The 72,089-nt window shown below is 46.8% G+C and overlaps 2 protein-coding genes and 1 non-coding gene across 6 annotated transcripts; all 3 read left to right on the forward strand.

Annotated features, from left to right (window-relative positions):
* Positions 1–13,449: 13,449 nt before the first annotated feature.
* LOC127340858 (uncharacterized) lies at positions 13,450–16,251 on the forward strand. Of its 2 annotated transcripts, none has more exons than XM_051366609.1 (3): positions 13,450–13,582; positions 13,989–14,052; positions 15,108–16,251. In XM_051366609.1, the coding sequence occupies exon 3, from the start codon at positions 15,170–15,172 to the stop codon at positions 15,950–15,952; it is 783 nt and encodes a 260-aa protein (XP_051222569.1). In that variant the 5' UTR covers positions 13,450–13,582; positions 13,989–14,052; positions 15,108–15,169; the 3' UTR covers positions 15,953–16,251. The 2 variants fall into 2 exon arrangements, with proteins under 2 accessions (XP_051222569.1, XP_051222570.1); XM_051366610.2 differs by having other exon boundaries at positions 15,142–16,251.
* Positions 16,252–16,310: 59 nt separating this feature from the next.
* Positions 16,311–21,311, forward strand: LOC127340857 (uncharacterized). 3 transcript variants are annotated; one of them, XM_051366605.2, is made up of 5 exons: positions 16,311–16,412; positions 18,751–18,992; positions 19,449–19,588; positions 19,660–19,776; positions 20,496–21,311. In XM_051366605.2, exons 2-5 carry the CDS (start codon positions 18,773–18,775, stop codon positions 21,177–21,179), a joined length of 1,161 nt encoding a protein of 386 aa, XP_051222565.1. In that variant the 5' UTR covers positions 16,311–16,412; positions 18,751–18,772; the 3' UTR covers positions 21,180–21,311. The 3 variants fall into 3 exon arrangements, with proteins under 3 accessions (XP_051222565.1, XP_051222568.1, XP_051222566.1); XM_051366608.2 differs by lacking the exon at positions 18,751–18,992 and having other exon boundaries at positions 16,317–16,412; XM_051366606.2 differs by lacking the exon at positions 16,311–16,412 and having other exon boundaries at positions 16,435–18,992.
* A 21,236-nt stretch (positions 21,312–42,547) lies between these two features.
* On the forward strand, positions 42,548–42,686 carry LOC127346283 (small nucleolar RNA Z247). The gene has a single exon (XR_007879450.1). It is a non-coding gene; the product is annotated as a small nucleolar RNA Z247 (small nucleolar RNA).
* Positions 42,687–72,089: the final 29,403 nt, after the last annotated feature.

Genomic DNA, 72,089 nt, shown 5'->3' on the forward strand with positions numbered 1-72,089 from the left:
ACCTATTAGGTGTGTTGGGACACAAGAGACTTCTTGCTTTGTGGTTGCAGGGTTGCATGAGAGGGATATCTTTGACCTCTTCCTCCCTGAGTTCGATAAACCTTGGGTGATCCACTTAAGGGAAACTTGCTGCTGTTCTACAAACCTCTGCTCTTGGAGGCCCAACACTGTCTACAAGAATAGAAGCACCCGTAGACATCAACACATCACACAGACGATCAGCAAGAATACTTAGAACGCATCCGACGAAGAGATTATTGTTTTCCTTGAACTTGTTCTGATCTTGGTCAGATATAGTTCCTTCAGGTAAACCATCAGTAACTTCGAACACTTTCAGATGAGTAAGCCAGAGCATGGCCTTATACTGCCACCTCTTAAAGTGCACACCGGAAAACTTATCCGGCCTCAGTGCATCAGCAAAACCAGCCATTGTTAACTCAGGAAATTGCCTACAATTAGGTTTTTGGATTGTTTGATAATTAGGCACAATTTCCATGATTAATTCCAGAATATAAAACATGATGGCAGCAACTAGTAACATGTGAAACTCAAACATACTAGATGCATTAATCAACATGAGTAGCAGCAGCGCAAACGGTACAGCATCCATCGCTAAGCAGAGGAGATATGTCGCACGTACCGATCTGGTGGAGGTGGCGGTGGAGGTGTAGCAGATGATGTCGCGGCAGTAACGTTGTTGACAACGTTGTTGACGACGGGTCGAAGTAGACGGCGTTGAAGACGACGGTAGGCAGCACCGCCCGACTTGGACGGAAGGGGACCCGTGATGAAGAGCTCAAGCAGTCGCGCAGAGCGCTTCCCAAAAACCTAATTCGCCCTCTCCCGTACAGGATCGCAAGGACAAGTGGTTCCGGAGACCTGCTCTCCCGTTCGCCGATGCACGTCGGCGAGCGGGATGGAGTAGGCTACGATGGCAGCGCAAGCAGAGAGAGGTGGAAACCCTAACTCGTGTATTCAGTATATTTCTGCGGTAGCCAGGCAAGAGATTATATAGGCTCGGGAAACCCTAGGCAACGTGGGCCACGCCCACGTAGCCCACGATCCGGGAGCGACCCGAACCGACTAACTGCGACGCGTCCGAGCGAGGAGGAGGAGGAGCGCGCACGTGTAGCACTCCTATTCTCACTCACTTACTAGTGGTGGAACAACCCACCTTATAAGGTGGTCTAACTTCCTCCCAACTTTCCATGTGGGACTAAACTTCCCACCTCTTGCCACTCCCTAGTAAGCTGCCACCAATTTAGGCTCAAACTCACGAGGCTTCCACTATGTGGGCTTTGAGATTTATAGGAAAATCTGAAATCTAGTATGGGCCACTAAGTGTAGGCACAATAAATCAACAATTTAATGGTTTGCGATGACGAACTTTTAAATTTCTATCTAGATCTTTTTTTTGTGTGTTTCTTTCATGAAATTTCGTTTGAATTTGTAGTATGATTTTGAGTATCTTTTTTTTTATTCGTACTTCATATCTCGTATGTAGCTCCCCTGCTCCAGAATATTTGGATTCGGGTTATGGAGGATCTACTAGAGATGTTCTATAAGGAAGACTAGAGATGTTCTATAAGGAAGGTTGGTATTTTCTAACGTTTTCGACTTGATCCGCGATCAGTTGGATCTTCTGACATTATCCCGTATGAGTTGAGCCACGATCACTGTGACATTATATCAGGTGGGTACTGGTCCAAGGTGAACAAAGAAGGAAGGTTGGCATTTTCTTTTTGAAACAATAATAAGGAAGGTTGGCAATATCCTTTTGCTCGAGAAAGTAATCATGAAGTTTTTTGAAAACTCCAAACTGGAAAAAGAACAACGGACGCAGGAGCCCACCTAATTGCTTCGGGGCCCAACAGTCAGTGTCGGCATCGGAAATGAATTTGTCCTACGCTACTGCTTATAAAACATCGGGCAGCGTAAAAAAAAAAACATCGGGCAGGCTGTGTCCAGACTAAGAGCATGTCTAACAGGCCCCGTATAACCCGCCCACCCCGTAAAATTCCGGCGGGATACGGGGCAGGTGCGATTTGGGCCGTCTAGCAAGCCCCGTATTCGGGCTGGCCCGTTTCGGCGGAATACGGGGCCCAGGAAATCGGCCCCGTCGCCCCCTACTTATACTGGGCGCAGGTCCCCTCACTCGCAGCCCTAGCTCCGCCGTGCGCCGCCGCCTCCTCCATCCTTCTCCGGCGAGAAATTCCTCGCTCCCCCGCGCCGCATTCCACCCCATCTCCGGCATGGACTCCCGCCGCCGGAGTACTGCCTCGCCGGCGAGCGGGTCGAAGCGATCCCGCTCGCCGGACACCGTTGAGGAGGCGTGGCGGCTCAAGTGCAAGAGATCCGCCGCCGGGAGCCGCTGTGCGGCGTGCCGGTACGCCGGCGCGCTGTACGTGCCGGATTCGCTCTGGGAGTACGCCGCCGGTGGGCGGTGGTACCAACAAGACCCGCCGCTCAAGCCGATGAGCGGCGGAGCCTTCGAGAAGTGGCTCGCCGAGTGGCAGCGCGACCGCGCGTCCAAGGCGGCATGGGCGGCGACCATCGACAGCACCAGCGGTGGAGGAAGCGGAGGCGCCGAGGAGGAAGAGGAGGCGGCAGAGGAGGAGGCGGCCTTCCGGCGTGCGGTGGCCGAATCCGAGGCGGATGCCGCCGAGAAAGCTCGGGCGGAGGCAGAGGAGGAGGCGGCGGCCATCGCCGCCGTCCGGGAGTTCGAGGCGCGGGAGGCGCAGGAGGAGGTGGCCTCCATCGCCTTCATCCCCTACGTCATCCTTGACGAGTAGATGTAGGATAGATGTAGTATGATCCGTAGTATGATCAGAATGTATGTATGATCCGTAGTATGATCAATGAAGATGAACTTCCCGGGATTTTTATTTTTGAAAATACGGGGTCTGCTAGACGGAATGGCTCTTCCGTTAGCAGTTTTTCGATACGGGGCGAAATACGAGCGTTATACGGGGCAGCGAAATACGAGGCATGTTAGACATGCTCTAAGTCGCATCACCGTTCCCGAGCCGGCCACCAGCCAAAGTCGCACTCCCCCTTCCTCGTGGACGTGGCGACCGGCACGCTCGCCGCCGCTACCTCCGCCGGCCTCGCTTAACAAGTAAGGAAGGTTGGTAGTGGCTCAAGGTGAACAAGTAAGGAAGGTTGGCATTATTTTTCTGAAAAAATAAAAAGAAAGGTTGGCATGGTCCTCTTTGCTCGAGAAAGTTATCATGAAGTTTTGAAAAAACTCCAAATTGGAATGAGAACAACGGATGTATGAGCTGGAGCCTTATTCTATTTTTGAATTGAATAGCCACCTCCTCAAATGCACCCAGGGTCAAGTAGGTGTTTGGCCTATTTCCCATCCTCTCTTGGGTGAACTCGGTGAGAATCTTAGTCCGAATCTTAGTGAGAATCTTGGTGTTCTCATCGGTCCATTCATCAGCCATTCTTCACACTTGTCTACAAAGATGTATGTCACTTTTGTATAGGTACACTATAATAATCACGGACATAAGCATGGTAAGACATCAAAGTTGCAAACAACAAAGTACATAGATAGAACAACTCGCGCCGCACCGGGGCTCCACCCTGCCGCCGCTCCGAGTACCCCTCCCATCCGTCCTCCCTTCCCTCCGCCCCCGCCGAAGGCGCTGCCGGGCAAAGCTCGCGCGGTGTGGCGGGGGCGGGGCTCCTGCTGGTCGCGGCAGGGCTCGGCGACGGCGGCGCTCGATCTCGGGCCTTGCGGTGGTGGTGCGTGGCAACGGCGGCCGGAGGTGCGGCGACTGGCGGTGGGCAGATGGCGGTGGGGTGGTTGGGCTCGATCTGGACCCGCATGGGTCTGGAGGGCTGATACGTCTCCGACGTATCGATAATTTCTTATGTTCCATGCCACATTATTGATGATATCTACATGTTTTATGCACACTTTATGTCATATTCGTGCATTTTCTGGAACGAACCTATTAACAAGATGCCGAAGTGCCGATTCTTTGTTTTCGCTGTTTTTGGTTTCAGAAATTCTAGTAAGGAAATATTCTCGGAATTGGAAGAAATCAACGCCCAGGGTCCTATTTTGCCACGAAGCTTCCAGAAGACCGAAGAGGAGACGAAGTGGGGCCACGAGGTGGCCACACCCTAGGGCAGCGCGGCCCAAGCCCTGGCCGCGCCGACCTGTAGTGTGGGCCCCTCGTGTGGCCCCCTGACCTGCCCTTCCGCCTACAAATAGCCTTCGTCGCGAAACCCCCAGTACCGAGAGCCACGATACGGAAAACTTTTCAGAGACGCCGCCGCCGCCAATCCCATCTCGGGGGATTCAGGAGATCGCCTCCGGCACCCTGCCGGAGAGGGGAATCATCTCCCGGAGGACTCTACGCCGCCATGGTCGCCTCCGGAGTGATGTGTGAGTAGTCTACCCCTGGACTATGGGTCCATAGCAGTAGCTAGATGGTTGTCTTCTCCCCATTGTGCTTAATTGTCGGGTCTTGTGAGCTGCCGAACATGATCAAGATCATCTATCTGTAATTCTATATGTTGTGTTTGTTGGGATCCGATGAATAGAGAATACTTGTTATGTTGATTATCAATTTATGTCTATGTGTTGTTTATGATCTTGCATGCTCTCTGTTACTAGTAGATGCTCTGGCCAAGTAGATGCTTGTAACTCCAAGAGGGAGTATTTATGCTCGATAGTGGGTTCATGTCTCCGTGAATCTGGGGAAGTGACATAAATCTCTAAGATTATGGATGTGCTGTTGCCACTAGGGATAAAACATTGATGCTATATTCGAGGATGTAGTTACTGATTACATTACGCGCAATACTTAATGCAATTGTCTGTTGTTAGCAACTTAATACTGGAGGGAGTTCGGATGATAACCTGAAGGTGGACTTTTTAGGCATAGATGCATGCTGGATAGCGGTCTATGTACTTTGTCGTAATGCCCAATTAAATCTCACTATACTCATCATAATATGTATGTGCATGGTCATGCCCTCTTTATTTGTCAATTGCCCAACTGTAATTTGTTCACCCAACATGCTGTTTATCTTATGGGAGAGACACCTCTAGTGAACTGTGGACCCCGGTCCAATTCTCTATACTGAAATACAATCTCTTGCAATCTTTGTTATCTGTTTTTCTCGCAAACAATCATCATCCACACTATACATCTAATCCTTTGTTACAGCAAGCCGGTGAGATTGACAACCTCATTTGTTTCGTTGGGGCAAAGTACTTGGTTTGTGTTGTGCAGGTTCCACGTTGGTGCCGGAATCCCTGGTGTTGCGCCGCACTACATCTCGCCGCCATCAACCTTCAACGTGCTTCTTGGCTCCTACTGGTTCGATAAACCTTGGTTTCATACTGAGGGAAAACTTGCCGCTGTACGCATCACACCTTCCTCTTGGGGTTCCCAACGGACGCGTGATGTACGCGTATCAAGCACTTTTTCTGGCGCCGTTACCGGGGAGATCAAGACACGCTGCAAGGGGAGTCTCCACATCGCAATCTCTTTACTTTGTTTTTGTCTTGCTTAGTTTTATTTACTACTTTGTTTGCTGCACTAAATCAAAATACAAAAAAATTAGTTGCTAGTTTTACTTTATTTGCTATCTTGTTTGCTATATCAAAAACACAAAAAAATTAGTTACTTGCAGTTACTTCACTTATTTCATTATGTTTCCTTTTAATTTTACCGTAAAAAACATGCCGGTAGGACGCAGGTCTATAATTGGAAGAAATAATATAGAAGAATTTTTCAACCATGTTAGTACCGTTGACGATTTGAAGATAGACACTTGGTAGATCTTGCTCCTACTTATGAAATTGCTGCTGCTTTAGTTCGCATGTTGGAAACTAAATTTGTTAATCTCAATCCTATAATCCAACACATGTTTCTCACACTTGGTGATATGGAAGAGGGGGAAAAGAAAGATTTTGTCTTAGAAACCCTTCTTAGAGAATTTGGTGGTCTAGCAAGGGAGGCTAGAAAGGTCTTTGCTAAATATGACATGCTTGGTTCTTGCACCAATTTTGTTAGTCTCCTTGAAAAGATGGACATGGATAGAATAAGGTACACTAATAATATTAATGATGGTGGGGAGATCAAAGCACCAATACCATGTAAGCTCCTAGCGATGAATGATGCACTAGAAAATAACTATGCTTGGCTTGTTCCTGAAAATTTGTTTGATGAGAGTAGCAAGCCCAAGACTAATGAAAAGGGAGACGCCAAAACTTATGTATCCAATATACTATGCTTGGCTGAGAAAACTCCACACCCCGCTGAAGATGCACCACCCTTTGATAATACTTGATACACACTTTCTGCGCCTAGCTGAAAGGCGTTAAAGAAAAGCGCTTATGGGAGACAACCCATGTTTTTTTTACTACAGTACTTGGTTTTTATTTTGTGTCTTGGAAGTTGTTTACTACTGTAGCAACCTCTCCTTATCTTAGTTTAGTGTTTTGTTGTGCCAAGTAAAGTCGTTGATAGTAAAGTTCATACTAGATTTGGATTACTGCGCAGAAACAGATTTCTTTGCTGTCACGAATCTGGGCAAAATTCTCTGTAGGTAACTCAGAAAATTATGCCAATTTACGTGAGTGATCATCAGATATGTACGCAACTTTCATTCAATTTGAGCATTTTCATTTGAGCAAGTCTGGTGCCTCGATAAAATTCGTCAATACGAACTGTTCAGTTTTGACAGATTCTGCCTTTTATTTCGCATTGCCAGTTTTGTTATGTTCGATGGATATTTCGATTCCATTGACTTTCAGTAGCTTTGTGCAATGTCCAGAAGTGTTAAGAATGATTATGTCACCTCTGAACATGTATATTTTGATTGTGCACTAACCCTCTAATGAGTTGTTCTAAGTTTGGTGTGGAGGAAGTTTTCAAGGATCAAGAGAGGGAGATGATACAACATGATCAAGGAGAGTGAAAGCTCTAAGCTTGGGGATGCCCCGGTGGTTCACCCCTGCATATATCAAGAAGACTCAAGCGTCTAAGCTTGGGGATGCCCAAGGCATCCCCTTCTTCATCGACAACATTATCAGGTTCCTCCCCTGAAACTATATTTTTATTCCATCACAGCTTATGTGCTTTTCTTGGAGCGTCGGTTTGTTTTTGTTTTTTGTTTTGTTTGAATAAAATGGATCCTAGCATTCACTTTGTGGGAGAGAGACACGCTCCGCTGTAGCATATGGACAAGTATGTCCTTAGGCTTTACTCATAGTATTCATGGCAAAGTTTCTTCTTCGTTAATTTGTTATATGGTTGGAATTGGAAAATGATACATGTAGTAATTTGCTAAAATGTCTTGGATAATGTGATACTTGGCAATTGTTGTGCTCATGTTTAAGCTCTTGCATCATATACTTTGCACCTATTAATGAAGAAATACATAAAGCATGCTAAAATTTGGTTTGCATATTTGGTCTCTCTAAGGTCTAGATAATTTCTAGTATTGAGTTTGAACAACAAGGAAGACGGTGTAGAGTCTTATAATATTTTCAATATGTCTTTTATGTGAGTTTTTCTGCACTGCTTCATCCTTGTGTTTGTTTCAAATAGCCTTGCTAGCCTAAACCTTGTATCGAGAGGGAATACTTCTCATGCATCCAAAATACTTGAGCCAACTACTATGCCATTTGTGTCCACCATACCTACCTACTACATGGTATTTCTCCGCCATTCCAAAGTAAATTGCTTGAGTGCTACCTTTAAATTTCCATTCTTCACCTTTACAATATATAGCTCATGGGACAAATAGCTTAAAAACTATTGTGGTATTGAATATGTACTTATGCACTTTATCTCTTATTAAGTTGCTCGTTGTGCGATAACCATGTTCACTGGGGACGCCATCAACTACTCTTTGTTGAATTTCATGTGAGTTGCTATGCATGTTCGTCTTGTCTGAAGTAAGAGCGATCTACCACCTTATGGTTAGAGCATGCATATTGTTAGAGAAGAACATTGGGCCGCTAACTAAAGCCATGATCCATGGTGGAAGTTTCAGTTTTGGACATATATCCTCAATCTCATATGAGAAAATTAATTGTTGCTATATGCTTATGCATAAAAGAGGAGTCCATTATCTCTTGTCTATGTTGTCCCGGTATGGATGTCTAAGTTGAGAATAATCAATAGCGAGAAATCCGATGCGAGCTTTCTCCTTAGACCTTTGTACAGGCGGCATAGAGGTACCCCTTTGTGACACTTGGTTAAAACATGTGCATTGCGATGATCCCGGTAGTCCAAGCTAATTAGGACAAGGTGCGGGCACTATTAGTATACTATGCATGAGGCTTGCAACTTATAAGATATAATTTACATGATACATATGCTTTATTACTACCGTTGACAAAATTGTTTCTTGTTTTCAAAATCAAAGCTCTAGCACAAATATAACAATCGATGCTTTCCTCTTTGAAGGACCATTCTTTTACTTTTATTGTTGAGTCAGTTCACCTATTTCTCTCCATCTCAATAAGCAAACACTTGTGTGAACTGTGCATTGATTCCTACATACTTGCATATTGCACTTGTTATATTACTCTATGTTGACAATATCCATGAGATATACATGTTACAAGTTGAAAGCAACCGCTGAAACTTAATCTTCCTTTGTGTTGCTTCAATGCTTTTACTATGAATTATTGCTTTATGAGTCAACTCTTATGCAAGACTTATTGATGCTTGTCTTGAAGTACTATTCATGAAAAGTCTTTGCTATATGATTCACTTGTTTACTCATGTCATATACATTGTTTTGATCGCTGCATTCACTACATATGCTTTACAAATAGTATGATCAAGGTTATGATGGCATGTCACTCCAGAAATTATCTTTGTTTATCGTTTACCTGCTCGGGATGAGCAGGAACTAAGCTTGGGGATGCTGATACGTCTCCGACGTATCGATAATTTCTTATGTTCCATGCCACATTATTGATGATATCTACATGTTTTATGCACACTTTATGTCATATTCGTGCATTTTCTGGAACTAACCTATTAACAAGATGCCGAAGTGCGATTCTTTGTTTTCTGCTGTTTTTGGTTTCAGAAATCCTAGTAAGGAAATATTCTCGGAATTGGACGAAATCAACGCCCAGGGTCCTATTTTGCCAGAAAGCTTCCAGAAGACCGAAGAGGAGACGAAGTGGGGCCACGAGGTGGCCACACCCTAGGGCGGCGCGGCCCAAGCCCTGGCCGCGCCGACCTGTAGTGTGGGCCCCTCGTGTGGCCCCCTGACCTGCCCTTCCGCCTACAAATAGCCTTCGTCGCGAAACCCCCGATCTGAGAGCCACGATACGGAAAACTTTCCCGGAGACGCCGCAGCCGCCAATCCCATCTCTTGGGATTGAGGAGTTCGCCTCCGGCACCCTGCCGGAGAGGGGAATCATCTCCCGGAGGACTCTACGCCGCCATGGTCGCCTCCGGAGTGATGTGTGTGTAGTCTACCCCTGGACTATGGGTCCATAGCAGTAGCTAGATGGTTGTCTTCTCCCCATTGTGCTTAATTGTCGGGTCTTGTGAGCTGCCGAACATGATCAAGATCATCTATCTGTAATTCTATATGTTGTGTTTGTTGGGATCCGATGAATAGAGAATACTTGTTATGTTGATTATCAATTTATGTCTATGTGTTGTTTATGATCTTGCATGCTCTCCGTTACTAGTAGATGCTCTGGCCAAGTAGATGCTTGTAACTCCAAGAGGGAGTATTTATGCTCGATAGTGGGTTCATGTCTCCGTGAATCTGGGGAAGTGACAGAAATCTCTAAGATTATGGATGTCTTTGTTGCCACTAGGGATAAAACATTGGTGCTATGTTCGAGGATGTAGTTCTTGATTACATTACGCGCAATACTTAATGCAATTGTCTCGTTGTTAGCAACTTAATACGGAGGGGTTCGGATGATAACCTGAAGGTGGACTTTTTAGGCATAGATGCATGCTGGATAGCGGTCTATGTACTTTGTCGTAATGCCCAATTAAATCTCACTATACTCATCATAATATGTATGTGCATGGTCATGCCCTCTTTATTTGTCAATTGCCCAACTGTAATTTGTTCACCCAACATGCTTTTTATCTTATGGGAGAGACACCTCTAGTGAACTGTGGACCCCGGTCCAATTCTCTATACTGAAATACAATCTCTTGCACATCTTTGTTCTCTTGTTTTTACGCAAACAATCATCATCCACACTATACATCTAATCCTTTGTTACAAGAAGCCGGTGAGATTGACAACCTCATTTGTTTCGTTGGGGCAAAGTACTTGGTTTGTGTTGTGCAGGTTCCACGTTGGCGCCGGAATCCCTGGTGTTGCGCCGCACTACATCTCGCCGCCATCAACCTTCAACGTGCTTCTTGGCTCCTACTGGTTCGATAAACCTTGGTTTCATACTGAGGGAAAACTTGCCGCTGTACGCATCACACCTTCCTCTTGAGGTTCCCAACGGACGCGTGCTGTACGCGTATCAAGGGCCCCGAGCTCCTGCACCATGGTTCCATCGCGGGTTGCATCGATGGTCTGCGGCTCTGCCCGCATCACTTGGGCGTCGGGGCGGCGGCCCCGATCTTGGCGGCGGCCTCCTCCTTCCGCCGGAGATGGCCAGCAAGATATGGTGGATCTTGGGATCTCATGTCTTGCAGAATAAAAGGCGGCGGTCCTAGGGCCTCTCTTGCGTGAAGAGGAGGACCTACCGGAGGCCTGGACTCGTGATCTGGCCGGAGGGTTGAGTTCCGGAAGGCTCCGCCGGCGAATGTAATAGTGCTTTGCCTAGAGTTTGCTGGATCGGAGGTATTCGGTCGTGCGCACCCATGCTTTTATTCCGACCGATTGGTTCTGGAGGGAGCGGCGCGAAGCTCTTTTTCTGTGTTGACATCAAGTGACTATGGATCCATGATGAACGTCGGAAGAAGAGAATTTCATGAAGGCCGGAGGAGAGGACTAGCTAAGGGAGGTTCAAGTCTCCACGCTGTTGAGAGACTGGCTTGGTGTTCCGGGCTTCACAACAGCGGTACGAAAAGTGGGGGCGACAACACAGGTGAAGCGTAGAGTCCTACCTTTCAGGGTGAAAACCCAAGGTCTGGCCTTAACTGATTGTGCCTGGCAATGGCCTTGGTGGAGGCATTGTTTTGAGAGCGGGGACTATCTTCAGGGTGAAAACCTAAGATCTTTGATCGGGCGACGATGGTGTTTGAGCACTGTTCCCTTTTTGGAGGCGTCGTTTTTTGGAGAGTCTGTAATTCAGGTGTTGTCTTGGCGGTGGATGTACTGCTGTTGTTAGGCCTGTAGCGGGCTTTTGTTTCTTAGTTTTCTTTTCCTTTTTTTGGCTGTGTGCATCCGTAGTGCCTTTAGGGTGGTGCGTTGTTGCAGAGGCTGGGTGTAATTGGTATCTTCTTGATATCAATATATTCCCTTTATCGAAAAAAAAACATAGACAGAACAACTACGTATCTCATACTACCAGACTGTCATATGGTTCTTTCGGGAGGAGATGGGGCTAGAGAAGGGAAACAGTCGGAAGGAGCAAGGATATGATACGCACTGGAAATAGAAGTGCATGGTTCGACCTCTCACTTGGCGATGGCATACCGGCGCAATATGAGTGAAATCTACCATCTCCAGATCCACGGATGAGCAAAAAGCTTGCACCGAGTTTTGTACACCGTTTTTGGCCCAATTTGAGTTAGCTTATCAGACCTGGTATGATCGGTCAACTTTTTACATAGATTTTTGGAAGCTGGAGGCTGGAGAGTAACCAAACGCATCCTAATAATAAAGTAATGCACGCGGAGATTTGTCACAAAGTATGAATTGTTTTTGAAACTAAACCAAGTAGAGAAACCCTGTTTTAGTTTTGATTGAGCGGCCGAGGGTAGTGGTGGAGGATCAGTAGCCGGTCTTGGAAAGTTGTAAGCAAATTTAATTGCATTCAAAGACAAGCTATTCATGACGTGCACAAATTCTGTGTTTTCGAAATTTGACTAGAGTACATGCTCAAGGTGCAAAAATAAGAGCATCTCAGGCAGATTCCGGAAAACAGGCCGGGCATGGAAAACTCCGGATGTTTCCGGCGAATGACATTTTTGTGGCCCGAACAAAAACTGGAAAATGGCCCGGCCCAGATAGAAGTATCCAAGGTACCTGATAGCTTCCCACTGTGCCGCTATATATCACGTACCGAGGGCGATTAGGGTTCGTATCCCCGAGCACCCCGCCGCAATTTCTCGTTGCCACATTTCCTTTTCCACAACTCCAAGGACAAATCAACGGTGCCATGGCGTTCGGAAGTGGATCTGGTCGCCGCCCGCGAAGCCCACCCACCGACACCGAGGCGGAGAGCCAACGTCTACAACGCCCTCGCGGAGTCCTCCGCCTGAGGATGACCTCCCCGGTGCGGAACGACTCCCTCGGTGCAGAGGAAGCGGGCGAGGAGGCCACCGGTCACCTCTTACCATTCGGAGCCAATGGCGTGGGGGCGGGGAGCTCGCGGGTGCCGCCTCCCGCTCCGCCGCCCATGCACCCGATCTCCCGCGGTGATTATCCATGGCTCTCGCGTCAGGTGCGGGCTCGAGAAGCGCTCCCCCAAAGCAACCCACGAGCGTGGCAACGCTCGCGGGCGGACCTGGTGTACGATGTCATGTTCCCGGCGCTCAACCGCAGCTATGACGCGCTGCAAGTCTTCGTCGAGGCTCGGGATACGGCGAGGGCAAACCCTGGCGACACCGAGTTGCAGCGCCGGGCGGAGGAGGCGAAGAAGGAGCACGCTTTCCACCATAAGTGCCTGGAGAACCTCAACATCATGCACGGATTCGCGTATCCGCCGAATCACGACAGTGGCAACTATGGCGCCTAGTTCACCTGGTCACCCCCGACATCTTCGTGTTGTCCGTCTGCCGGCCAATCATTAGGGTTAGGAGTAGGTCCGTCGACAATAAAGTTGAACTTTCCATATGTAATGGCTCTGTGATGGACTGATGCCAGCTTCTAAATTTCTAGCTCGATCGTTTGTCTTCTGCGTTTCTCACACGAATTTTTGTTTGAATTCACAGTATGAGTTTGAGTATCTGTTTTTTTTTTATTCGCACTTCATATCTCGTATGTACTCCCCTGCTCCAAAATATTTGAATTCGGGTTATGGGGGATCAACTAGAGATGCTCTAAGGAAGGTTGGGATTTTCTAACATTATCTGAAGGAAGGTGAACAAATAAGGGAGGTTGGCATTTTCTTTTTTGAAACAATAATAAGGAAGGTTGGCATGGTCCATTTTTGCTCGAGAAAGAAATCATGAAGTTTTTGGAAAACTCCAACTGGACGAAGGAGCCGACCTAATTGCTTTGGGGCCCAACAGTCAGTGTCGCCACCGGAAACGAATTTGTCCTGCACTCCTGCTTATAAAACGTCCAGCCGGCCACCAGCACCAGCCCAACCCAAGCCAAAGTCGCACTTCTCCTTTCCCACACGCCGCCCCTTCCTCGTCGACGCGGCGACCGGCACGCTCGCCGCCGGCATCGCCATCACCACCTCTGCCGGCCTCGCGTCCTCGGTACGGTGAGTTGCGATGCTCCGCCTTGTTCGTCTCCGCCGGAATTTCCCCCGATCGTTTATATTCTTCCTGGAATTGTAGACCACCGTGGTGGTGGCGGTATGGGTAGGGCTCTAGATCGCGCCGTGCGGACGCGTAGGATCCAGATCCAGTCGGCTAGTGCCGAGGCGAATGGGTTTTCCGCGCTCAATTTTTGAACGCCGTGGTCGAGAATTCTAGGGTTTCGTCGGCCGCGAGCTAGATCTGCCGCGATTCCTGAGTTCATTCCGGGTTCTGGTGCGGAACTCTGAGATCTCTCGTGCCGCGGGAGCTCTAGGATTCGGATTTGGGGCCCGACCATAGCCGTGGACGTGTTTGCTGTTAGAGCTTGTTGGAAGTTGCTGGGATTTACCTTTTGTTTTGTTACTGCAGGCGAAAATCTGGTGCTGAGGAGATACGAGCAACCTCTCTTGGTAGCCGGGAACTTCAGGACAAGGTAAGAAAGTGTATAATTGTCTATGTTCCCCGCATCGGTTTGTTAGAACTGCAATTATTCTTAGCTGTCTGTCGGTAGTCAACGCTTTTGGTTGGTGTAGTCTGTTTGAACTGCTGAGAAAAGCTTGGTTTGTTGTATGTGTGCTCCCTCTGCTCTCAGCTTAAGAGCATCTCTAGTTGCGTCCCCCAAACTACGTCTGACAAAAGCGCGGGATTGTCATTTGGGGGACTCAACCGTGTGGTTTCGTGTTTTGGGTGTGTCTGTTCCCAGCAGTGTCCCCCAAATTCTTTTTGTGAAAAGCTTGAAATCAAATGACAATTGAAAGTTCTAGCTGTCTGTTGGTAGTCAACGCTGGTGTACATTTTTTTGTAACTCCTGAGAAGAACTTTGTTTGTTGTCTGTGTGCCCCCCTTACTGCTCTCCGAGCTTTTTAGAGCTTATGCATTTCATATTTAAACTAATACCCCATTCGAAGAAACTTATTATTCTTTGGATGATTGATATTTAAAAAGCTTTGCCATACAAGGTTGTCAGAATGAGATTCAGGACAATAACCAGTAGTCTCCTTCCTTCACTGCTTAAGAATTGGAATTAACATTCAAATTTAAACTTCAGTGACAGTTGGAATTGCATTTAAACTTAAGGCAGGTTTTCTCACATTTTTTGCTGTATTTCGTGACTAGAGCTTCATATTGTTTTTGGTTAAAATAGATCTGTAGGCTCTGCAAGGTTAGCAGCTCTGAACCTATGAGCTACTGTTTGATATCAAGGGGATGACATGGTTCACAGTTGCTACTAGTTGGGTGTTATCTTTGCTTAATAAATGATTCACACTCTTGTCAATCCACTTGTACTGGCTGGCTGGTTTTAAGGATTAGCTGCACTGTGCTTTTGTATGACTGATGTTAGTTGTAAATTGGTTGCCAGTTTCTTTGTTGAGTTGTCTGGAGGTATTGTTCTACATGCTGGCCGAATTTAGACATTTCATTTTCTGCTAGCATGCTAGATAATCCTAGATGTTCCATGAACTAACAGTGATTTCTCTCTTCTATGAGATGCACTTCCTTGCATCATTTCATGGCCCTGCAGGTTTTAGCTCTTTATCAGTTTCGCCGGGATGGATTCCAAGAAGTTCCTGCAGATCCTTGAGGAGAAGAAGAAGAGAGTCCTTGAGAAGAAAGAAGCCCCACTGAAATGGCAGCAGAAACTGGAGGCAGCAATTAAAGCCACTGAAGAAAAGGAGAAGAAGCTCAAGTCAAGAAAACACAGAAGGAGGAGCTATTCTTCCTCAGAATCTGATAGTGAGTCTGAGAGTGACAGTGATCGGAAGCACAGGAAGAGAAAGGAGCGCAGAAGGCACAGGAAGCATGGCCACTCTGATTCTGACGGCGCTAGGAGGCGCAAGTGCAGGTCAAAGAGGAGGAGCTCAGGCTCTAGTGAGGAGAGTGACAGCGATGAACCGGATAGTGGATCTGAGGAAGAATGTCGCAGGAAGAAGCACTCACACAAGAGAAAGCATCGCCGGCACTCTTCAAGGTCAGACTCTGATTCAGACTACAACAGTGATGTCGAAGACCGGAGGTCAACCAAGAAGGACCACCATTCCAGGAGTCGCAGACGCCGCCACAGGTCATCAGAGGATGACCCCGAGGAGAAGAGCAGGTCCAGACACAGGAAGCGTCATAGGTCAAGTGATGAGGACACGCCTTCAGATTCCGATAACCACAAGCACCACAGGAGCCGCTCCATAGGAGAGTCCTCAGATGATGGAGCAGCTACTAGTGAACGAGATAAGATGAATGATAAATGGTCTCACAAAAGCAAACGCCATCACGGTCACCACCATCACCACAATCGTGATGACCATCACCGTAGCAACTCTGTTGGAGGAATGACATGAAGGAAGTGGAGAGAGTTAACTCCCTAGGAGTCATGAGAGATAAAACAGCCCCAGAAATCAATTAGCTGGTGGGTTACCGCCGTGAGGGATGAAGGTGATTTGTCTTCCATAATGTTACCATCTCGGCGGTGATTTGTTTTCCATAATGTTACTCTCTCGGCTTAGTTGTGAGTTCCGAAGCCTCTTATCTTGTTGTACTGATACATTTGGTGACATTAGATGATGTTTGTTTCCCATCATTTGCTTTCTTGGGATATGTTTGCTTGGCTAGTTTGATGGTTAAACATACTGGTTTGATATGATGCAGCGTCTTGTTTGTTGAGCTACGTTGACGGGCCCTTTTTTCTATTTGAATGTCAGAAGCAATCTGCTGTGGGCTGTGCGATGGAATACAGACGACAACCAACCATGATTTGATTTCCATCTCTGTCCTCACATAAGTGCACTTCTAGTATTTGCCGTAAGTAAAATCTTCTTCAATTCAAATTGGTACCACTTGATTTGTTTTAAAATGTAGTTTCATAATATAACAATATTATGCTATATATTTGTTTAAATTTAAAAAATTAAAGGCAAAAGCTAGAAGTGAACTTATTTGAGGACGACGGAGGGAGTACATTGTTTAGCATAAGATTCTCTTTAAAATAAAGCAATTAGTTGGATCATGTCCCGTAAAATGCCACTAACTCAACGTCCTAAAATATGTTAGGGCACGTACAATGGGGTTTAATATGTTAGGACACGTACAATGGGGTGATGTCAGCCTTCCCTTAGAGGTGCCACATTAGATTTTTTGCTTAGTTAAAGGAGAGAGAATGAAGGGAGAGAAGGTTGTCTTCCCTTAGCTAAGAGATCATCCTTAAAAAATAAGGGAAGATATTTTCTCCATTGTACGACATGTCTTCCCTTAGCAACATAGTTTCCTACCAATATTAATTGATTACCATTGATTGCTAGAGAAGGCCATTGTATGACTTATATCTATTGTCATCTCTAGATGATGTGATGGCATAACAGAAGGCATGCCTTCTCTACCGTTGTACATGTCCTTAGGACACGGAAATGGGGTGATGTCAGTCTTCTCTTAGAGATGCCACATCAGACTTTTGCTTAGTTGGAGGAGAGAGAATGAAGAGAGAGAATGTTGTCTTCCCTTAGCTAAGGGATCATCTCTTACGAAATAAGGAAGACTATTTTCTCCATTATATCACATATGTCGTCCCTTAGCAACAAATTTTCTACCAAAATTTAATTATTAATATTAATTGCTAGAGATGGCAGTAAGAGATACTGTAATGCGTTCTATGACTTATATCTAATGCCATCTCTAGCTGATGTGGCGGAGTAAGAAAAGACATGTCTTCTCTACCATTGTACATGCACCCTCCATGGACATAGATTGGTTCCATGTATCACTGGTTTGTTTTCGAATCCATTCTTTTTTAGGTATACTATCTTGCCTCGAGAAAGGAGCTCGCAACAAAACGAGAGCTTTTTGATAGCCCGTTCACTCGACTACCACGCTTAGTTAGTCTGTTTGCAGGGATGGGAATGGCGTAGTCTGTTTGCCCTTCTTCGTAAGTAGCTGGACTTGGATCTTCGTAAGCAACTGGAACTATAAAAAGTCAATGTCAATTGGCCTTCTAAAGGCTATAGCCCTGTTTCTTTTGAAAAAACGAATTTCTAGTTTCGAAGAAGACAGGCCTCAAGAAAGCCACTCCGCCTAAAGAGTCCTATTCCTATCCGGTCTACATTCACTATTCTTCATAGGCACTGCGCTGGGTCGGTAGGTTGTTGTTTTTACTTTTTGATTCTTGCTTTAATCCAGTCGCTCGATAGGACTTCCCGTAACCCGAAAAGGTTGGTTCTTCCCCTACAACCCCTACCCCTCCAAGGCAGTACTCTTCATCGGCAAATCCGAATGTCTCGATCCGAGTTGAGACCCACCTACAGAAATTGATCCATCAACGGCTCCTACATTACTATGTAAACAAATCTGAGTCATTTAATTAGTGGATGGAGAGAGTAAAGTAATTACAAACTCAGAATATTTGGAGAAGTCCACATAAACTTTGGCCTTCCCTTCTTTGGCCTTCTCTTATTGTCAGGAGAAGCAAACAAATATTAGACGTATGTCATTTGTGCATGTACGTTACTTGACGCAGTTTCTTTCTAAATGTATGCCTGGAACAAGAGAATAGAAGGTTAAAGTTAAGAACCAAAAAGAAGATTAAAGTTAATGTGTGGTTTGATTGTTAGGAGGACAACTGCAGCCCCATCCACCAGAATTTAAACATTAAGTTTGATATTTTGCTATCTTATAAAAGCGAAATATTTTTCATCGGAAGACAACGTTCCTCTTGATAGGAAGCCATTTGAGGTGCTCCCTATAAAAGGTGTGCGTACGTTCATAGAGGTGAGTATATGTGCTTATTTGTGAGCGTCTTCGTTGCAAAAGAAAAAAGTCAGAGTTGATACAGTTTCTTCCTAAATTCAACATATTCCATGCAGTTGAGATGGAAAAAAAAAGAGATGTACATCTACGCACATATTCCCATATATTATGTCTTGTATGCCTGGAATGCGTTGGATCCAGAGAGGCCACGACAATAGTGTTCGAATTGACAGATGCATTTGTAAACAGCAGTAAGCTAATCATCGCCAAGCCACGTCTCTTTTGTATACGCTGATTAGCGGCAATGATAATGCGTTCTCTCTCCTGAATTTTCCTAGCGCACCATCATCCCCATTTGTTTCCGTTTCTTTCCCTTGCACGGTTTCATTCGTGCCTCCTCCAGCCTCGGCCTCCTCTCCCCAACCATGGACATGCCTACGCGGAGGACCCGCGGCCGTTGCACTGTCTGCAAACCCGGGAGCTCCGCCGCCTGCAACGCGTGTTGCGTCGTGTGTCCCGCACAGGCTCCTGGCGATGGTGAGCTGTCTGCCACTGCCGGTGCCGCGTTTCTCCCGCACCATGGGAGCTCCAGAGAGATGGCGCTCGCTTTGTCAGTCATCGATGAGGATGGCGGCTCGAACCAATGTGAGGACACGACTGTGGCTAAAATGAAAATTCAGTATTTATAATTTGCATTGACTATTAAAAATGATGAAGTATAACCTTTGTTTCCTGCTCTTGCTCTGATATGTCCGTATTGGCTATTGCTGTCAATTTCTTATACATAAATCTTACACCATATGTCCAATATTGCTGTCATGCTCATTTGCCTCGTTCACCAAGGAGCAAGATATCAACCTTTGTTTCCTGTTATCTTGAATATAATCAACATGGTTCTATGGAAGTCACTAACAGATTTGTCTTAGATATGATATGTTGTTTGTCTTGAAACTCAGCATGATCTCACCTTAAAATTATTGAATCTTTTTTTTTTTTGTCTAAACTGATCGGCAGAACAAATGTTCTAGCTACTTATAGGTAGGTTAGAAGCTTCTAGTTTTGTGTGGTCTAGCTAAAAATTTATATAATGCATATCCGCAGTAAATTCTGAGATGGATAACAAGATTATTAAAGTCATGACATACAATGTATGGTTTCGGGAGGATCTGGAACTGAGCAGAAGGATGGAAGCTCTTGGAGATCTTATTCACCACCACAACCCAGATCTTATATGTTTCCAGGTCCAGAATTTGTCAAATTGAACTTTGTGTTATTTCTTTTCCCCTTCTCAACTTCTCCTGCGTAACTCCAGGAGATTACACCAAACATATATCAGCTTCTCCAAAAATCTGGCTGGTGGCGAGACTACAAATGCTCGCTATCAGATAAGATAGACATGTACATGGAGAGGCGATATTTCTGCATGCAGGTATTAACTGATTCTTCCCTGAAACTCCATGCATTGCATAAGTGCAAGCATCTCCCAAGTTTAATGTACTGATCTTTTGCTAAGGTGTACATGCAACTGTTAATTTCTAATCTCCATTAATATAAATTAGTGAGCCTTTTATTTTCATGGTGGTACCTGGATGATACAGATACTTTGCAATAATATATGCACATGTACACCGATCGGAGCAGAGGCCAGGGGGCTTCCTCTTTTTCAAATAAATAAATAAAATTCATGGTCACCAAGATGCACAATGAACAATCTGTTTATATATGACGCCATAGAAAACAATATGTACGATCAAGAAATTATTTCCAAAAGGAAATAAATCGGCATATTTCGCAAATGGCCAAACCCAAATGTTTTTGCATATATCTGCGTGGAGTTATCTAGGTTTTACATATGTTTGACATCACTTCACTTGTTATCTAACATACAGAGTATGCAAACAGTTGGATTTTCATGTCATATTTTTGCTGGATATAGTTTGCATATCTACTTTTACTTAATGCGGTTGAGTGTATCGTACCTATGCAGAGGCCAGGTGTAAAATTGTTTGAATTGTATATTTGTGATGCTACTATGAGTACTAAAACCCCTTATCGGAAGAAAATTTGCATATCAACTTTTTTCCATAGTCTCTTTTTTCTCCCGTATTCATGATGTTCAGTAATGTGATTCGATTGCAATAAGTGCAGATGAGCAAATTGGATGTGAATTCTTTTGACTCCATCCCATTTGGTAACTCAGTAATGGAAAGGGAGCTGTGCAAGGCAGACACCAACGTTGGAGGCGTGACCAAGCTGGTGCTGGCTACAAGCCACCTAGAGAGCCCATGTGGTCGAGATCAGATGTACAGCAAGGAGCGAGCAGCTCAGGCGACTGAGTCCGTGAGGATTTTGGACAGCTTCCGCAATGTAATATTCTGCGGAGACATGAACTGGGTCGCTGGGGACGGGCAGTTCCCTCTGCCAAGCGGCTGGGTTGATGCCTGGGATGAGTTGAAGCCAGGTGAAGATGGCTGGACCTACGATACGGAAGCTAACGGCATGATATCAGGCGACCCCAGGATGCAGGGGAGAGTAGATCGGTTCGTGTGTAAGCTGCCAGATTTCAAGATCCAGGCCATCGAGATGATTGGGAAGGAGGCCATACCTGGACTATCGTACTCGATAGAGAAGAAACTCCGCAAGGGGATCCGCAAGCTGGAATTACCGGTATTACCTAGTGACCACTTCGGGCTTGTTTTGAGCATTACCCACGCTGCACCATCGTGTAGAAGTGAATTCGTAGCCCAGGGGAAAGTTTCTAACCCTGATAGTATGAAGAAGACAACTGTGCTACATTATTTAACTACATTATTTTGTGGTCGTGCACTATGAAGAAGAACGTTTCAGGGCACACATGCATTGGAGTGATAGGTGATGGTACTGATTTATTCTAGAATTCTGTGTGGCCTTCCACCCCCTTGAAGAATGTATTACACTATTTTATTCCACTACCATCAGCTTTCAGCTTATGTTTTTTTGCTTCACCAGTTCCATATAAATCCGACAGAAGTGAGTTCTTTTTTTTCCAACTGCTCATCCATTTCTCTAAATGTCTATAAACAATTTTTCAGTGAGCATTTGAGAGTCTATGGTAATGTTCCGGCATTTTCAAATATCTAACAGGGATCAGATATTGCTCATAGCCGAACAGTTCGCCATATTGAATGAAAAATCCATGAGCTTCTCCGAAACAAGACAACTAACTCTTATGAAAATTAATCTTTAGACAACAAGGTTGTTCAAATTTTCAAATGTCGAAAGTATTAAAATAAGAGTTTTTAGCCTTTTCGAGGACTTGCTCAACCAAGTGGATTGTATCATCTGCATATCGCAAGATAGAAATCCGGTCATCAAATAGATGAGGCATCTCTCCCACAATTTATCTTGAGTACAATGTTAAGTAAAATTGGGGATAGAGGGTATTTTTTAGATCTTACCAAAGTAATCATAGTGTCCATGTGCAAGATATTTGAGAAATTTTTACAGATGCACGCTTAAATTTCCTGCACATATTTATTCAATTGAAAACATTTGTCCCAACATGCTGAAAAATCCCAAATGTATATACATTATAATATGCCCAACAACCAAGCAACAAGCAGTAACATATCTCTTTTGACTCCAAAGTAAGAATTTAATTTTTGAGATTTTTCTGTTAATCAAGTTTGGATGGTAGTAAGATCACTCGGTCTGGTAACCCGAGGAATATTCTGAATGTTGAAGAAAGTGAACTTTCTAGGCCCATTCCGAATTTTGAGAGAAGTAAACCGTTTTCTTACAAGAGAAGTGAGCTTTTTAGGCCTCTAAAACGATCAACTTGCTAGTTCAAATTTTCTAGCCTCACTCAAACCTCTTGGAAACAAGTCATTGATTTTCCAAAAAAAATTAAGGTAAAGAGAGTTTCATTGATTATTTGAATAGGGGATGACACTCTAAAACATACTACAGAAGCATCACCGTGAAGCTTAAATATTTGAGCGTCTAAGGCATCTAGCTAGCTGAGATGTTGACATGGTGCACAATATGCACCATCAACTGCCTCCCAATACCACGAATTATCTGTACGATAATTCCTCAACTCTTGTAAAAACTCTTATGTTACAATACATGATACCAATCCAATTTATATACTAGCAAACAGGCACATAAATAATAGAGGAAGTCTCACCATCGGAGGGCTTTCAAGAATCAACTCCGAGTCAGGCCCAGAACGTTTAGCTAACTCTCAGCACAACAAAAGAAGAGAACATAGGGGCTTCCATCTAGGGATTTGCTAGCTGAAAACTAACTTTGTGTTCAGTTAAATTCTACATTATTTGATTTATATCGTGATTCGTGCTAGTTATGAGTTGTAACATAACTTGCAATTGAGATTTAAGGTTATTATCTGACTGTTTAGTTCTTAGTTGACTGAGAAATAATCACACCATTCCAGCAAACAAAACCCATCTTGTCTTATGACGCAAAAAAAAAACCCATCTTGTCTTAGCTGTACAATATATTTGCGCTATAAGCTCTTACCATAAAACAAGATCATAAAACAAGATCGCTGATTAGCCCAAACAGTACGCGTGCTAGGCGTCGTTCGGCCGATCCCTGCGCCAAGGATCGGTCGTACCGCGCCCGTACAATCAGCATTGTAGGGTCAGGAAATCATGCATGTTTGATGTGTCACATCCTAAGGCTGGTGCCAATGCACCGTCCGACTCCCGCCCCGCCACGTCAGCTTTTCTCTCACTCTCACCCCACTCTCACCCCACCTTGCCAATGCATGGGCTATAGTCCCCACTCTCACTTCTCTCTCCTCCACATCACCATTTCTTTTCCACATTAAGTTATTTCACTCGATTTTTTTACCGATTACATAATAATTAATAAAAATACAAATTATGTTTCTTGTTTTTCTAAATAGCCTATATGACAAGTGTGTACTTGTGTTTGTATTTTGAACTGAAAGAGTAATCATTAGTGATCGAAAATCATACTGGTTAGATTACAAACTTTCCAAAGTTTGTTTGAATCAATTTGGTAGCCTAAAAGAAGGAAAGAAAATAAAATAAAGCAATTTAAAGAATAAAATAAGGAAAGAAAATAAAATAAAAACTGCCCGGCCAGGTCGTCTCCTACCTCTCGCCTCGCCCGCGTCGCTGTGCCAACGCTCTCGCCCCGCTCCCGCCTCCCTCCCGCCTCGCTCTCGCCGCCAACGCGGGCGGCAGCCGGGCGGGAGCGGGCGATAGCGCCGGGCGCCCCCGCCGGCGCCCCTCCCTCTCGTCTCGCCCGCCTCCCGCCCCTCTCTCGCCCCGTCGCCGCCGTTAGCGCCCGCGCTCCCGCCCGCAATGGCACCAGCCTAATACTGCACTGCTCTCGCGGAAACACGGGAGGTCAGGTCGCTTTTCACTTCCTTGCGTGTGTGAACGCCTGTTGCTGCGATTGAATTGCGTGGAGCCCACCATGCGTGTGCTAGCTTTTTGCACAGAGAACGTGTTGCTGACCATGCATGGTTGTAGCTGCTAGGCCTGTTCCACAATTCACATCTACTAGCCATACGCACAAATGAATAGTCGTTGCTTCACATGGGTGTAGCCTAGGCTACTCACTCAATAAAAAGTAATATAATTTTGCCACAAAAAGGCACAACATTTTATTAAGAAAGTAATACTACAAAAAGGTGGTTAGACAACTTTTTTGGCTACATATTGATTTGCAATAAATATCACCAACAATCTAAAAAAAATCACAAACAATTACAACAAAATAAATTATATGTTTACAATAATAAAAGATTGGATAAACAACATTTTTGGCTCACACAAGTATGGGTATGGATGCTATCATGTCCATACGTTGCTGTTGGAGATCCGTGCTGCAAAAGCCTAGATTGTTACCACTATTGTTATAGTCACTTCATCCTGTACCTTTGACAGTCCCCGCATACTGTACGCCATAGCTGCATAGCCTCTCTGCCTAGGCGCTCTCTTTCTATCTCTCTCGAACTAGACCAGACCACCCGGTCACGCCTCTGTCCTCTCTCTCTCTCTCTCTCTCTCTCTCTCTCTCTCTCTCTCTCTCTCTCTCTCTCTCTCTCTCTCTCTCTCTCTCTCTCTCTTGTCCAGCTGAACTTGGCTATCCTTTCCCGACGCGGCTGCAGCCGTGGCCGTGGCTTCCCCAGAAGGTGCCGCCAGGTCGGAGCCAGGTCGATCAATTCCGCTGCTGGGCACAGCTCCTCTATGTCGTCCCTGTCTCCGGCTCTCCGTTCCCAGGGCCTAAACACCAGCGCCAGCTCCGGCAGGTCGAGATGCGGTCAACGCCCGCTCCTCCCTACCTGTTGCAGTGGAGGCGGAGTGCATGAGCAGCTCCTGCTCTGCATCAGCAAAAGCAGCCTCGTCAGACGCCCTTCGGCGCAGCCTAAAGTGGCCTTCAGGATGCGTACGACCTGGTAAGGGAAGGCGTCCGTGGCCAGCACGCCTATGGCCGCCGGCGCCGCGCCTAGACGTACCATCACGGCGGAGTGCGCGCACTTGACAGATGCCGATGCACTTGACGGACTCCACCATTGGCTGCGTCGGCGATGGCGTGCAGCAGGGTGGTGACGCCACCATGCGCGCACACGGCCCACACGCTGTCCGAGTTCTCCGTCAGCTCACGCAGGCGGAGCGCGAGGTGGCTCGAAAGGAGCGCAAAGGGTGGTCCGTCACGGTGCACACACTGTGGCACTGTCATCCCCCGAGATGGACTGCATGAGCCAGGTCCAACCCCAACCTAGGTGCATGGCTCATCCTCCGGCCCGCGTGCGACGGCGCGTCCTCCTCGTCCCCGGCGTGGATCTCTCCGTCCCCATCGCGGACGCCACCGTCGCCGCGTCCAAGGGCGGCAAGTTCGCGCTCGACCTGACTGGCGCGCAGCCCCTGAGCGAGCCGGGGCGGCACCCCGGGCTGCAGCCCTCGCGGCAGCGGCGACTTCAGCCAGTGGCCACATGGCAACAGTACCGCAGGTTCGTGATGTCAGCAGCGGTACAAGGTGAAGGCCGATGCAGCAAGCCCACGGTGGAGGTCGGAGTGGTGCACACCGGGTGCGCCGAGGACGCGGTGGCGTTTATGGCGCGGGCGGCGGCCGAGGAGCGAGGACCTAGGCATGGACGCGTCACACGCACACAGGGTCACAGGCACGCGGGCATATCTCCGGTGACCTCAGGCAGGGACATGTCGAGAGCCACGACATGCACGCAGTCCTCATCATCGGACATGAGATCGCAGGGACAGTGAGATGGCAGATGGTGCGGTGAAGAGCGGAGAGAGACAAGAGAGAGAGTGTGCCTACATGCAGCTACAGAGAGACGCGTCCTATCAACAGCTTTACAGAGAGACCCGGCGTCGAGTAGTAAGGTTGACAGGGACAATGAATATTTTCTGATAGCTCGGGTACCCATCCCTGCGTGTACAAATGCATTTCCGTAGAACAAAAAACTTATATGTTTACAACAATATGATTAGAACAAAAATAAGCTATGGGTGCACGTAGCAAAAGAGTCAACATGCAAGTTGGTGCATGCATGCATAGAAATGAAAGGTATCTAGCTACATCTGACACGCCACATCCATGCAAAATGGGCCCCAGGCCCTGGAACACACAGTCAGAGTAGCATATCCAACTTGCTGCATGTGGACGCGCGCGCGGGAAGAAATGCACCGTGGAAAATCTAGGCGGGAAAAGAAAGTAACGCGAGGGAAGGTAGCGTGGTGCGGGCGCAACAACCGATTCGAAGCCAGCGATCGGTCGCCCGATTAGGAGCATTTTCCTTAGTACTTACACAACATAAGAAAGCTGATACAAAAATAGTTGGAACATCCATACACGAATACTTGCACAGCTACCTGTGACATGAAAATACCAAAGATGGGGAGTGGTGTTTTGGAACATGGGAGCACATGCTCCCTATATTTTAAAATGCATCTTATATATATTTTAAATTTCAAAAAAATTGAAACAAAAATTTCGCACGTACATATTCATGTGCTATGCGCTCACAAAGTCGTTTCATAAAAAATGAACTTATCATGTGACGTGTGTAAAAAAGACAAAATTCAGTGTTTAAAACAATGCTTTTCACAGGATAAGTTTTCTCTTTTTTACATAGGTCACAAAAAATATTATTTTTTCGTGAAACTTGATGCACACACATATATTATGGAGATGTACATGCAGAAATTTTTTTCAAAATTTTTCCACACTTTGAAATATGTTTTGTTGGCAGAGGGAGCATGTGCACCCAGGAGCCGAATTGAATTTCCGCCAAAGATGCTTCAACAAACTGAGCACAAAGAGCAAGTAACGCTAGTCACTAGTAGAAAATCTCTCATCAGTACCGGTTCCAGAGGGGCATTAGTACCGGTTGAGCAACCGGTATTAATTATCCGGCACTAAAGGCCCCCCCCTTTCGTACCGGTTGCTTACGAACCGGTATAAAAGGCCCTCCACGTGGGCCACCAGGAGAGCTCAGGGCCAAGGAGCTTTGGTACCGGTTGGTAATACGAACCGGTACCAAAGGTTCCCACCCGCGGCAGGGAATTTGCCCAAATCTCTGCCGCGGCAGAGAATTGGTTTTTTTAGGTTTTTTGGAGGGGTTTAGGGATATCGGTTTGTTTCATATCGCGTCGATGCACCAGAAACGCGTTTGGGTTTAGGTAGTACATGAAGATCAAGATGATGCATAGCAAGTTGGTGCATATAATATAACACACATGTTATTGCATAAGATCGCAAATTAAGTAGCACTATGCATGAAGATCGATCTTCATGCATAGTGGTACTCTCCGAGGCGTACTCTATATATGTCTATTACATGTAGCATAGTGGTACTCTTCGAGTCAACTATATATGTAACATGTACATCTTCATTCATAGTGGTACTCTGCGAGTGGTGGTATGACGTCCCGAAGGAAAAATCCCGCCAATTCCTCGCCTATTGCTATGAAGCGGTCATCGATTGAGAGCTTGTTCCGCTTTCTTGCCAACTATAAAAGAATAAGATACAAATGAATACATGAAACAACTATTACTGAAACTCAGCACAACTTATGATAACAAAACAAATTTGTGAAGATTGTTTTTGTACCTCTTTTTTTCTTTCATTATTCGTTCTCTCACTGACAATTCTGTGGATGTACTCGCAAACGAAGAATCCACAGAGATCGGTCCCCGGAGGTTGTTGCGGGCATTTCTTTACAAGAATATAATTCAATCAAACAATAGTCAAGTATGATAATTAAAAGGTGTGTGGACCTAGGTAGTACTACTTACTTTCGCACGCCATCGCAGCTTCGGTGTCCATTCACGGGACGTATCTTCCTTGATGAAAGTTTGCCATACGCTGCTCGACAAAAGAAAATGCATAAAAGAGTCATCAATTAGTTCAAAGCAGGAAATTAACGAAACAAACCGATAGGAATTAAAATTACCTTCTGAGCATTAAAAAACAAGACACGTATAGTTCTGATTTTTTGCTTAGTGAGTCAAAGACTTCAACTTCTCCAATTTCCAAATTGATGACGAGAAGAATAAAGTGAAACCTACGCACGTTTCAATATGTAGTGTCATATATATAAGTCATTAGTTAAAATTTTGACATACGGTGAGCAAAATATAATGTGTTATAAGACAGTAAGACTCACTCGAAGTTGTAAGGCCAAATTATTAGCTTTTTGTCACGTTGTCGCTTCAAAAACCTTAGCTAAGTCTGCGGTGTATCCTTGTTATAGAGGGGATTCTCTATGGTTTTAACATGCATTGTGTGCGGGTCAATGAACCCAATGTCTGTGATATCGTCCCTTTTGCATTCGAGCATCTTCGATCTGCATAATATAGCGCACAAAAGATTATAATCTGCAGACAATGAACGACTTCTCAAATTAAATAAATAAATCACTTACGAGACAATAGCAATCGATGATTGATTTGTCGAGGGCCGGAGATTGTATAAGCTGAAAGAGTTCGGCGAAGTCAACGTTCACACGGTACTCCTGAAGTAGTGCTCTTCCCTAACTCGCACCATGATAGTCTCGATCCCTTCCTTTGAGGCCTTAAGGTACCACGAATGCAAGTTACGCATACATGTTGGTACCTTCCTGAGATTCTCGACCAAATCTTTCCCTTGAACAAACTGATATGCTCGTTCAGCGAAGGCGTAATCAGTTGCGTCTTGTCGAGAACTTTGAACGGTCTTCCCGTCAAACACCTTGAGAGGGGCGACCGATTGAACGGGTTGTTGTCCGAGCTGGTAGACACTGTGTATCCCTTTTATCTCCCTGATACCCGATTGAACGGGTTTTGTCGCCTCGATCATCTTGTCATACGACCTTTCAATAGAACGCGCATAGTCAGATGGCGGCGATGGTACAGGGTCATATAGATTGTCAACGGTACGCACAACTTTCACCGGATCTAGTATCTTCTCGAAAGGTATCTCTGGCACTTTCGGTGCAAACCATTTCTTCAACTCGGCCTGAACGGCCTCGCGTTTTCCTCTGGAGTTTTTTCCCAAGGTAACTTCTCGATGGCGGCGGTTGTTTCTCCTTTCTAGCTTTCATCCTAGGCGGCGTACCGTTCCGCTTAACGGACGCTGTCTTACGTCGCGAAGGATCTCGAGATGGTGGACTCACGCCGGGGTCCCTCTCGGGTAGGTGTGGACTTGGCTGCTCACCGGATCGCCACCGGGAGGAGTCGATGGCATTTGCTTGCTCATGTGTAGGAGTCGGTTGCCTTTGCAAAAGGACGACGTGCTTCTTCGGCCATAGGGCGAAACCGTGCTTGACATCGGCCGGTGTCCTCTCATCTTCACCTCTAGGAATATCAAGCTCCTTTGTTTCAAAACCCGGAACAACTTCATCCACCCCGACACGAACACAGCCCGGGTGGAATGGGCATATGATGGTGCATTGCTCCATCTTCACTTGGGTACACATAGCCGACCGCCACCTTAACGGACGCGGTCCTGAATAACATATGTAGCTCGCAATCTGTCTTCTCCGTGACATAATCCACGGGGTAGCTTCCTCCACATCCGTCAAGATGCGAGGAACCGACACTGCTTCTTCGCTGAGATGGGGCAGCATCGGCTTGTGGATCCTGTAGAAACAGCGGCTGATCAGGTGCCCTCTGATTTCTCTCAAGAGCCTCCACCCTAGTTAACAATTCCGTTACAATGTCGGCGTCCTTCTTCTTCTTTCGCGAACGGCTTCTATAAGTGTCAGCGCTGTCCGGCCACGCTTCCTTCATGGTGAGACCTGGGCGAGCTCGTACCCGTCCAACATGTTCAGGGTTCCCCAGAGCGAGTGTCAGCTCGTCATTCTCTCGATCGGGAATGTACTCTCCCTTTCTGACCTTTTCAATTGCATCTACAAGCTTCGGTACAATTGCCTCAATTTTTTCCTTCCATTTTCCCTTCGCAACGATCAGCCCTGTCTTTGGGTCCAACCCTGCCCCATGAGCGAACAACCAGAACTTGGACCGTTCGGGCCAGTCCCATGTCTGTGGAGTGATTCCATGATCAATCAGTTTATTCTCAAACGATGTCCACTTCGGAATGGCACTCTTGTAGCCACCTGACTCCAAATGATGCGGAAGTTTCTTCTTTGCAGCATTTTCGGTATTTTTCTTCGATCGGGACACAAAAGTAGACGATTTCTTATACTCCTTAAATGCGGCCCAGTGATCTTTTATCTTCACTAGATTATCATCGAATACTGGATCTTCATTCTTATATTTGTCCCATAAATTTTTCTTGAAGCTCTGGAATTGTATGGCCATCTTCTTCAATGTCCATTCCTTGACTTTATTCTTCTGGCCTTCCATCATGTCTTTCGGTAGGCTGAACTTTGTCAGTAGCGTGTCCCAAAGAAAATTTTTCATCGTGTCGTTGACATAACTAGCACCACTCTCCGGGTTCTTCGGCTTATGCCACTCTTGAATGCTGATCGGTACATGGTCCCTAACAATAACTCCGGATCGACTTGTAAATTTGCGGCAAAACTCCTTGGGATGCACTGGTTCACCATTATCCTTGAATGCCGTGAGGGCTAACCTGCCCTCGCCCTTTAGCACCCGCGTCGGGCCTCGTTTTGTTCTAACAGACTTGCTCGATGATCCAGAAGGCTAAAAGAAAAAATTATTCGTTAATAAGTGCAATACAAATAAATGAATGCATCTAGGGATGAACACAGACTAATTGATACATAGATATACACCTCGCCGGAGTTTGTGATGGACACTTCATTGTCTTTTTTAACTTGTTCAGACTCAAGTCCCTCGCCAAAATCATTCAGAAAGTCTTGGTACTCGTTGTCATCTCCATCGTCGGGTTCCGGACCACGGGCACTCTCATAGATCAATTTCTGCACCGCTTCTTCCCCCTCCTCATCTCGGACGAAGGTGCCGTCCTCCATACCTCAATGTCACTGCAAAATGAAGAAAGCAATTATATTTCATTCATCATGTGCAAGGGTTTCATACATAGCAAAATTAAGTGGGGTGTTCGAATATAGCAAGAAATAGTGGAACACCCTCACATAGCATTTAGTTCTTGTTGCAATTTTAATTTGGCCGAACCAGAGATGATGTCAATGATGCATGGCATGATGATATTTGAAATCCTCATGTTTTTCTGATGCAATAAGATATAAAGTTTGTGCAAATTGGAGTTGTAGAAAGAGAGTTATGAATATAGCAAGTTTTATCATTTTAAGCCCAAATTAAAATGTTGTCCGATTTTTAGTTGTTCAAAAGTTTAAACTAACTTTATATATGAATAGATCATGTTTTTCTGATAGTCAAGGATACCAAGTTTGTAAAATTTGGAGCTGTAAAAGTGTATTTTTAAATACTTGGAAAAGTATCCAGATTTCAAATTTTCAGAAACAACAAAAATAAACAAAAAGGGTTTTGGTTTAAGCCCAAGGGAATTCGAACCCAAGGCTGCGCGCGTGAGGGGGCAGGGTTGTAGCCAGTGGCCTACTTGATCAGTTTTGGAAACCACCAGGCCACAGGCAATGTAATGTTAGGGTGCGGTTAACTGAAATTTTCGACAGTTGAAACGGTGCACGGTGGCGACGGTGGTCCTCGCCGGAAGACAGATCAGCGACACGCTGACGAACTGCTAAAACTGTAACATAAAAACTGGCCCTCATCGCAGTGTCGAAGGGATACGGCACCGGCGAGAGAGAGGAGAGATCGTCGCCCTCCATCTTCCCGAAGCCGTTGAGCACGACCGGCGTCGTCGGAGCCGCCACCGTCATCCCTCTGCCAGCGCCCTGCCCGACGACTCTGTTCCCCATCTGCATGGTTGTGGCGACCACATTGGCCTGAGGAGGGAACAGATGCCGCGTCTGCGGCTGCGCATGAGCCCGTGCCGGCACGACGCCGGCGCGCACGAGGAGTCCAACGCCGACCCGCACCTGCAGTTCCGACGCACTGAGCGGCTCCCGTCGTTCATCCACAGCAACCTCCCGGACCCGCCAGTCTCCACCACGGCCCGCCTCCGTGCCGCCCGCACCTCCAGCGGCGTCGACCGCATCAGCCACCTCCCCGACTCCCTCCTCCGCGAGATCATCTACCGCCTCCCCGCCAAGGACGCCGCCCGCACCGCCTTGCTCGCCGCGCGTTGGCGCGGCGTCTGGCGCTCCACGCCGATAGCCCTCGTCGACACCCACCTGCTCCCCAGCGGCGCCAGCGCCAGCTCGCTGGGCGTCGACATTGGCGGCGGCAGGGGCGGCCATGGCGTCGGCATTCCGTCGAGCACCTCGTGTGCAGCGTCGACGGGTGGTGTGCGGCGGCGTTGCGCGGATGGCGACGGCCTCCAGCAGGGGAACGGCGGCATGGCGCGCAGCGGCGGCGCCACGAACTCGCGCGGTGGCGGCGCATCGGCGCGGCGGGCAACGGCGCCGAGAGAAGGGGAGGGAGGCGACGGGGGCGGCGCACTACATACCTGCGCCGGAGACGGGGACGGGGGGCGACGGGGGCACGCGCGGAGAGGAGCGGCGCGTGGACGAAGGCGATGGTGACGGCGATGGACTGCTGCGGCGTGGCGAGGTTCACGGCGACGGCGTGGCGAGGTTCACGGCGACGGCGTGGCGAGGTTGCGCGCGTCTGCGTGTGTGAGAAACAGAGGGATTTGGGGGAAATTTTGCCCACGCGGCTAAGTGAAAGAGAGGGAAAGCCTTTCGTACCGGTTGGTGGTACCAACCGGTACCAAAGGTTTTTTTTTGTTTTTTTTTTCTTTTACTGTTTTCTTTTCTTTTGCTGTTTCTTTTCTTTTTTCTTTTCTTCTATGTTTCTTTTCTTTTCTTTTCTATTTCTATTTCTTTATCTTTTCTGTTTGTTTTTGTTTTTTGTTTCTTTTCTTCTATGTTTCTTTTCTTTTCTATTCTATTTCTATTTCTTTATCTTTTCTGTTTGTTTTTGTTTTTGTTTCTTTTCTTTTCTATTCTTTCTCTATTTCTTTTCATTTTCTATTTCTTTTCTTTTCTATTTCTATTTCTATTTCTTTTCATTTTCTATTTCTTTTCTTTTCATTTTCATTTCCCTTTCTTTTGTGTTTCTTTTCTTTTATATTTCTTTTCTATTTATTTTGTTTTCTGTTTCTTCTTTCTTTTCTTTTCTGTTTTTTCTTTTCTTTTGTGTTTCTTTTCTTTTCTTTTTATTTTCTATTTCTTTTCTTTTCTATTTGTTTTTTATTTCTTTTTCTTTTTTCGTTTGTTTTCTTTTCTATTTGTTTTCTATATCCTTTTTTATATTTCTTTTCTATATATTTTCTAATTCTTTTCTATATATTATCTATTTCTATTCTTTACTCCTGCCACGACGCCGTCCGCGCGGGAAACTTTCCCTCCACGTACGACGGAAAAAGGCGGGAAAGAAAGGGCGGGAATAAAATTTTATTACGAGTGAACTTGAATTAAAAGTACATAGCTTAACTGAAAATTAAAGATACATGGCCAAATTCTACTGTTGGAGTCATTCAGTCATACTCGTGCCTAGCCCTGTAGTAGTCGCCACTGTAGTCGTCGTAGTCGCCGTCATCATCGTCGCTGGCATCGGGGTCACGGTACTCGAATGTCGGCGGGTGAGCACGCGTGGGCTGGGACTGAGGGTAGCGCAGTCGGGGGCCACGGTAGGCCATGACGCCCTGGAGAGTCCGGCCGCGCCACCACAGCCGACGGCCGGCCTCGTTGAAGTTCGAAGGAGGCGGGCCGCCCTCCTCTTGCCTGGCGAGCACCCTCTCACGCCGATTGATGAAGAAGCTTTCCCAAGTCGGGCTGTAGTCGGGATGCCACTGGGGATTCCTCCGCTGCTCTGGCGTGAGCTCGAAGTAGTAGTGGTTCGTGATGGCCATCTCGCGCGCCACACCTAGAGGGACAGGAGGGACCGGTACGCCTCCGACAGCTCGGCAAGCCGGCCGGTAGGGACGCGGTAGCCCGGCGGGCAGGGGTAGTTCGACGCGCAAAGCGCCTCCGCCTCCCGGAGGGTTAGAGATACGATGGAAGCCATGTGACCTGGTGATGAGGTTTGCAGATATGAGTCTAGATGTGATATGTAAATGGTGGCCAAGCCAACATATATATAGTGAAAAAATGGCGGGAGGACGGAGGCGGGAACCGGTGGAAAGCGCGGGAAGAAAAGAGGCGGGAAGACAGAGGCGGGAACCGGTGGAAAGCGCGGGAAGAAAATAGGCGGGAAGACAGAGGCAAACCTTTAGTACCGGTTGGTGTCTACAACCGGTACTAAAGCTGTCGGCAGGATAAGGACGCCCTGCTCGATGAGATAAAGTATGTAGCGCACGACGCCCTGTCGGTGGGATAAGGACGCGTGGGTAACCTTTAGTACCGGTTGGTGGGTGCAACCGGTACTAAAGTTGTCGGCAGGATAAGGACGCCCTGCTCGATGAGATAAAGTATGTAGCGCACGACGCCCTATCGGTGGGATAAGGACGCGTGGGTAACCTTTAGTACCGGTTGGTGGGTGCAACCGGTACTAAAGCTGTCGGCAGGATAAGGACGCCCTGCTCGATGAGATAAAGTATGTAGCGCACGACGCCCTGTCGGTGGGATAAGGACGCGTGGGTAACCTTTAGTACCGGTTGGTGGGTGCAACCGGTACTAAAGCTGTCGGCGGGATAAGGACGCTCTGCTCGGTGAGATAAAGTATGTAGCGCACGACGCCCTGTCGGAGGAAGAAGAAGACAAAGTAGAAGCGGCGCCGTGCCTATAAAAGGAGCATCGATACACCATGGGAAGCAGCTCAACAAGCCAACATGGATGGAGAGTTTCATCACCATGGATGGAGGAAAGGGTTGGGAAATCTCCCGTGGCGGAACTTCTCGAATATGCCCTTGGTGCACTGATACGTCTCCGACGTATCGATAATTTCTTATGTTCCATGCCACATTATTGATGTTATCTACATGTTTTATGCACACTTTATGTCATATTCGTGCATTTTCTGGAACTAACCTATTAACAAGATGCCGAAGTACCGATTCTTTGTTTCTGCTGTTTTTGGTTTCAGAAATCCTAGTAACGAAATATTCTTGGAATTGGACGAAATCAACGCCCAGGGTCCTATTTTGCCACGAAGCTTCCAGAAGACCGAAGAGGAGACGAAGTGGGGCCACGAGGTGGCCACACCCTAGGGCGGTGCGGCCCCCCCCTTGGCCGCGCGGCCCTGTGGTGTGGGCCCCTCGTGCCGCCTCCTGACCTGCCCTTCCGCCTACTTAAAGCCTCCGTCGCGAAACCCCCCAGTACCGAGAGCCACGATACGGAAAACCATACTGAGACGCCGCCGCCGCCAATCCCATCTCGGGGGATTCAGGAGATCGCCTCCGGCACCCTGCCGGAGAGGGGATTCATCTCCCGGAGGACTCTACGCCGCCATGGTCGCCTCCGGAGTGATGTGTGAGTAGTCTACCCCTGGACTATGGGTCCATAGCAGTAGCTAGATGGTTGTCTTCTCCCATTTGTGCTTAATTGTCGGATCTTGTGAGCTGCCTAACATGATCAAGATCATCTATCTGTAATTCTATATGTTGCGTTTGTTGGGATCCGATGAATAGAGAATACTTGTTATGTTGATTATCAAAGTTATGTCTATGTGTTGTTTATGATCTTGCATGCTCTCCGTTACTAGTAGATGCTCTGGCCAAGTAGATGCTTGTAACTCCAAGAGGGAGTATTTATGCTCGATAGTGGGTTCATGTCTCCGTGAATGCGGGGAGTGACAGAAACCTCTAAGATTATGGATGTGCTTGTTGCCACTAGGGATAAAACATTGGTGCTATGTTCAAGGATGTAGTCACTTGATTACATTACGCGCAATACTTAATGCAATTGTCTGTTGTTAGCAACTTAATACTGGAGGGGTTCGGATGATAACTTTGAAGGTGGACTTTTTAGGCATAGATGCATGCTGGATAGCGGTCTATGTACTTTGTCGTAATGCCCAATTAAATCTCACTATACTCATCATAATATGTATGTGCATGGTCATGCCCTCTTTATTTGTCAATTGCCCAACTGTAATTTGTTCACCCAACATGCTATTTATCTTATGGGAGAGACACCTCTAGTGAACTGTGGACCCCGGTCCAATTCTCTATACTGAAATACAATCTACTGCAATACTTGTTCTACTGTTTTCTGCAAACAATCATCTTCCACACAATACGGTTAATCCTTTGTTACAGCAAGCCGGTGAGATTGACAACCTCACTGTTTCGTTGGGGCAAAGTACTTTGGTTGTGTTGTGCAGGTTCCACGTTGGCGCCGAATCTACGGTGTTGCGCCGCACTACATCCCGCCGCCATCAACCTTCAACGTGCTTCTTGACTCCTACTGGTTCGATTAAACCTTGGTTTCTTACTGAGGGAAACTTGCCGCTGTGCGCATCACACCTTCCTCTTGGGGTTCCCAACGGACGTGTCAACCACACGCATCATGCACATGCCCTATATATGGCATATTCGGAAGTTCCGCCTCGGAAAAATTTCCCTGCAAGCCCGTGACTTAACTAGTAAAACAGGCCAACCATCTCCATTGTTAATATCTTACATACAGTAACATCATTACACAAAAGTGATTTCCATATTGAGATACACAAGTTATGATCCCTATATGTAGCTAGCTAGTCTTCTGAGTTTTCTTCGCCCGTTTCCCTTTCTTCTTACTGCGACGCAACCATGGACAATCTTCATTGTTTAAGATGATGCTTGGGTCAATTTTTACCTTGAAGGGTGGAATATCGTCAAACTTATTATAATCTTCTGACATGTGTGTCTTGTCCTCTACTCCCACGATGTTTCTTTTTCCTGAAAGAACTATGTGCCGCTTTGGCTCATCGTATGATGTGTCCTCTTGCCTTTCTTTTCTTTTTTTTTCGGTTTGCTAGACATATCCTTCACATAAAAAACCTGAGCCACTTCACTGGCTAGGACGAATGGTTCGGTGTCGTACCCTAGATTCTTGAAATCCACTGTAGTCATTCCGTCTTTGTGGGTCTACACATGCCCCGTCTTTCAGGTTGAACCATTTGCACCGGAACAAAGGGACCTTGAAATTAGGTCCATAGTCAAGTTCCCATGTCTCCTCTATGTACCCATAATATGTGACCTTGTTCCCATTGCCATCTTCTGCATCAAAGCGGACACCACTGTTTTGGTTGGTGCTCTTTTTGTCTTGGGCGAAAGTGTAAAATGTGTTCCCATTAATCTCGTACCCTTGAAAAGTCGATATAGTAGAAGATGGTTGCTTGGCCAACAAGTACAGCTGCTCGTCATCGGTGACATTCATGAGACGTGTTTGCAACCAACCGCCGAAAGTCTTCATGTGTTCTCCATCAATCCAATCTTCACGTTGCTCCGGGTATTTAGAGCGTAAGATCTCCTTGTGTTCCTCTTTGTACGGAGCCACCAAGATGGAATTATGTAGAACTGTGTAGTGTGCTTGAGTGAAAGAATGTCCGTCCATACACGTTGCTGATTTCTTTCCTAGCGTGCCTTTTCCACGCAGTCTCCCCTCATAGCGCGATTCAGGAACACCGATCGGCTTAAGGTCAGGAATAAAGTCAACACAAAACTCAATGACCTCCTCTGTTCCATAGCCCTTGGAGATGCTTCCTTCTGGCCTAGCACGGTTATGAACGTACTTCTTTAATACTCCCATGAATCTCTCAAAGGGTAACATGTTGTGTAGAAATACAGGACCGAGAACGCCAATCTCTTCGACCAGGTGAACTAGGAGATGTGTCATAATATTGAAGAAGGATGGTGGGAACACCAACTCGAAGCTGACTAGATATTGGACCACATCCTTCTGTAAATTTTGTAGAGTAAGTGGATTGATCACCTTCTGAGAAATTGCATTGAGGAACGCACATAGCTTCACAATGGGTACTCGAACATTTTCCGGCAGAAGCCCCCTCAATGCAACCGGAAGTAATTGTGTCATAATCACGTGGCAGTCATGAGACTTTAGGTTTTGAAACTTTTTCTCCGACATGTTTATTATTCCCTTTATATTCGACGAGAAGCCAGACGGGACCTTGATGCTACTCAGGACTTCAAAAAAGATCTCCTTCTCCTCTTTGGTAAGAGCGTAGCTGGCAGGACCTTGATACTTCTCTGGATTCAGGTTGTTTCCTTCGTGGATACTTTGCTGGTCCTGCCGTGCATCCGGTGTATCTTTTGTCTTCCCATACACACCCAAGAAGTTTAGCTGGTTCACGCAAAGATTTTTCGTCACGTGCATCACGTCGATTGCAGAGTGAACCTCTAAGAATTTCCAGTAGGGTAGCTCCCAAAATATCGACTTCTTCTTCCACATGGGTACGTGTCCGTCAACATCATGCGGAACAGATTGTCTGCCGGGACCCTTTCCAAAGATCACTTTTAAATACTTGACCATATCATATATAACTTCCCCAGTATGGCGGGTAGGCTTCGTTCGGTTATCTGCCTCACCTCCGAAATGCTTTCCTCTCTTTCTTACGTGATGTTGTTTTGGAAGAAATCGACGATGCCCCAGGTACACATTCTTGTTTCCCAAATAATTACTGTCAGTCTCACCTAAACAGTGTGTGCATGCATTGTATCCCTTGTTTGACTGCCCTGAAATGTTACCAAGAGCAGGCCAATCATTGATGGTTACAAATAACAACGCTCGTAGGTTAAATTCCTTTTGTTCGTGCTCATCCCACACAGGTACACCTTCGTCACGCCACAACTCTAAAAGTTCTTCAACTAATGGCCTTAGGTACACATCAATGTCGTTGCCGGGTTGCTTCGGGCCCTGGATGAGCACTGGCATCATAATGAACTTCCGCTTCATGCACAACCAAGGAGGAAGGTTATAGATACATAGAGTCACTGGCCAGGTGCTATGACTGGAGCTCTGCTCCCCGAAAGGATTAAAGCCATCTGTACTTAGACCAAATCTTAAGTTCCTTGCGTCATCTGAAAATGACTTGAACTCTCTGTCGATTTTTCTCCACTGCGACCCGTCAGCGGGGTGTCTCAGCATCACATCTTTCTTACGGTCCTCTTTGTGCCATCGCAACAACTTGGCATGCTCTTTGTTCTGGAACAAACGTTTCAACCGTGGTATTATAGGAGCATACCACATCACCTTCGCAGGAACCCTCTTCCTGGGGGTGGACTCACCCTCAACATCGCCAGGGTCATCTCGCCTGATCTTATACCTCAATGCACTACATACCGGGCATGCATTCAAATTCTCGTACTCCCCGCGGTAGAGGATGCAGTCATTGATGCATGCATGTATCTTCTGCACCTCTAATCCTAGAGGGCAGACAACCTTCTTTGCTTCGTACGTGCTAGAGGGCAACACGTTCTCCCCTGGAAGCATCTTCTTTATTATTTTCAGCAACTTTTCAAATCCCTTGTCGAAGTACCATTCTCTCGCCTTCCTTCCATCGCAGCAATTCCAGCGTGGTACCCAGCTTTTTCTCGACCATTTTCGCAATTTGGGTACAACGGTTTGTTGTGATCCTCTAACATTTTCTCCAACTTCAACCTCTCCTTTTCATTTCCGCAGTTCATCTTCGCATCAAGAATGGCCCGACCCAAATCGTCATCCGGGTCATCAAAAATCGGCTCATCGAAAATGGGCTCTTCTTCAGCTTCGTCTTCCCCATTCTACTACCACCGTCTTCGTTGAATAAGGGATAGTTGTCACTATCCTCTTCTTCTTCGTTGTCTTCCAATATAACCCCTCTTTCTCCGTGCTTGGTCCAACAATTATAGCTGGGCATGAAACCATTCTCCAGCAGGTGGACGTGAAGGGTCTTCGAGGTAGAGTAATCCTTCATATTCTTACAGGAACTACATGGACAATACATGAAACCATTCGACCGCCTGTTTGCCTCAGCCACGTTGAGAAAATAATGCATGCCAGTAATGAACTCGGGATGGCACCGGTCACCGTACATCCATTGTCGACTCATCTGCATTTTATATGTATATCAAAAATCATTAAATACACAACATCATGGATATATGAGTGACCAACTTAATTAATATTCAAGTTCATCACATAAAACTAATTGTTTTTTATAAAAGAAGAGGGGCTCACCGAGGTGGTACCGTCTTGAAGCTAGGGGACGACGCTGGCGATCGACAGCGGTAAGGACGGGGATGATACTAATTAAAACCTACAAAACATACCATAATTTCAGCTCAAATTGCATATAAAAAAATAAAATCACTAACTTAGGCATTTCATCGAACACCTTGCTTGCACTACAAAAATAGTACGAGTTAAAACTACCAAAGAACTGAGCTAAATTAGGAACGCCGGAAGGAAGGATGATATTGCTAACCCTTGGATAGATGTATGCCGTTAATCTTGTTAAAATGGTGGAGAAAAATAAAGATTATTGGAGTGTGAGAGGTGCAAAATATTTGGAAATGTGAGAGGAGAAGTGAGAATGAGATATGCAGGGAGCTCGGGCGCTGCCGCGCGCTCATATAGGGCACAGACCCTTTAGTACTGGTTCCTTACACGAAGCGGTACTAAAGGTGCAACCCTGGCCCCACCACCGCCTGGAAATCGGGCCCAAACCCTTTAATACCGGTTCGTGTTACGAACCGGTATTAAAGGTCCATAACGAACCGGTATTGATGTCCCACGCACGGAACCGGTATTAATGCCCCCTTTAGTACCGGTTCGTAAGGGAACCGGTACTAAAGGCTTAGATGGATGAGAGGTTTTCTACTAGTGAGTGTTGCCCTCACTTTCTCATTCTTCTTCATTAGACACCCATCCCTGTACCGCAAGATGATCCTTGTCTGTGACAAGAGGAACCAAGCAACAATTATCGCTACCACGGTGTCACCAAGGTCGATTCTGGCGTAACTGAGGTTGCAACGTTTGGGCACGAAGGAGACATGGGCACATGGCCTCGTGCGCTGATACGCCAGAAGTATGGACATATGCCTCTACGAAAACGTCGAGCCTTCCTTCAGCTTCAACAGAAACAACTTTTTTTTTGCGAATAGGACTCAACAGAAACAACTTACCTCGACAAATCAAGGTAACCCTTTGAATCCTTGGACACTGCTTCACCACGGTACTTGAGCAACACAACTTGCTCAGACGAGAAACTAGTAGCACACACGGCTTTCCCGTCGGGTGGTGTCGTTGCCTATTCAACGGTACCTCGGAGAAGGGATCCTCACGAGAGGAAGAAGAAGTAGGGACCATCGAGCGGAGAGTCTTCGGGACGGTGGTACGCGAGTTACCCAGCTTCGGAACACCTGCACGATGACGGGCCTACAACTGCTTGTCTAGAATTATTCTGGGCGCTTTCACATTGTTACAATGAATTGTGGTCGTGCCTCTAGGGCTCCCAGGATCCGGCTTATAAAGGCGCTTGGTTCTAGGGTTTACACGGAGAGTCCTATCCGGAATACAAGATGCCTAACTACGGAATATTACATTGTCGTGCACGTCAATGATCCACCTTTCCTTATGCACCGTATTGGATCCGGATACTTCATGGGGCTTCATGGATCCGACTATTTTCATAGGGCGGTTAAGATCCGGCCCCTGTTACCTGGGTTGGACTTCATCCATCTTGATCTACAGCAACTAACCCGCCCGATGGTCCACGTGCCACCATCACCGTCTATGGGCCACCCGAGCTTGCCGGATCTAGACCACGCTGTTGATACACCCATAAAGTATACCCACAACAGGTGGTGACCACGGCTGTTCAAGACGGCGAAGAACAAATAACTCTACCGCCAAATTCAAAAGGCCATGAACCAACAACATGGACACCCGCTCTCAAAAAATAACATGAACACCCAGGATATATATTGGCCTGCAGCCCTGCATCGTGCTTCCGACTTTGCTCCAAGCATATATAACCTTAATTTGATTATATTTTTTTAAAGTAGTGACTGTTAAACGAGTTGTATCTCGAAGGAGGTTAGGATTGTACATGATCGTGTCTATTACTCCACGTTGGTTTAGAGATAGAATTGTAGAGATAGATTTGTTATGTTTGTTGAGATGTAATCTGTTGTAATCTGTACGCCTCCTGAGGCTACTATATAAAGCAAACCCACGGCATCCAGTTGGATACGACGAACCAATCTTCCTCTGTAGTTTGATATGGTATCAGAGCCTACTTCTTCCACCATGTCGAGCTCTTCCTCCTTCGTCCCCAGCTCTGCTCCGCAAGCCGGCGTCGTGACGGAGAAGCTATGCGGGGACAACTTCCCGCTCTGGAGGGCGCAGGTGATGCCGCCCCTGCGCGAGTGCCAGCTGGTCGGCTTCCTGGATGGAAAGGTGCCGCAGCCAGCCGAGACTTAGGAGATTGAGTCCACCAACGCCAAAGGTGAGAAAGAAAAACAGATGGTTCCTAACCCTGCGTATGCTGCTTGGATTGCTCAGGACCAGCAGGTCCTTGGCTTCCTGTTATCCTCTCTGTCAAGAGGGGTGCTCACACAGGTTTCTGCTCTGGAGACCACGGCGGATGTGTGGGCAGCGCTGACGGCCATGTACTCGTCGCAGTCTCGTGCCCAAGTCATGCAGATCCGCATGCAGCTTGCGAGCATGCAAAAGCGTGAGATGCGTGTCGCTGAGTATGTGGCACGGATGAGAGGACTCGGCGATGCCATGAGCTCCACCGGGAAGAAGATGGAAGACGATGACCTGGCGGCATACATCTTGGCTGGCCTGGGCTCCGAGTGGAATCCACTCGTGACGGCCATGACCACCAGGACCGACACGGTCTCCCTCTCCGAGCTCTACGCTCATCTGCTGAACTTCGAGACCCGCCTCGACATCCAGAACGGCTGGCCTCCTGGAGCTGCTGCGGGCTCCTTCAACTATGGTGGCGGTCCTCCAGGAGGCGGCGGTGGTGGCGGCTCCATGTCCACTGTCAATCTGGCCTCCCGTGGTGGAGGGCGCAACGGCTATCGCGGCGGCCGTGGAGGTGGCCGAGGACGCGGCGACGGTGGCCGCGATGGTGGCAATGGGGGCGGCAACTATAACAACAATGCGCGCCCCAACAGCCAGCAGCCGTTCGACGCCAACGGCAACCCCCGCCCGCAGTGTCAAATCTGCGGCAAGTATGGGCATCCTGCGCTCGATCAAGTGTTGGAAGCGCTTCAACAAGGACTACAACGGCGACGAGAAGCCAGCGGGTTCATCTTCGCACGCCTACGGAGTCGACACCAACTGGTACCTTGATACAGGTGCCTCTGATCATGTCACGGGTGAGCTAGACAAGCTCACCACTCGCGACAGTTATCATGGCCATGAACAGATCCACACTGCAAGTGGAGCAGGTATGGATATCAGTCATATTGGTCATGCAATTATTTCTACTCCTTGGGAAAAACAACTCCATCTAAATAATGTCCTCCATTCTCCCCACGCCACAAAGAGTCTTGTTTCAGGCCATAAACTAGCATGTGATAACAATACCTTCCTTGAAATTCACCCACATGTGTTTTTTTGTCAAGGAACAGGGCACGAGGCGCACCCTTCTTCACGGTAGATCCAGTGGAGGCCTCTATCCTTTTTCGTCGAGCCCATCTACCTCGACTAAACAAGCTTTTGGAGTCAATAAACCATCGACTGCTCGGTGGCATAGGCGTTTAGGGCATCCCTCGTTTGAGGTTGTTCAACGAATTCTTAGTCAAAATAAACTTCCTTCTTCAAAGGATGATTCAGCCAATTCTATTTGTGATGCGTGTCAAAAGGGGAAGAGTCATCAACTCCCCTATCCAAAATCTAGTAGTGTTTCTAGTGCTCCCTTAGAGCTTATTTTTTCAGATGTGTGGGGTCTAGCTTGTGCTTCCATTGGGAACAACAAGTATTATGTAAGCTTCGTTGATGACTATAGCAAGTTTACTTGGATCTATATTCTTAAACAGAAATCTGATGTTTTTGCTCGGTTTCATGACTTTCAAAACCATGTTGAACGACTCTTTAACAAGAAAATCCTTGCCCTTCAATCTGACTGGGGAGGAGAATATCAGAAACTCAGTTCCTTTTTCCTGCGCATAGGCATAGAACATCATGTTTCATGTCCTCACGCACATCAATAAAATGGATCTGCTGAAAGAAAACACCGTCACATTGTAGAAGTTGGTCTCTCTCTTTTAGCCCATGCAAATATGCCTCTTAAGTTTTGGGATGAAGCCTTCACAACAGCCACTTTTCTTATTAACCGTGTCCCTAGCAAAGTTATCAATCTTGAAACACCACTTGAACGTCTTTTTCAACGCACACCTGAATATTCCATGCTTCGTATTTTTGGGTGTGCATGTTGGCCAAACTTACGACCCTATAATTCCCGCAAGCTTCAGTTCCGTTCCACACGTTGTGCCTTTCTTGGCTACAGCAACTTGCATAAGGGATACAAGTGTCTCGATATATCTACTGGTCGTGTGTATATTTCTCGCGACGTTGTTTTCGACGAGAATGTCTTTCCATTTGCTGAACTACATCCTAATGCTGGGGCACGACTTCGTGCTGAAATTCTGCTTCTACCAACCCATCTCCTTCCTCCTACACGGTTTGATCAAGGGGGAGATTTAATTGATGATCATTTGATTGCTAATCCTACTAATTCTGCTTCTGGAGACTTTTCTGGTACACAGGTTGGGGTGCACGGAGCAGAAGGGGATGACACAGCCAGCAAGGCTGATTCTCCTGCAAGATCCGTCTCGGGATCGGTGGCCAGATCCCCGACAATATCCATCGCGGGATCACCGCCTGGCAGTGCGTCGTCATTGGCCCGTGGGGCTCGGTCGCCTGCCGTGGACAGTGGGACCAGTGCTCCCCACATGCAAGGATCTGCATCAGGTCAGGCCGCCGGATCTTCTGTGGTAACGCCCTCCGACACAGCCACGCCACACGCGTCTGGGAGCCGCACTGAATCCTCAGGAGAGTCAGAGTATGAATCGCCTGCGGCACCTGACGCAGGAGGATCTGCTCCGGATCCAGTGCCACAATCTTCTGTGGTTCCTAGGCCTGTAACCAGGCTACAAAACAGAATTCAGAAACCGGTTAAGCTGTTTGATGGTATAATTAGATATGCAAACTTCTGTGCAACTGGGGAACCTGAAAACGTTACTGAAGCGTTTGGGCATGCAGACTGGAAAAAGGCAATGCATGAAGAATATTCAGCACTTATGAGGAATGAGACGTGGAATCTTGTACCGGCAAAGGAAGGGAAGAATGTCATTGATTGTAAATGGGTATATAAGATCAAGAGAAATCTGATGGAACCATTGCTCGCTACAAAGCTCGTCTAGTGGCTAAAGGGTTCAAACAACGGTATGGGATCGACTATGAGGACACTTTTAGTCCGGTGGTAAAAATTGCAACTATTAGGCTTATTTTGTCTATTGCAGTTTCTCAAGGATGGATCCTTCGACAGCTCGACGTACAGAATGCGTTTTTACATGGCGTTCTGGAAGAAGATGTATACATGAGACAACCACCTGGATTTGAGAAAGGTCAAGGTTTGGTGTGCAAGCTTGATAAGGCGTTATATGGTTTGAAACAAGCGCCAAGAGCATGGTACTCGAGGTTGAGTACTAAACTTCAGTATCTTGGATTTATTCCCTCTCGGTCAGATACATCATTGTTTTTCTTGACCAAACTGATGGGATTCGTAGCATAGAAAACAAAAAATTTCCTACCGCAAGAACGAAAACCAAGCCAAGATGCAATCTAGAAGATGGTAGCAACGAGGGGATCACGAGACTAACCCTTGAAGATTTCCAAAGCCTACGAGATTAGATCTCGTTGTTGCAGAAGATGATCACTTGCCGCTTTCAAAAGCGCGTAGAAGATCTTGACGGTGCCACAATCGGGCAGAACCTCCGTACTCGGTCACACGTTCGGTGTTGATGAAGACGACGTCCTTCTCCCCGTTCCAGCGGACAGCAGAAGTAGTAGATCCTCCTCGGAATCCCGGCAGCACGACGGCGTGGTGATGGTGGTGGTGGAGAACTCCGGCAGGGCTTCGCCTATGCGCTGCGGGAGTAGTATGTGGAGGAGGGGCGCTAGGGTTTGGGGAGAGGCTAGGGTTTGGGCGCCGGCCTCAAGGGGGTGCGGCCAACTGTGGCTTGGGGTGGCCGGCCCCCTCCCCTTGCTTCTCATTATATAGGTGGAAGCCCCAAGAGTTGTAGTCCAAGTCTTCGAATAAGACCCCAACACCAAAACTTGCCTTTGGTGGGAAACCTACTCAAGGGGAAGTCCTACTCAAGGTGGGACTCCCACCTTTCCTTGAGGGGGGGTGGCCGGCCACCTTAGGTGGAGTCCACCTGGGACTCCTCCCCCTTAGGGTTGGCCGGCCATGCTAGTGGAGTCCCTCCGGGACTCCGCCTTCCTTAGTGATTTCTTCCGGACTTTTCTAGAACCTTCTAGAACCTTCCATAAATGCACCGGATCATTTTCAAACTTGTAAAATGACTTCCTATATATGAATCTTATTCTCCGGACCATTCCGGAACTCCTCGTGATGTCCTGGATCCCATCTGAGACTCCGAACAAAACTTCGAACTCCATTCCATATTCCATATCTACTTAAACGACATCAAACCTTAAGTGTGTCACCCTACGGTTCGCGAACTATGCAGACATGGTTGAGACTTCTCTCCGACCAATAACCAATAGCGGGATCTGGAGATCCATAATGGCTCCCACATATTCAACGATGACTTAGTGATCGAATGAACCATTTACATACGATACCGATTCCCTTTGTCACGCGATATTTTACTTGTCCGAGGTTTGATAATCGGTATCTCTATACCTCGTTCAACCTCGTCTCCTGATAAGTACTCGTACCGTGGCATATCATCTCTTGTGAACCATTCACATGCTTGCAAGCTAATCAGACGACATTCCACCGAGAGGGCCCAGAGTATATCTATCCATCATCGGGATGGAGAAATCCCACTCTAGATCCATATGCCTCAACTCATACTTTCCGAATACTTAATCCCACCTTTATAACCACCCATTTACGCAGTAGCGTTTGATGTAATAAAAGTACCCTTCTGGCATAAGTGATTTACATGATCTCATGGTCGAAGGACTAGGTACCTATGTATTGAAAGCTTATAGCAAATGAACTTAATGACGTGATCTTATGCTACGCTTAATTGGGTGTGTCCATTACATCATTCATCAATGACATAACCTTGTTATTAATAACATCCAATGTTCATGATCACGAAACCATGATCATCTATTAATCAACAAGCTAGTTATACAAGAGGCTTACTAGGGACTCCTTGTTGTTTATACAACACACATGTATCAATATTTCGGTTAATACAATTTTAGCATTGTATGCAAACATTATCATAAACTCAAAGATACATTATAATAATCATTTTATTATTGCCTATTGGGCATATCTCCAACAGTCTCCCACTTGCACTAGAGTCAATAATCTAGTTTACATTTGTAAAGATATAACACCTTGGCCTTTCGGTGCTTTATCATGTTTTGCTCACGGGATAGGTTTTAGTCAACGGATCTGACACGCTCAGAAACGTATGTATTTTGCAATTCATTTGCGTCTCAACGCATCACTCATTTTCCAAATGAGTCGGCATTTATCATATATGTTCGGTCTTCTGGTGGAACCTTAATTCCACGGTCTGAAATATGTCACTAATATTGTCACACACAATATAGCTTCAAAGTTCTGACACTATCGGAACTACACCAAGTTCTCAAAGAACTTTTCGACTTAACATCCTCAGTCATTGTCAAAACAATGACATACTCTGCCTTCGTTTGTAGAATCCGTCACAATATTTAGAACTCATCTAGCATAGATTTCTTCTAGCTCATTGTGCTATCTTTTAATCAACACTTATCCTAATTGAGATTGAAATTTATTTTTATATGTGACCAAACTAATATCGGTGCAACACCTTACATCGATTTGTTTGTCATTACCCCATATAAAACTATATATATCTTTGGTTCTTCTAAAGTACCCAAGGATATTCTTACTGTCTTCCAATGATCATCATATGAATCATTTTGTTACACGCTCATAACACTTTAGAGCACAGGATATCTGATTTTGTACATATTAATTGTGATCTATAATCACTCATGTGTTTTTACTCATTGAGTGTCAGATACACACAAGTCTTGTTAAAACTTCACATGAAAAGAACACCTTCTTAATATTTCTATATTGAACTACTTCAATATCCATACTATGTACTTTGACTTAAACTTATTATGTGTTTCAATCTATCTTCATAGATCTTGACACTAAATATGTTTCAGTCCATATCCTTTCATTGAAGTTAATTCTCAATGAAACCTTTTTAATCATTATATAATTGCATTATTTATAATCAACGATATGTCATCTACATAAAGTATTACAAATATGTCTCAGCACTCCCACTTAATTTCTTGCAAATGCAAGCATCTTCATCGTTTCTGATGAAATCAAAAACACTTTGACTATTTCATCCGGTGAAGATTCCAACTCCGTGATACTCACTTCATCCAATTGAAGTTCGTATACCTATCTAGTATTCCATGGACTAGCAAAACAATTGGTTGTATCTTGTATACACCTTTAATACACACTTCTGTTAAGTAATGTATTTTTCCATCCTACTAGCATATCTCATAAAAGAAATATGTAGTGATTACTAGAATAATCCATATAGACTATAAGCATTGCTACGGAAGATCTAATCTTATCGTAGTCAACTCTTTGAACTTTGTCGTAAACAAATTTTCGACAAGTCGAGCTTCTTCAAGGATATTTCATCCAAGTCCATCAATTTTATAGATCAATTTACTTTCAAAAAGTATTCACCTATCTTGGATTTCATGGCGCATAGCCATTTTAACGGAGTCAGGGCCCATCATAACTTCTTTGTATGTAGTTGGTTAATCATTGTTCATAACCAATCCTTTGTCCACAAATAATTTATTTGATCACAAAGTAAACCATATCTACAAGGTTCAATAGATACTTTGATCTCCATGACTATAACATTTTGTAGACATGGGAGCTATGATTTTCGTGGCCACTTCCGGAACCATTTCCGATGCTGTGCTACTCTGATCATTATGCTCAGGTTCATAAACCTTATCAAATTCTATTGTCCTCCCACTCAAATACTTCGCTAGAAACTATTTCTTGGAAATAAGTAAGAAACATTGACAAACATTTTTGTCTTTGTCTCCATGGTGGGAAGAATTCCCAATCAATTCTTTGGGATAACCAACAACCACATTCATCCGATTTTGGTTGTAAACTTATTTACTTATACCAAAATTTAAGAAATGACTATTAGGGTTTATACCCATGCCACAACTCGTATGGTGTCATTTCAATGGATCATGATGATGCTCTATTTAGTGTAAAAGCGGTAGTCTCTAAAGCATAATCCGCAAAAATATAATGGCGTCATTTTATTTTATCTCAGCATTAATCCAACAAGGTTTGGATACATCTCTTGGATACTACATCATCACTATGATACTCCAAGAAACGTGAGTTGTAGAACAATTTCATAACTCTCTTAGATGTTCGCTAAAACTCGTAATTCAAATATTTTCACCATGATCCAATCATAGATATTTGACTTCTCTATTACGATGATTTCCACTTCATGCTGAAATTTATTTGAATCCATTCAAATGTTTCAAAACTTCTTCCTTATCAAATATATCCACATATATATACTCAGTTCATTGTTGGAAGTTTTCATGAAGTAGAAGAATCTCCCGCACACAACTATGCCCAGTGAACCACATACATCATCATGTATGTTTCCACTAAGTTAGTTGCCCGTTCAACTCCTGGCCTATGAACGGTATTTTAGTCATTCTCTTTAGAAAAGATTTGCAAGCGCCAAACGATTCAAAAATCAAATGACTCCAAAAATCCATTTGGATGGAGTTCCTTCATGCGTTCCTTTCTAACATGACCTAAATGGCGGTTCCACAAATAAGTGGAATTCAAATCATTTGGCTTATGGCATTTTAGCGTCAGTGTTATGTATGTGTGTTTCACCATTAAGATTTATAATAACTTATCCATCGTACATGGAGTAATGTCATAATTTGAACAACTCATTGTTTTCATTTGACCATAGCAAAATAACAATTATTAAGTTCATTATTATAAATTCTAAGGGCTAGGTAGAATGCCAACGACAAACATAATAACACTTTATTATGTTCCAGACGTGTATTAATACCATATTCCTTATCAGTCACTTAGGCCATCGTATTCTTGTATTGCGTTGTACTGTATGACATCTCATACCAACCAATCTTGTACAAATACCCAAGAATTTCATTATGTGACCAAACAAGGAATACATCCATAACATGTATATCATCTGTATACACCTGAGCTAGACTTTCTAGTCTTTTCTTTCTTTTTACCAAAATATCTTTTGTAGTTTCTCTTTTAGCTTTCCTCATTCTCGAAAAACACTTCACCTTCAATAACTTCTAGGTCCATTGGTCAAATACCAATAACCTTGAGGTTCTTACTTTCAAGTTGATCATCATATGACAAGTGTTCCGGACTTCACTATTAGTAACTTTGTAATATGATGAACAATTTCACTCATAATTTTATCCATCATATCATGACGACTTTCCGAGACCATGTCTGTACATGCTAGGCTCGTAAAGTTTAACCTCAGTATTCGCATGTGCAAATCTAGCTTGCACGTACCCGTTGTATGCACACGTAGAATCTATAACACCCGATTATCACGAGATGCTTCGAAACGACGAGTCTTAGCAACGGTGCATACTAAGGACGGTCACTTCATGGATATGCGAATATCGTTAGTGCCCCAATAGTTGGAGGATTGGGACGTCTGGCGTCTTCAACCTTCATACATTCCCATAAAACTTATGAGTTTATGTAGTCTCACCAAATTATATTCTATCATCTTGCAATAAGGTCTTAGATATCACATATATCTCATACCTCGCTTATTTCTAAAAACAAAATTTTCAGCTCCTTATTTTTCAAACAGATTTGAACTTCAAGTTTCACGGAGACAAGATGACTTTAGGTACTAATTGAAACCATAGCTCTTTGAATCAACAATGTGAGGTTTACTAAAAGTTTACAATAGGACTTAACCATTTCTTGATTCTTTAACAATACGGTACTAGTCCGTGAAGTTTCTTATCAGACTTAACAGTATTTCTATCTCAATTACAATACTAGCGCATGGTAGAAAACGGAGGCCAATTCTACAAATTTAATTCAAAATACTACTCAGACTATGTTCATGATAATTAGTTCATGTTTTAATCTAATTACTAATGAACTTCCACTTAATACAACATCCCTCATAGTTTTTAAGTGGTACACGATCCAAATCCACTACACCAAAACCGATCATCACGTGAGATGATGTAGCTTCAATGGTGAACATCAACATGTTGATCATATCATCCATATGACTCGTGTTCAACCTTTCGGTTTCCGTTGTCCCGAGGCCATGTCTGTACATGCTAGGCTCGTCAAGCAAACCCAAGTATTCCGCGTGTGCAACATGGCTTACACCCGTTGTATGTGAACGTAGAGTCTATCACATCCGATCATCACGAGATGCTTCGAAACGACGAACTGTAGCAACGGTGCATACGAGGGGAGAACACTTTATTATCTTGATATTAATGTGAGGGATCATCTTATAATGCTACCGTCGCGTTCTAAGCAAAATAAGATACATAAAGGATTAACATCACATGCAATTCATATGTGATATGATATAGCCCTTTAGTCTTTGCGCCTTTGATCTTCATCTCCAAAGCACAGACATGATCTCCATCATCAACGGGCATGATCTCCATCATCGTCGGCGTAACGTCAAGGTCCATGGCGCCATCTTCATGGTTGTTCACCGTGTGTAGCAACTATTACAACTACTTTGAAACAATAATACAACATGAAATATAAATACAACCATAAGGCTCCTGCCGGTTGCCACAATAAAATAATGATCATCTCATACATATTCATCATAACATCATGGCCATATCACATCACCAAACCCTGCAAAAACAAGTTAGATGCCTCTAATTTGGTTTGCATATTTTACGTGGTTTAGGGTTTTCGAGTAAGATCCAATCAACCTACGAACATGAACCACAACGGTGATACTAGTGTTGTCAATAGAAAGAGTAAATTGAATCTTCACTATGGTGAGAGAGACAGACACCCGCAAAGCCACTTATGCAATACAAGTTGCATGTCGAACGTGGAGCAAGTCTCATGAACGCGGTCATGTAAAGTTTGCCCGGGCCGCTGATGGGATTCGTAGCATAGAAAACAAAAATTTCCTACCGCGAGAACGCAATCCAAGCCAAGATGCAATCTAGAAGACGGTAGCAACGAGGGGATGAATGAGACTAACCCTTGAAGAGTTCCAAATCCTACGAGATTAGATCTCGTTGTTGCAGAAGATGATCACTTGCCGCTTGCAAAAGCGCGTAGAAGATCTTGACGGTGCCACAATCGGGCAGCACCTCCGTACTCGGTCACACGTACGGTGTTGATGAAGACGACGTCCTCCTTCCCGTTCCAGCGGGCAGCGGAAGTAGTAGATCCTCCTTGGAATCCCGGCAGCACGACGGCATGGTGGCGGTGGTGATGGAGATCTCCGGCAGGGCTTCGCTTAAGCGTTTGTGGGAGAGGTGGAGGAGGAGGGGCGGCTAGGGTTTGGGAGAGGGGGCGCCGGCTAGGACAACCTTGAGGGGTGCGGCCAACTCATGGCTTGGAGTGGCCGGCCCCCTCCCCTTGCCCCTCTTTTTATAGGTGGAAACCCCCAAGAGTTGGACTCCAAGTCTTCGAATAAGACCCGAACCCAAAACTTGCCTTAGGGACAAAACCTACCCAAGGGGGGAATCCCACTCAAGGTGGGACTCCCACCCCTTCCTTGGGGGGGTTGGACGGCCACCCTTGGGGAGTCCACGTGGGACTCCTATCCTTTAGGGTTGGCCGGCCATGCAAGGTGGAGTCCCTCTGGGACTCCACTTTCCATGGTGATTTCTTCCGGACTTTTCTAGAACCTTCTAGAACCTGCCATAAATGCACCGGATCATTTCCAAACTTGGAATATGACTTCCTATATATGAATATTATTCTCCGTACCATTCCGGACCTCCTCGTGATGTCCTGGATCCCATCCGAAACTCCGAACAAAACTTCAAACTCCATTCCTTATTCCATATCTACTTAAACGACATCAAACCTTAAGTGTGCCACCCTATGGTTCGCGAACTATGCAGACATGGTTGAGACTTCTCTCCGACCAATAACCAATAGCGGGATCTGGAGATCCATAATGGCTCCCACATATTCAACGATGACTTTAGTGATCGACTGAACCATTCACATACGATACCGATTCCTTTTGTCACGCGATATTTTACTTGTCCGAGGTTTGATCATCGGTATCTCTATACCTCGTTCAACCTCGTCTCCTGACAAGTACTCTTTACTCGTACCGTGGTATGTGGTCTCTTATGAACCATTCATATGCTTGCAAGCTAATTAGACGACATTCCACCGAGAGGGCCCAGAGTATATCTATCCGTCATCGGGATGGACAAATCCCACTCTTGATCCATATGCCTCAACTCATACTTTCCGGATACTTAATCCCACCTTTATAACCACCCATTTACGCAGTGGCGTTTGATGTAATCAAAGTACCTTTCCGGTATAAGTGATTTACATGATCTCATGGTCGAAAGGACTAGGTAACTATGTATTGAAAGCTTATAGCAAATGAACTTAATGACGTGCTCTTATGCTACGCTTAATTGGGTGTGTCCATTACATCATTCATCAATGACATAACCTTGTTATTAATAACATCCAATGTTCATGATCACGAAACCATGATCATCTATTAATCAACAAGCTAGTTATACAAGAGGCTTACTAGGGACTCCTTGTTGTTTACACAACACACATGTATCAATGTTTCGGTTAATACAATTTTAGCATGGTATGCAAACATTATCATAAACTCAAAGATATATTATAATAATCATTTTATTATTGCCTCTTGGGCATATCTCCAACACAAACCAGAAGTCACTATGTTTGTACTTGTCTATGTTGATGACATAATAGTGGCTAGCTCTTCTCCCTCTGCCGTGGGAAAACTTCTTCATCAGCTTCGGGATGATTTTGCCTTGAAAAACTTGGGTGATTTGCATTATTTCTTGGGCATAGAAGTGAAGAAGACGGCTGAAGGTATTACTCTTTCGCAAGGGAGGTATGTGTTGGATTTGCTCAAGAAGGTGGGGATGAGTAATTGCAAGGCTGTTACATCTCCTATGTCCTCGTCTGAGAAAATCTCGGCATATGATGGAGTTCCTTTGCAGACCGAGGATATTACAAGGTACAGAAGTGTGGTTGGAGCCTTACAGTACCTTACCATGACCCGGCCAGATATCTCTTATTCGGTAAATAAAGTGTGCTAGTTTCTACATGCACCAACTAGTATTCATTGGATGGCTGTCAAGAGAATTATTAGATATCTGAAGCATACTGCACATCTTGGTATGCATATTCGGAGATCGTCCTCTTTGCTTGTGAGTGTATTTTCGGACGCTGATTGGGCCGGATGTTCAGATGATCATCGTTCTCCAGGAGGGTTTGCAGTTTTCTTTGGACCAAATTTGATATCATGGAGTGCTAGGAAACAGGCGACAGTTTCTCGCTCTAGCACAGAGGCGGAGTACAAGTCATTGGAAAATGCTACGGCTGAAGTTATTTGGGTACAGTCCATTCTTGGTGAGATTGGTGTACCTCAACCCAAGGTAGCATGTTTGTGGTGCGATAACCTTGAAGCAACATATTTGTCTGCCAATCCAGTGTTTCATGCAAGAACTAAGCATATCGAGATAGACTTTCATTTTGTTCGAGAGCGTGTTGCGAACAAGTTGTTAGATGTGCGGTTCATTCCCTCCGGAGATCAGGTGGCAGACGGATTTACTAAACCTCTTCCAGTGAAGCAACTCGAGAACTTCAAACAACATCTGAACTTGGTGAGCTGTGTTTGAGGGGGAGTGTTAAACGAGGTGTATCTCGAAGGAGGTTAGGATTGTACATGATCGTGTCTTGTACTCCACGTTGGTTTAGAGATAGAATTGTAGAGATAGATTTGTTATGTTTGTTGAGATGTAATCTGTTGTAATCTGTACGCCTCCTGAGGCTACTATATAAAGCAAACCCACGGCATCCAGTTGGATACGCCGAACCAATCTTCCTCTGTAGTTTGATAGTGACAAAATGTTCAAATATAACATCTTGATTAGCTTAGGTGCTATGATTAGCTTAGTTTGTGACATTTTTTTTTGCTAAGACAAGCTTAGTTTTTCTAAAAGTTTTATTTATATCATGTAACCCCGCTCTCGCAAAGGTACGGACCTAAGGGCATCTGCAACGTGGAGACCCAAATTAGACGCGTTGACCCGTTCGGTTGGGGCGTTTGGGTGGCCGCGCGGATAGGCGGACAGCGTCCCGCGTCTGACTATCCGTTTGGATCTGTTGCGGTCAAAACCCACCGGCGGGCAGCGACGGGCAACACAGTAGAGCCGGGAACAACTTAGGGCTGCGGCTGGCCCTGGTCCCTCCGAGCGACGGCCCGCAAAGCCTCTGGTACACACGTCCGATGCTGATGCAAGGGCGTGCCACCTGACCTATACCTGGTCAGGAAGGTGATGGAGATGCCGCGCTTAGTTTCCTGCATGGCATACACGTAAACATTAAATACGAGCCTCGATCGGCTCTCAGGTTGTCCTGTGAATCGGCTTAAAGAGCCGATCCAACCATGATTCGTACGAGGTGCACGAATATATGGTGGTCCTGCTTGATCAAGATAAAGCTAAAACGATCTACGACGATCTGGGGTTTTCACCGCATAATCGGATCATCCTACTCACGATTGGGCCTCGCGGCCACGCACGGTGATCGTAAGCCGATCCTAGATAGGGCCTAAAAACCAACACGAGGTTGATCCCCGGAACATCCTATCTAGGACTAGCAAACGACACCCTACGTGCCGCTGGATCCTCCAACCCTTTGTAAGGCCTAACTATTGCAGATGTTAAACTAATCCTTGTAGAACAAGGAGCAACCGTAACGGATCGGATCTACTAAATTATGATCAAGCGGGGTGCCGCCCCCACACCTAAGATAGGTGTGAGGGCGGCTAGATATGCAAGGGTCGCACTACGATAGCATGTTATACGAAGAACTATGCTAACCCTAACACATCTATGATAACTACGTTGCTCGCCATCAAAAAGGCTTCAGTACGAGCAACGCATGAACAACATAAAGCTTCTGCTGCCTAGATCGCAAGATGCGATCTAGGCAGCATGATGCTTACCGGTAGAAACCCTCGAGACGAAGGAGTTGGCGATGCGCCGAGATTGATTTGTTGGTTGAACGTTGGTTGTTGTTTATTTCATAAACCCTAGATACATATTTATAGTCCAGGGGACTTTCTAATTTAGGCGTGCACCTAACCGTGCACGGGTCAAGCTCTATCTTCTAATCTAAGATGTGATCTACTATATTACAGATACAAGGGCAAACTAGCCCAAACTTCGCATATAAGGCCGATTCCCGTATTTCTTCATTATATAATCTTCAAGCCCATCTTGATCGCGGCCCACCTCTGACTCGGTCAAATTCTGGTGATAACACATGCCCCCCTGGTTTTGGAATTGATAATTCCAAAATCACTCTGCTTTTTCTTCGTCGGGTCATGTCGTGGCAGAACCGTCGCAGTATCCTTCATCATGATGCCTTGCCTTCTCAACTTCTCCGCGTGACCTGGCAGTTTTTTTTTAGGCACCACTTCCTCGGAAACTGCTGTGGCATTGAATTTCCACTATATCCCCTTTATTTAACCGCTCCGCACAGTTTGCTTCCGCATCTCCTTCGCATTAGCACTCCAAAAGCCCTCCTGCGCCACCATGTCTTCTTCCTCCTCTGCTTCATCGGATCTTTCCACCCAGTCCTCTTCCTCTCGCGAGCCGACGCCGGATCCGAACCCGGCGGAAGTCCACGCGGCCAACACCCGCCGCGCCATTGAGGCCGGGGAGGAGTCTAACCATGACTTCTCCATCTGGTCAGAGGACGACAAGTCCCTGACCGACGGGGAGAGCGACCTCCGCTTCCTCGCCGACGGGGAAACGGAGGAGGAGAGCGACGATGATCGCTTCCCCTGCGACGACTTCTCCTCTCCTGAGGAGGAGGAGGAGGAGGAGACGGAGGAGGAGGGGGAGGAGGACAACACCCCCTCCGACGAGCCGCCGGCCAAGCGCTTCTGCCCCTGGCCGGGGAACCTCAGCGACTTCGACAGCGACGACGACGACGCTGACGAGGAGGACGAGGACAACGAAGGCCCGGCCGGCGGCCGCTGGAGCAGCGACGAAGAGCCTGCCGGGAGTAGCGCCGACAGCGGCGACGACGGCGACGACGAGGGCAGCGACGGCCCGTAGATAGGACCTTTAGCATAGGATCAGTAGTAGTAGATGGGGCAATGTATCCCCTAGTACTTCCTTTTGAGGGCAATCAGCTCTTTATGTAAGAAATCTTGCTTATCAATGAAGAGCTTATCCCAATTTGATTTTGCCGATTCCTTTGAGCTTAATTTAGCCGATTTCCCTTCATACTGATTTTGCCGATCTGTCCCCTTAGCCAATGCGTAATGAGTCGATAGCAACACATCGGTCCTTTACAATTCATCCTTCAATTCTTCGACTGACGACCTTGAGATCTGGTGGACAACGTAGAGTTTTCAAGAAAGCCTTTGAATTCCTCCAACCAGGCCTAATGGTCTTCTTCAAGCACTCATCATTTTGTGAAGAAGGTTGCGACGAAGGATCAGCCGATGGTATCCCCAATCGGCTCCTAAACAAAGTACCTACCAGGCCTGCTGCCCCCCGAGCCTTGCTCAAGGCAAAAATATCAGTGAGGATGCACCAAGCCGATCACCTTTCTTCCCTCGAAAGCCGATGTATCTCTTCTGAGAGCACTGCTGAACTAGCACCAAGGGTTGAAAATCCTTGACAAAAAGGTTCAGGCCCCAGAATCGGCTCAAGGCAGCTGAGGAAGCTCTCATCGTTTTACTCCCTCGAGGAAGCGGAAGGCCCCACAGCTGAACTGTACTTGGTGAAGATCCGTGCTTTCAACACGTAGCCGACTCTTTCTATCGGCCCTCAATGTTTCACTGCACACAGGTTCATCTACACCTGTTCATCTGATTAGATGCCCCCCGAGCCGAATCTGCCAGGTGACTGCAGATATCGGCTCTGTAGTCTAGCCAAGGCACCGTATTTGCACGTCGGCTTTGGTAGGACCAATATTGATTTTCCCGGACTCATCAGCCGACGTAAACCGCTGCCCAAAAGATCAATGTTGAACGTAAGCAGAACCTATGGTGAAGATAATTTTGGCCGATTGCTGGAATCGGCCTCCACATTGATTGAAGTGCTTCAATGAAGGTTTTGTAATGTTCCTTCATAGATCTTTGGGGCCGATCCAAAGGATCGGCCTCGCCATGTTCGTGCATAAGCTGGTTCTTGCTACTCGATCAGGCCAGTGGATAAAACCAGCCTAACCCTTCCCTTCGTCACGTCGATGCGCTCGCAGTCGTCCAAATTGATACCTGAGAGGGGTTCTTGGCCTGCTGTTTCCCACGCGTTCATGCCAGCCGTTGAAATTTCGGCTGAGTCATCAGCCTGGACGACCTCTACCTCATCTCCATCCCACTGTATTATGCATTGGTGCATCGTGGAGGGAATGCAACAGTTGGCGTGGATCCAATCCCTTCCTAGCAGAACAGCATAGGTGCTCTTGCTGTCAACGATGAAGAACGTCGTAGGGATGGTTTTCCTTCCTACGGTCAGATCCACATTCAGAACACCTTGTGCGTCAGACGCTTGGCCGTTGAAATCGCTCAATGTCACGTTGGTCTTGATTAGATCCGAGCTAGAGCGTCCCAACCGACGTAGCATAGAGTATGGCATAATGTTGACTGCCGCTCCGGTGTCCGCCAACATCTTATTGATAGGCCTCCCATCGATATAACCTCGTAAATACAGGGCCTTCAGATGTCTGTAGCTTTTTCTCGTGGCTTCTCAAAGATAACCGGCCGTGGGCCGCAGTCAAGTTGTGCCACAGGTGCCTCGTCTAATCCTGGAGCGCTGAACTCCGAAGGAAGGATGAACACCATGTTTGTGCCAGCCGATGTTTCATCATCGGCTTTCCTTTGCTTGGGGCGCCACACCATTTTCCGTGGTCGACCCTCTTCGTCTAGGGTTCGCTGAACTTTCGCAGCCAGATCAGGTCGTGCCTTCCTCAGCGTATGCAAGTACAACCTTTCGGCTTCCTCCAGGCCGCGCAATCGCTGAACCCTGCGCTTTTGTGAACGGCTGAGTCCATCAGGGCACCACCTTGGCCGGTGGTACCTGTCTTCTTCTTGTTCTTGTCCCTCGTCTTCTGAATTCTCGAGATCTTCCCACCGAGGGGACTCAGCGCGTTTGCTTTGTGGCGGGAGAGGCCCTAAGCGCTTGAACACGGACACGTTGGCTGCCTCCTTCTTCTTCTGGTTGCATTCTGGGCAATTGCCGATTGTAGGCAATCGGCTCATTCCTGAATCCCAGCAGTGTCTGAAGAAGGGGTAGTCCCAATGCCTATCTTCGTTGCCTTGCTCCCTTGTCTTTTCCTTGGCACGGCGCTCGTACTCCTCCTCATCGCGATCATGCCGATGATGTCTTCTGGCTTTTCTAGCCAGACGATCTCTTTCATCTTCATCACTGGATCGTCGGCGTCGGTCATACTGACTCACATACTTGTTGAGGAGGTGATCAGAGAGGGGTCGCTGATATCTTATGTTCTTCACCTCTCCCTCTGTGACGTAGCGCTTGCCATCATGACGGAGCCGATCGCCTGGAGCGGCCTCCTCTGTGTCCTTGTTACGAGAGCAGCTGCCCTCGTCTCCATCCTTGCCAGCGTGGTTTCCAAGTCCTACCATGTTGATGCTGAACGAGGATCCTGGCTGGCAACCTTCAGGGTAAGTGCATTCCACCATGTTAACGGCGGGAAAGGGTTGGGTGTCGACTTTCATGGCGTACTGGTTGAAAATCAGACGTCCTTGTTCTATCGCCATTTGGATCTGCTGACGCCACACCCTGCAGTCGTTGGTGGCGTGGGAGAGCGAGTTGTCCCATTTGCAGTATGGCTTTCCGTTTAGCTCTTGTACCGTGGGGAATTTGAGACCTTCGGGTATCTTCAACTGCTTCTCCTTGAGCAGGAGGTCGAAGATTTGCTCAGTTTTGGTCACGTCAAAATCAAAACCCCTGGGTGGACCTGGTGGCTTAACCCATTTGCAGGACACGGGGGTTGCCCCCCTAGTCCATTCAGCCACTGCTACCTCTTGATCTCCCGCAGAAACTTCGTCTTCCTCTGCCTCGACCAGGACTACTGCACGCTTGAATTTGTCCTGGTACAAGTCCGGGTGGCGCTGTTCATATGCCGACAGTTTCTGAACCATGTGCGCCAGTGAGGGTAGTACGCTTGGGAGGCCATGTCCTTGAGCGGTGCTGCAAGGCCCGCTACGCCAACTCGGCGCTTCCTTTTCGGTCACACGAACCGAATAACATCGGTTCCTAAGATTCTGAAGCGCTGGATGTATTCTGTCACGGTTTCTCCACGCTTCGACGTATTTGTGCTAGATCGGCAAGGCCGGACTCGGAAGCCTACGAGTGATGCTGCGTATGGAACTGTTCTTCCAACTGCTTCCAAGTCCGGATCGAGTCTGGTGGCAACGAGGTGTACCACCCGAAAGCCGATCCCGTGAGGGACTGTGAGAAGAGCCTCACGCGTAGTGGATCCGACACTGAGGCCGTTCCTAGCTGTGCCAAATATCGGCTCACATGCTCGATGGAGCTGGAACCATCTGATCCACTGGATTTGGAGAAATCAGGGAGCCGATATTTAGGTGGTAGCGGGATCAACTCGTACTCGTCAGGGTACGGCTTGGAATAGCCGATTGCCCTCCTTTTCGGCACCATGCCGAACTGGTCTCTCAGTATAGTGCGATCGATCCATTGTCTTGGCTGCCGGGAGTTGAACTACGAAGATTCGCCGGGGTGGCGTACTTAGCCAGCCATGCTTGCTTTTCCAGCTACGAGCCAAGCTGCAGGAGCTGAGCTCGGAGGTTCGTCGGGGTGGCATATTTAGTTAGCCACGTGCGCTTCTCAAGATGCATTGCTGACGTTCCTCCTGCTTTCCCAGAAGTCACGATATCGCGACCTGGTTTGTGAGCGCCCGATTACCTGTCCCGGCACATACGTGCACATGTACCCGTGAGGGATCTCCTTAGGCGCCTCATGCATGAACTGGCGGTCACTAGGGTCACCACCTATCTTGTAGACGACGAATGCCGGTGAATTCGGCACTTACGGTGCTGCCCACGCAGGCGCAGCGGTGGACGGGACTGGAGTGGCAACTTCCCTTGATGCGTCCCCGAGAGCTGGTCTGACGGCGAGTGCGGTGCCTCATGATCTCTGGATCACGCGAAGAGCGACACGCTCCAACGTGTTTACCGAGTTCTCGTAGTGGCGGTGTAGCGAGTGAGCCACCAAGTAGTTGATCTCTGCCGCGGGGACCTGGTGCGTTCTTCGACGGGGCAGAGAGGTCTATCCCATCGAGTGCACCATCGAGCGTGAACCCCTTCCACCTGATGCCATGTGAACGGGTTCTGTGGAAAGAGCCGATGAGGTCGGCTTCGAGGATGGCTTTGACCTCGTCATACTTCTTCTTGAGCTCGTCGGTCAGATCCTCGTACGTGACTGGCGTGCCGTCCGCCATCTCAGATGTAGATGGCGATGTGGTTGATGTAGACGATTGTCCCACCGGGCGTGCCAGAATGTGTTGCGGTCAAAACCCACCGGCGGGCAGCGACGGGCAACACAGTAGAGCCGGGAACAACTTAGGGCTGCGGCTGGCCCTGGTCCCTCCGAGCGACGGCCCGCAAAGCCTCTGGTACACACGTCCGATGCTGATGCAAGGGCGTGCCACCTGACCTATACCTGGTCAGGAAGGTGATGGAGATGCCGCGCTTAGTTTCCTGCATGGCATACACGTAAACATTAAATACGAGCCTCGATCGGCTCTCAGGTTGTCCTGTGAATCGGCTCAAAGAGCCGATCCAACCATGATTCGTACGAGGTGCACGAATATATGGTGGTCCTGCTTGATCAAGATAAAGCTAAAACGATCTACGACGGTCTGGGGTTTTCACCGCATAATCGGATCATCCTACTCACGATTGGGCCTCGCGGCCACGCACGGTGATCGTAAGCCGATCCTAGATAGGGCCTAAAAACCAACACGAGGTTGATCCCCGGAACATCCTGTCTAGGACTAGCAAACGACACCCTACGTGCCGCTGGATCCTCCAACCCTTTGTAAGGCCTAACTATTGCAGATGTTAAACTAATCCTTGTAGAACAAGGAGCAATCGTAACGGATCGGATCTACTAAATTATGATCAAGCGGGGTGCCGCCCCCACACCTAAGATAGGTGTGAGGGCGGCTAGATATGCAAGGGTCGCACTACGATAGCATGTTATACGAAGAACTATGCTAACCCTAACACATCTATGATAACTACGTTGCTCGCCATCAAAAAGGCTTCAGTACGAGCAACGCATGAACAACATAAAGCTTCTGCTGCCTAGATCGCAAGATGCGATCTAGGCAGCATGATGCTTACCGGTAGAAACCCTCGAGACGAAGGAGTTGGCGATGCGCCGAGATTGATTTGTTGGTTGAACGTTGGTTGTTGTTTATTTCATAAACCCTAGATACATATTTATAGTCCAGGGGACTTTCTAATTTAGGCGTGCACCTAACCGTGCACGGGTCAAGCTCTATCTTCTAATCTAAGATGCGATCTACTATATTACAGATACAAGGGCAAACTAGCCCAAACTTCGCATATAAGGCCGATTCCCGTATTTCTTCATTATATAATCTTCAAGCCCATCTTGATCGCGGCCCACCTCTGACTCGGTCAAATTCTGGTGATAACAGGATCGCACGTTGCCCCAACGCGCGGACGCGCAAAAAAATTACCACAAAAACAAAAACAAATAAATTTGAATTAAACTTTTATAAACTTAGCCCTACTTTTGGCAAATTTGACACAAAAGAAAGCCCTACATGAGCTTTAACTAAAAAAAGAAACCCTAGGCTAGGGTTTGGGACGCGGTGGCTGCCGGCGCTCCACCTACTCCCAGTAGTACTCGTCGTTGTCGCCGTCGATGAGGACGACGCCCCTCGGCGGTGACGCGATGTTCCGGCTAGACACGTCGGAGGGCGTCGGGGACTCCGGCTAGGGTGACCATTGCGCCCTTTCCCAGGCGAAGTGCAGGTCCGGAGGGGTCGCCGTCCTACGCAAGCTTGCCAGCCACGCGGCCTCCTTCTGTCGTTGCTCCATCGCAGCAGCCTCAAGCTCTGCCTCGTGCTTGAGGCGGACTACGTGCTCCTCCTCCTCCCGAGCGCGGCCTAGCGCGTGGCCTCCTCCTGCCGGCGCGCCAGGGTGAGGAACGCCCACGACGTCCTCCTTGGCTTTCGAGCTGGCCTCCTCCTCCTCCTCCAGTGCGGAGGCACGCAGCACCTCCGCGAGGTGCGTCCATTTGGCCAACTCCTTGAGTTGTTGACCTCGCGGGACGCCGCGAGCGCGGCCTGCAGCTCGGGGTCGTCGTCCTCCTCGGGATGGGCCTGTGGCGGTGCGCTAGCGTGGCCCGCGGCGGAGTAGCCACGACCTTGTCGATGTAGAGGCCACCGGGGCGGCGGCCTGGTGAAGCAGGTGCGCCGCCACGCAGCGTAAGGACTCTTGTTGATGTATGCGGGGTCCTCCCGGAGGTCTGCCGGCACCTGCGCGCGCCGCCGCTGGATCTCCGCTAGGTGGGCACGACCGTCGCCGGGATCGGCGGCAGCGAAACCCGGTCTGGACTCAGGTGCCAGCCGTGGGGGAGGTGCACATCGCCCCACGGCATTGCTACGACGGTGACATAGATCCTCTCCCCTGGGGCGTCGGTGGCCCCATGTCGAAAGGGGTGGGCGCGGCTCACCGGCTACTGCCGGCCTCGTGGTCGTCCGCGCTAGGCTCGAACTCGCGCTTCGGGGCCATGCATGGTGGTGAGCTCGAGCGTGCGAAGTGGGAGTGAGGACTGGATAGGGACAATCCCCCTCCCAGTCTAGATTTAATAGGACTACCGACCACCGATAGGTGGGTATGGGAGGCGAGCAGGCGGATGCGGGAGTATGCCGCGTGCCATCCACGGCCGCGCAAACCTGATCCTTATTTGGACCAGGTTTTGGTCGTCCCGAATACCGTGGCCATCCGCTTTTGGGATGCCTCGCAGGGTTGGGTCACATTTTTGTCCGACACGACCTATTTGGACACGCGACCGTGGGATGGATCGAGATAGCCTAATGTAGTCCACGTTCAATTTATCAGCCAGGGCAAACCGAGTAAAAAAATGTGGCAAGCTACTGTACTAATCGTGCATGATCGGATAACTTCCATCTAAAAAAGAATAACTTAACATGATTGGATATAGCTTAGCTACGTACGTGTCCTACTTAACCTAATTTTGTACTCGTATAGACGCCTATCTAAGTATCTATTTGTCCTGTCAAAAAAAAAAAGTATCTATTCGTCGTGATCAAAACGAGTCGAAGCCACCATTGATTCGATCGATGGCATACCTCCCGGATGAGATCGTCCACGACGGGATCCTCCAGCGCCTCCACGACGACGGCGACGTGTTGGCCCTCTTCCGCAGCGCCGCCACCTGCAAGCGCTGGCGCCGCCTAGTGGCCGGCTCCTCTTTCCTCCGTCGCCGGTGGCCGTCCTCCCTCCTCGGCTTCTTCGCTGGGCAGTGCCACGCCACATGGCTACCGGGGACGGGTCCCATGGACGCCGGCGTGCCTCTATCCTTCGTTCCCACCGGCGGCAGATCGGCGGGTACTTCTCCTCCTCCGTACCGCCATCTCAGCTCCTTCATCCGCGACGCCCCGGACTCTCTCGACAGCGCCGTGCCGCTGGCCTCGCAGGGCAGCCTCCTCCTGCTGCGCCTGGTTTCCGGCGACCACGGCTCAAAACCCCACGCCGCCCTCTTCGCCGTGTGCGATCTGCTCGCCGGCACCTGCCACGTGCTGCCCGAGCTGGACTGCGGCTGCCGTTTTGCCCACTACGCCACCTCTTACGGCTATGCCATCCTACCAAGCGGCAACTACTCCGACGATGGAGGCAAGGCGCCGCCGGCCTTCAGAGTGCTGATTTTCGGCCAGGACAAGCACAACAATACGAGCTACAACCTCCATGTTTTCGCACCCGACAACAAGCAGCATGCCTGGAGCACGCATGTAAACTCCTTCAACAACCCAGAGCCCAAACCATGGTCCCTTATGCACGCAGAAGGCGTCGTCTGCCGAGGCCACGCGCACTGGTTGTTCTCCAGCATGTCACACTTCCACGTCCTCAACATCAACGTCGAGACGGGGCACGTCAGGATAACCAAGCTCCTGACCCCGACCCCCGTGACGCGGCTCAATCTGGATGGCAACCACATGGAGAACGCAATGCAGCTGTATCTTGACTCCTGGGATGGCATCTCTAACATGGACCGTCTTACCACCGCAGCAAACGGTACCCTCTTGACACTCTGCCGATATTGTAGTGAAGGGTGCCGGTTGGAGATGTGGACACGGCGAGAGGCTGACGGGGAGCAGCAGCAGAGTGCACCTTGCTATGTGGACTGGCTCTGGCTCTGCACTAGGGTGATTGAGCTGAAGCTATTCGAGGTAAACCCGAAGCTCCAACACCCCACATGCGTATGCTTGGGAGGGAGGAGCGGCAGGTTGCTCGTCATGGACGGTGGTACCCGTTGCGTGTACATGGTTGATCTCGAGACCGGGGCATTGGAAGAGGTGACAAACCAGTTCCAGGGTCATGTCTATAATCGCATCGTGCCCGTGGAGTTAGATTGGCCCCGATTCCCTGCTCAAATCGCTTACTGAACTCTACTTATAGCATTCCAAAATTACTAGTTAGTGTCATTATTTTCTAAGAATTATTATAGACTCATGTTCTACCTCTAGGACAAGTTGTTCTGCTAATTTTACTCGCTTATCGTAACACTATTGTTTCAAAAGGATAAAAACATGTCACTAGTGCACCATACTTATTTTGTATTCATTTGTAATAAAGTTCAACTGACAAGGAGAGAACGGAGAAGATAATGCAAGAGAAATCTGATGATTGGATTGATTGAATTCAAGTGCCAATTTTACTCAGTTATCATAACACTGCCCTTATTATTTTGATTCGAAAGAAGAAAAAAATGTCACTACTACAGTGTACTCATGTTGTATTCATCTTAGATATAGCAAGAAGAGAAAAACCTATGCGAAGAGCCACATGTTTCTCAAACTCTTCCATCTAATGCCATGATCCAAATCTTCTATCGACACTTTCTATTTTTGTAGAAAACTGAACCTTGTGTTCATTTCGTGTTTGTAATAAGGGGTAGCGTGATGCATCAGCTTTTCGCCCACTCAAAAGCTCAACAAAACAATATCTTTAACAATGCGATTGTCATGTACAACAAGAGGATGTTAGACATTGGGTTTTCATCCTCTAAATCGAGACTCGGTACTGAAGGAGCACCACTAAAATGAAATCCTCCGGTCCTACTGCTCCCGCTTGCCGAGGCCGCTGCAAGTCACTAAACACTCGACACACATGTATTCCGGAATGGACAAGAACATCGCCCCACAAGCCATAACAGTACAACAGCCTGTGAAGCTTCATCTTCATCGCATCCAATATTCCCCTCTGCCATAACTTCCGGTTCTCCAATCGCAGACGCCATGACTTTCTCCACCTATGTCAATACCATGGGAATCGAGCTTCAACATGTCCCATGGCATCGACAAGAAAGCGAAACTTCGCGCCGCGTCCTTTTAAGGGCACACAGTCGGTTAATGGGTGTTAATGTGGGTGCACATGACTGTATCACATCCGATCTAGATATCTAGGTGCTCAATTTGACTACTACATTTAAACTTTCCAAAAATTCTAGATATTGACAACGATGTGCTTTAGTAATGTGGAAAAAATCAACTCTAAAAAAAATTATATCTTGAGCCACACAAAAATGATACTCCAGTGAGAGTTTGAAGTAATGAACGGTACTGTACAACTTTCATAGTGTACCAGAAGTTAAACCCGCGCGCGGCAAGGCGCCCGTCAAGTAGTGCAAAGTTCATTTTTTCGATAAAGGATGCTTTCATTACTTTTATAAGCAATTACATCCAGTCTCTGCATAACCAGGATGCACACAGCCGTTTAAGTTGTCTCAGGTTCGAAAATGATGAAAACAAAAACTAGGCGAGATACATATCAGGATGAAACATATAACGCCTAAGAAGTAGGTGGGGCATCTATCTGTAGACTATGCTGCCACCCATGTTGGGAAAAAGTATCCATCGCCGTAGCCTCCAACCGTGTACAGACCTCCGTAAACAGGTCTCGGTTCTCCACTCGCTGAAGAGGTAACCACGAACGAAGAATACCCGTACATCTGTAGATGACCTGCAACAAAGAGCAATTTATATCATTAAAAATCTTGTCATTTCTACACAGCCAAAGCGCCCAGATAACTGCTAGCGCCCCCACCCTAAGAAGCAACTTAAACCTTGAATCGACACCATGAAGCCAATTACCAAAGACATTGGCAACACTAGTCGGAGGATACAGGGTAGACGCTACTTGGATCTCGCGAACTGGCACTGGAAGAATAAGTGCTTGATTGTTTCGTCCTGATGACAGAAAACACATCGAGTACTCCCATGCCAATTACGCTTAACAAGATTGTCTTTGGTGAGGATTACCCCTCGACGAAGATACCATCCAAAAATTTTAATTTTTAATGGTATCTTCATCTTCCAAATCTTTTTATTATTATCAACTGGTAAATCAGAAAGAAGGATCGCGTTATAGAAAGATTTCACAGAGAAAGCACCATTGGCATGAAGGTTCCATCTAAATTCGTCCGGTTTGTCCGATAATTGAATATCCCCGAGCCGTTGAATTAAGGTATTCCATGCCGCAAGTCTTTGTCCAAGTAAAACCCGTCTGAACGTCACATTCGGGGGTGAGGTAGCCATTACGGTAGCAATGGTATCATCTTGCCGACGAGCAATCCTATAAAGAGTTGGATACTGTTCACTTAGGGGTGCATTGTCAAGCCAAGCATCTTCCCAGAAATGTATTTGTGCTCCATTTCTGATTGAGAAAGTGCCATGGCGAAAAAATTCATTTTTTGTCGCCATTAGCCCGGCCCAGAAGTGAGAATCTCCTGGTTTCCAAACCATTTGGGATAATGTCTTCGAACCGATATACTTTCGCCGAAGGATAGTCTGCCAAGTCCCATCCTCAGTGAGGAGCTTAAACAGCCATTTTCCCAATAGGACCGAATTCTTGACTGCTAAATCATGAACTCCAAGCCCACCTTGGTCTTTGGGACTACAAACTATACTCCACTTAACCAGTCGATATTTCTTTTTCTCGATGTCCCCTTGCCAAAAGAATCTGGATCGATAATAATCGAGTTTATGCAGAATTCCTTTTGGTAGGATGAAAAATGATAACATATACAGTACCATATTTGTGAGTACCGAATTAATGAGTACCAATCTTCCACCTAGGGACCGCCTTTCCAACTACTAAGGCGTTTTTGTAGTCTTTCTTCCACTAATTTCCATTCCGCGATTGTAAGTCTCCGATAATGAATCGGAATACCCAAATAACGAATCGGAAATTGGCCTTGCCCACAACCAAACAACTCTGTGTACAGAGTCATATCATTTTGGGCATCACCGAAACAGAACAATTCACTTTTATGGAAATTGATTTTCAATCCTGACAATTGGTCAAAAGCCGCCAAGATTAATTTCAAATTTTGAGCTTTTTCAAGATCATGATCCATAAACAGAATTGTATCATCGGCATATTGAAGTATAGATAAGCCCCCATCAACTAGATGTGGAATCACTCCTTCAATCTGGCCATCAACCTTAGCCCGCTCTATGAGTATAGCCAGAATATCCGCTACAATGTTAAACAACATCGGTGATAACGGATCCCCTTGGCGTAACCCTTTTCGTGTTTGGAAATAGTGACCGGTGTCATCATTAACCCGGATTGCGACACTACCTCCATACACAAAATCATTTATCAGAGCGCGCCACTCTGGAGAAAAACCTTTCATCCTGAGTGTTTGCTGTAGAAACGACCACTTAACTTTATCATACGCCTTTTCAAAATCTAGTTTTAAAATAACCCCATTTAATTTCTTAGAATGCATCTCATGTACCGTCTCATGCAAGACCGCCACTCCATCAAGGATGTTTCTTCCTTGCATAAAGGCCGTCTGTGATGGCTGGACAACATGATCCGCAACCGTATTAAGTCTAATGGTGGCCACTTTCGTGAAAATCTTGAAACTTACATTTAATAGGCAGATAGGTCTATATTGTTGAATCCTTTCTGCCTCATTAACTTTCGGTAACAAGATTACTTCACCAAAATTTAGACGAAATAATTCTAGTTGTCCAGAGTGTAGGTCACTGAACAAATCTAGAAGGTCCGATTTAATCGTATCCCAGAAGGTTTGATAAAACTCAGCTGGGAAACCATCAGGACCCGGTGCTTTGTTGCATTCCATTTGGAAAACTGCCTTCTGAACCTCTTCCTCAGTATAAGGTGCGGTTAGTAGACCATTTTCCTCAACGGAAACTTGAGGTATATCGGCCGTTGTTGCAGGAAAATAATCCATGTGATTCTTCGCTTAGGATGCATTCATAAAATCAATGATTCTTAGCTTCCCTGTGCAGTTAATTAACCTTCAGATCCGTGTCCGTGCCTTGCCCAATCTCCACCACTACCGGTTTAGAGTCGCAATTCTCCACCGATTCGTTTTCGACTGTTTAGTCATGTGGAACAGGAACCAGAATCCGAACCTAATCTCCAGAACTACAGATCACAGAAGCCCTATAAATCGAGGCAACGATATTGGTGCAGCAACAAGCAACCATTGACTACTCTAGAGTCTAGACACGGCGGCTATCGACGTCGACCACAACATGAAGACAATCTCTAATCCGCCGGCGGCGGTATTACCCTTGACCTCGATTAGCAGTGGTGGCAGCTCAGCCGAGGAGGTCAAGCCAGATGGCGACTCCCCCATCCTCGACAGATGGGAACGGGTACGTCTACAGGCTCGATCAATGCATGCAAGTTCACATTGTTAGTTGTTTTCTTGAGCTACTAGAATCATTAATTTTCCTGCTTTTGGTATAATAACGACAGCGCTTGATCGGCGCTCTCATGGCCTGCCTGTTCGTCGTGCTGGCGGCGACGGTTCTCCTTTGCTGCTCCATCTGGATCAAGGATTTTGGCGTGTCTACCGACCTGCTGGGCGGTGTGGCCTTGGGCGGCGTGGGTTGCAGCATGGGCGGACGCAGCGGGTGGGCCGAGGGGGCCGTGGCCCACCCAGAAATCTGAAAAAAAATCAGGATACCCCTAATCTCTGGCCCAATGACGAACGACCGAGCGGCTAATCCCGAGCGAAACATGGACTCGTCGAGCGGCGAGGCCGAGCGACCGAGCGAGAGCGAAACCTAGCTCCGCGGCCTCCGCTCCGTCCTCCGCTCTCCGGCCGTCTGACGGCGGCTGCCCCTTGCGTGGTTGCGCCCTCCGCCGCCAACTCGTTGGCTGGCCCGGCTTGGCCCTCCCATGGCTCACCCCCTCGGGCTCCTTTTCTTCTGCTCCGGACGTTGGCTCCAGGTCTCGCCGGATCTCGGCCGGCAACTGCTCGCCACCGCTGCCAGGTGCTAGGTTGCTCTGCTTTAGCGCCGAATCGCGGCCTGCCGTGCTCGGCGACTGTGCCCCTGCACAGGTCTGCTCCGGCGCGACTAGGCCTCTGCTTTGGTTTGTAGAAAATGCGGAATCGACAGGGGCCAAAGCCTGGATCAGAGACTGGCATCCTTTGTAAGTTTATCAGTCTTGGATGTTGTATCTGCGTGCCAGCAATGGGGCTCACTATTGTCGCTTCCTACCCAATTGCCCTGCTTACTCTGATCTAAAACCAAATTTCGCTTTAAACTCCATGCCCATTTTGCCTTTCAGTACATTAGTCTTCTCTTTGCTTCTTAAAACAGCAACGGGTCTTCTCATCATTAAAACAGCAACCGTTGCAGCATCCTCCTGTTCCATGCCCTGGCTTGGTATGATGCGTGTGCACACACAGGACGGCCCGAAGCGAAGCAGCAGATGGTGTCGGATGTAGTATAACAACTACTGTATTATTTGTCAACAAACCTGGCAGCTTCTCATATGTGTACGAGCAAAATGAGGACAGCCTCTGATATGTACTTTACCTTTCTTCAACCAGCAAAATCAACATATTAGTAGATCTCGGTCACTTTGTGATTTTCTTACCCTGTCGTTGCCTAGCCTACCTCCTCAAATCAACGGTAGTCATTTTGTGATTTTCTTATATTACCTCACTAGTAGAAAAAATGGCTTTAGTCCCGGTTGTGCAATCGAAACTAAAGTCCACCCCTTTAGTCCCGGTTGCTTACGAATCGGGACTAAAGGTCCATCCACGTGGGCTGCGTGCGTCGGGGCGAAAATGCCTCTAGGTGAAAAAGAATTATTTTATTTTTTTCTATTTTTTCACTTTTTTTCTATTTTTCAGAATTTCTATTATTTCAGTTATTTGCATAATTTAGTCTTTATCTCTAACCACACTTACCTCTAGTCAAATTAGTTACTTGTGGTCAAACTTCCCGCTCGGTCACCCATCCTCCCACTACTCCAGCACTAGCACACTTAACGTTAGAGTTTTATCCCGTCCCGCGTCCAAGTACTTCGCGCGCATGTATATGATATTACTAGTATCATATCAATCCTATTAACATGTTGGTCGATGTCATATTTCTTTATTGTTTGAATTTTAAACAATTCTTGTAATAAACAAAAGTAAGATGTAATAATAACCTTGAATAACT

This window comes from Lolium perenne, chromosome 3, assembly GCF_019359855.2.
Source record: "Lolium perenne isolate Kyuss_39 chromosome 3, Kyuss_2.0, whole genome shotgun sequence".
In the NCBI taxonomy this organism is placed as follows: Eukaryota; Viridiplantae; Streptophyta; class Magnoliopsida; order Poales; family Poaceae; genus Lolium; species Lolium perenne.

Bases quoted from the DNA above. Each gene is read 5' to 3' on its own strand.
- LOC127340858 (XM_051366609.1), top strand. From the start codon at position 15,170: ATGGATTCCAAGAAGTTCCTGCAGATCCTTGAGGAGAAGAAGAAGAGA.
- LOC127340857 (XM_051366605.2), top strand. From the start codon at position 18,773: ATGGACATGCCTACGCGGAGGACCCGCGGCCGTTGCACTGTCTGCAAA. The intron at 18,993-19,448 runs GTGAGGACACGA...GCATATCCGCAG, and splicing joins GGATGGCGGCTCGAACCAAT to TAAATTCTGAGATGGATAAC. The intron at 19,589-19,659 runs GTCCAGAATTTG...GCGTAACTCCAG, and splicing joins CAGATCTTATATGTTTCCAG to GAGATTACACCAAACATATA.